Raw genomic sequence first — 60,948 nt, forward strand, 5'->3', positions numbered from 1 at the left:
TGCTACATCCACTGGGAGACCAATGCTCACTGGACGGAGAAAGGGGAAGCCTAGATGCATGCTATGTCCGCTGGGAGACCAATTCTCGCTGGACAGAGAAAGAGGAGACCTAGATGCATGATACGTCTGCTGGGAGACCAATGCTCGCTGGACGGAGAAAGAGAAAACAGATGCATGCTATGTCCGCTGGGAGATCAATGCTTGCTGGACAGGGAAAGAGGAACCCTAAATGCGTGCTACGTCTGCTGGGAGACCAATGGTCGCTGGACGAAGAAAGAGGAAACATAAATGCATGCTACATCCGCTGGGAGATCAATGCTTGCTGGACGGAGAAAGAAGACCTAGGTGGACAACCCGGAGGGTTTTAAATCAATGAGAGTTTGGTGGACTTTTTTAATGTGGAACCGGTTGGTCCTGATGTAGCTTTGGAAAGCATCTGAGGACCATCTTCCGAGACCTTGGATCTGCTGCTGGGAGAGGCCTTTTTGGGCTGCTGAGGTTGCTGCCCCGATGCGGAAAGAGTGACTGGAGAAATGTTTTGCTGGGATGCCTGACTGTTGGAGAACGGATTTGAGTTGTTTCTGGAACCAAAAGTGTGTCACAGGTTTTTTGGAATCATCTATGGATAGGGGATCAAGAGGGGATTTAGCCTGAGAGCTTCTCCATTGAAGAAATGCCCGAACGGATTGGTATGGTTGGATTGGCGATGAGAGGTTGAAGATGTAGATGAAATGGCCTTTTTTGGTTTGGTCTGTTTTGCTTTGCTTAATCAAATATGAGATGGTTTCACTATCCAGTACTGATAAGTCTGAGATGGTGGGGTGGACTCTTGGGTCGAATTTGGAAGTGATCGAGAGTTCCGAGCATCTAAGAAAACCAAAAAAGGCTAGAATAAACATGGCGTTGAGTGTGCGGGCTGTATTGAGGGGCTGGTAGTCTGTGCGGAGGGCATGGATACATTTTGTGAGAATGTCTAGCGTTATGGGTTGTCTGGTGCCCCCAAAGCATGATGAATACCATCCCAAGAACACCATCCCTACTGTGAAGCATGGGGGTGGTAGCATCATGCTTTGGGGGTGTTTTTCTGCACATGGGACAGGGCGACTGCACTGTATTAAGGAGAGAATGACCGGGGCCATGTATTGCGAGATTTTGGGGAACAACCTCCTTCCCTCAGTTAGAGCATTGAAGATGGGTCGAGGCTGGGTCTTCCAACATGACAATGACCCGAAGCACACAGCCAGGATAACCAAGGAGTGGCTCTGTAAGAAGCATATCAAGGTTCTGGCGTGGCCTAGCCAGTCTCCAGACCTAAACCCAATAGAGAATCTTTGGAGGGAGCTCAAACTCCGTGTTTCTCAGCGACAGCCCAGAAACCTGACTGATCTAGAGAAGATCTGTGTGGAGGAGTGGGCCAAAATCCCTCCTGCAGTGTGTGCAAACCTGGTGAAAAACTACAGGAAACGTTTGACCTCTGTAATTGCAAACAAAGGCTACTGTACCAAATATTAACATTGATTTTCTCAGGTGTTCAAATACTTATTTGCAGCTGTATCATACAAATAAATAGTTAAAAAATCATACATTGTGATTTCTGGATTTTTTTTTTAGATTATGTCTCTCACAGTGGACATGCACCTACGATGACAATTTCAGACCCCTCCGTGATTTCTAAGTGGGAGAACTTGCAAAATAGCAGGGTGTTCAAATACTTATTTTCCTCACTGTATGAGATGATTGAAAGGAGAGAAAAATCGGGGAACAGCAAGTTATATAAGAAGTGGAATGCTTTAAAACACCTCCAAGCTGTCACATAGGATTGGAAGGTTCTGGGAGAAACTGCTTGGAGGATGGTGTCCAGTGATGCATCGAGGAGAGGTTTTCACGGGTGGGTTACGGGAATATTAGTTCTGAATAGTGAGGTACTGGAGTTGGGAATTGGTCTGCCTCTGGAGCCAGCGTCCTTAATTTCTGAACCAGAAAGCGAGACAGAGAGTCAGCGATTTGATTTTCTGACCCGGGGACATGTTTAGCAATTATGATAAATTGGTCGCACGCTGAGATCCAAATTAGGCGTCTTAAGAGTGGCATCAGAGAGGGTGAATGGGAATGGCCTTTATTAATGCATTGAACGGTTGCTTCGTTGTCGCAATGCACTAAAACACTGCTGGTGGCCCATCCTTTCCCCCACAGGAAGGCTGCTACTACAAGAGGGTAAAGCTTGCTGAGGACTGAGTTGTGTCCTGGAGTTGGGGGGGGGGGGGGGGGGGGCATGGAGAAGCGAATTGAATGTGAAGTGAATGTGGTGGGACCCAGTTTTTGGGGATCCCAAGCTCAGAAAAAACTCTTTGAATGGTGAGGATATGAGCGGCTGGGATTGCGTCGGGAGGCAAAATGATTAGGAAATCATCTAGCAAGTGAATGAGGTGAGGAATTGCATAGTTGTTCGACAAAAGCCAGCAAACGGCTTCTGATAACGTGTCGAAAATGTTGGTGCTGCTTTTGCATTCGAAAGTTAAGCGTACGGAAAAATAGAATTTTCCGTGCCAGCGTACACCGAATAGGTGCCATGAATCTGGATGGATGGGAATCACTTTGAAGGCAGAAGTGATGTCGATTTTGGCAAGCCAAGGTCCCCGACCCGCAATTTTTATCATATCGACTGCCTGATCATCGTTGTGGTATTTGAGAGAGAATTCGTCAAGAGGGATCAAGCTGTTAATGCTTGGGAACGGGGAATTATGTGGGGCTGACAGATCGATTATAAGGTGTTTTTTTACCTTAAAATTTTCTTGTAGCCACTCCGGCTAATGCGAAAAACTTCAAAAGGAGGATCGTCAAAAGGGCCGATCATGAAGCCTGACTCGACTTCTTTTTTAATCAGGTTGTCTACTACGTCGGGCTCAGCAAGAGCAGATTGGAGATTATTACAGACGATGTTTCGAGAGAGTGGGCATTCCACGCCGGGTTCCTATGGGGGAAGGCTGAGCAGATTACTTCTGAGAAATGGCTGAAAGCAATAGTAAACTCAGAAAAAGAAAGTAAACGTGATGAATGTGGATTCGGATTTTTAAAGTGACAGAAAAATCCCCAACGTCTATTTGGTGGTTTGCTTCAGATATGGGTAACAGAGAGAGAAGAGATGAAAGATCTACGTCCGCACCTGACAGAATCTGAGCTCGGATGTTTTGAGACACTGGGGTCGGCTCCGCCGCGACTGCGCTTGATGGGACGGGCATCTGTGTTGCTGTAAAGAGAGAGTGCTGAGAATTTGCCTGGAGAAGAGAGCTGGAAGGGACCTGCAGCCTGCTGATGAGGTCTGACAGCGGAGGAAACTGGGGCGCGGCCCAAGCTTGCTGAAGGCCTGCTGCTGCGGCCTGATGCTGGAAGCAAGCTGGATTTGGTGCGGTGAGATGGTGTTGTCGAGCGAGGTGAATTCTGAGCTTTGCAGGCTTCACTTTGCCTATTGGCCACTTTGGGGGCCGGCGTGGACTTCGGAGAGAGGTTGGCTGATTGCAAGGATACATAGAGGGCATACAGTTCCGCTTTATTCATCCTTCGCGAAAACTGAATTGATCAGCACTTGCCTCAATCCTATGACAGTCCACTTCCCAATAGGTGGAATTGTTGGGACGGCCAAACGATAGGAAGATGCCGGGGAGGAATTTTGATGTCTCGCCGGTGGAGGCAAGGGCTGGCCTCGATGTGACTGTTTGAGCAGGCCAGCGACCGCGTGAAGAAGCCTGGGGCTCAGTTGCGATGTCGGGCGGAGAAGGAGTGGTCCTAGGGTCGGCAGATTGCGGCTGATGATCTGGAGAGAGGTTAGACTCGTCGTCAGACGGGAAGACCTGGAGTTGCGACATGATAGCAAAAAGGGCGAACCAATATGCTGTTAAACTGACAACGAATGGAGGTAAGTTTGCAGTATACACATTATATATATATATATATATATATATATATATATATATATATATATATATATATATATATATATATATATATATATATATACAGGGCCTGAAGTTAACTTTTTTGACCACCAGCCACTGTGGCAGGTGGATTTAAAAATCCACCCGCCACAGTGACTTTTTACCAGCCAGTTTTTTTGTTTTGTTTTTTTTTTGGCCTCATAAAAGGTGAAAAAAAAAGGAATTGCACAAACATTTGTTCTTTAACTTGTAAGAATACACATTTAAGTGATGTCAAGTTATTAACGAGATCCATACAAGTAATAATAACTCTTAGAATACAGATATAGACCTAGTGCAGCTCGTATGTAAACAAATCACACGCGGCTGTGTTGGCTGGGCAGCTGTTAGTTACAGCGTTCAGGAACCGTTAAGCAGAACTAAATTAATATTGTTATTACTGGTAAAGTTACCGGGTACGCATTTTCTCACCGGTTCCCAACTCCCAACATCTGTGCAACTGTCATTGTAATGTAGCTTATGTCAGCGTTGCATTATCTCATCTCAAGACCCGGCCCCTTTAGTTACTGTTGCTATGTCCGACAAGCTACACCGTGATCTCATGCAATGAAAAACACATCGCGCAGCAGAGACACTGACAACACGCTGACAGACAAGACAGTCCAGGTTACTTTTGATATTAAACAAAGTCTCAACGTTAAAATTTGGTCTTTTAAAAAAAAAAATTAAAAACATCAAATAAACATGAATGAACATAAGAAGGAATGTAGTTTTAACTGCGGAAAGATGTCAGTAGGCCTACTTAGTACACTCCGTTTTTTCAAGTTCAAATCATCCAACGTTGAACTCTCCTGACTGCTTTGTCGGACAAAAAAAAGGCGGATTCGGCGGATTATGATTGGCCAGATCGCCGTCAATCAAACTCCCTGTGAAGTGTGGAGGTAGATTGACAGTGTTACCCGCCAATTGCAGAATTCACCCGCATTTGGCGTGTGGTCGGGTGTTAATTTCAGGCCCTGTATATATATATATATATATATATATATATATATATATATATATATATATATATATATATATATATATATATATACAGTGAGGAAAATAAGTATTTGAACACCCTGCTATTTTGCAAGTTCTCCCACTTGGAAATCATGGAGGGGTCTGAAATTGTCATCGTAGGTGCATGTCCACTGTGAGAGACATAATCTAAAAAAAAAAATCCAGAAATCACAATATATGATTTTTTAACTATTTATTTGTATGATACAGCTGCAAATAAGTATTTGAACACCTGTCTATCAGCTAGAATTCTGACCCTCAAAGACCTGTTAGTCTGCCTTTAAAATGTCCACCTCCACTCCATTTATTATCCTAAATTAGATGCACCTGTTTGAGGTCGTTAGCTGCATAAAGACACCTGTCCACCCCATACAATCAGTAAGAATCCAACTACTAACATGGCCAAGACCAAAGAGCAGTCCAAAGACACTAGAGACACAATTGTACACCTCCACAAGGCTGGAAAGGGCTATGGGGAAATTGCCAAGCAGCTTGGTGAAAAAAGGTCCACTGTTGGAGCAATCATTAGAAAATGGAAGAAGCTAAACATGACTGTCAATCTCCCTCGGACTAGGGCTCCATGCAAGATCTCACCTCGTGGGGTCTCAATGATCCTAAGAAAGGTGAGAAATCAGCCCAGAACTACACGGGAGGAGCTGGTCAATGACCTGAAAAGAGCTGGGACCACCGTTTCCAAGGTTACTGTCGGTAATACACTAAGACGTCATGGTTTGAAATCATGCATGGCACGGAAGGTTCCCCTGCTTAAACCAGCACATGTCAAGGCCCGTCTTAAGTTTGCCAATGACCATTTGGATGATCCAGAGGAGTCATGGGAGAAAGTCATGTGGTCAGATGAGACCAAAATAGAACTTTTTGGTCATAATTCCACTAAACGTGTTTGGAGGAAGAAGAATGATGAGTACCATCCCAAGAACACCATCCCTACTGTGAAGCATGGGGGTGGTAGCATCATGCTTTGGGGGTGTTTTTCTGCACATGGAACAGGGTGACTGCACTGTATTAAGGAGAGGATGACCGGGGCCATGTATTGTGAGATTTTGGGGAACAACCTCCTTCCCTCAGTTAGAGCATTGAAGATGGGTCGAGGCTGGGTCTTCCAACATGACAATGACCCGAAGCACACAGCCAGGATAACCAAGGAGTGGCTCTGTAAGAAGCATATCAAGGTTCTGGCGTGGCCTAGCCAGTCTCCAGACCTAAACCCAATAGAGAATCTTTGGAGGCAGCTCAAACTCCGTGTTTCTCAGCGACAGCCCAGAAACCTGACTGATCTAGAGAAGATCTGTGTGGAGGAGTGGGCCAAAATCCCTCCTGCAGTGTGTGCAAACCTGGTGAAAAACTACAGGAAACGTTTGACCTCTGTAATTGCAAACAAAGGCTACTGTACCAAATATTAACATTGATTTTCTCAGGTGTTCAAATACTTATTTGCAGCTGTATCATACAAATAAATAGTTAAAAAATCATACATTGTGATTTCTGTTTTTTTTTTTTTAGATTATGTCTCTCACAGTGGACATGCACCTACGATGACAATTTCAGACCCCTCCATGATTTCTAAGTGGGAGAACTTGCAAAATAGCAGGGTGTTCAAATACTTATTTTCCTCACTGTATATATATACACCTCTTACCTCGTTGATTGGGTTGATTAACAGAATGTGGTCCACTCGCGTCTAATTAGGTTTGATTGACTGAATGTGCTCCACGTGTGTTTAATTAGGTTTAATTATCTGAACGTGCTCCTCCCGAACTTTGTTAATAAAACACAATTTATGGAATATTTAAACAATTTAAAGGTAAGATGAGTTCTCTAATTGTTAACATGATGAATAACTTTCTGTTTTTATAAAGGATGTACATGAACAAATTGCATTAAATTGAATTGATTTATTTTTCATCTAGGTGTTTCTGTCTATGCAAAGGAGTGTCCTATCTGCAGAAACCTGGTCCGGTTTCAGGAATATAGGAGTGGGTTTCACAACTACAATAACAGAATTTTCCTATCAATCCCCTTATGCTCTTTTCTGACAGCTGGTATTTCAGTAAGTATGCACAAACATTTAAATAATTAGAGGGCATGTTTCAAGATATTTAAACAGGTGATTATGAAAACTGTTGATTAAATTATTACAACGTTTATTATATTCACTTTCCACAGAATCACATCGCTGTGGGTCACCTGTTCAAAACAATTGAATCCCATTCCCGATCTGCCTTGCCAGTCAATACTCTAAGAAAGGCATTCTACCATTTCTGTGCGTTAAGACAGTACTTGTACAATTTTTTTTTGTTACCGATGTGGACACCACCCATCAGTCATAGCAGACACCAACTGGAAAGTTGCATTCGATTTACCAGGTGAGTGTAAAATCTGAACAAAAAACATAATCTGTAAATGTTTTTAACCAAAATTGATGCATTCACCTTAGCACACATTTACATACAGCTTGTCACTACCCCTTTTACCTTATAATTTCTAGTCAATCTCATGAGACGCCCAGACATAGAGAACATTGGCCCCCAGGACACTCAGGCTAATGTGGCAGCAAGATGGGAGGACCTAGAAAAGGAGATCATTGCCACTGGATTTTGTGATGGTAGCCTTGAAAATACCCTGTTTAATTCTACTAATGGATTTAATGATAATAATGTATCTTAACAATGTGTTACATTTGAAAAAAATGCAGGGTAAAACTATATTTATTGTAGTCTTGTAGCTGCAGTGGCAAAATTAACTGATGTTGATCTAAAAACTTATGTTCCTCAGATTCATCTAACAACCCTTTCACAAGTCCTCTGACATATTCAGCATTTGCACCTTGGATTGGGAAACACACCAGAGTTGATGACAAGGTTCCCAAAACTGAAATTAACAAAGGTCTCTCTCAAAGTGAAAGGGTGAACTCTGCATGCCGTGAAAGCCGGGAAGTTGACGAAGACCAGATTTTGCAAATACTGGACTCAAGATTGGTAAGATATTTCTAGTTTCACAGAATTCACATTAGCATGCCATGTATTACGAGTGCACTGGGCTCACCTGCTCATACTCACTGGAGTATTAGACACACTTGCAGCTAACTACCTTCTTTGAACTCAAACTGAAACCCCACATGCCAGCACATTTATTCTGGCTGGCCTTACTGAAGGTATTCTGGACTCTTCCTCTCAGCTGTCTTTGTAAATAACTTTTGTAACCTGTGACTAGCATACCTGAATTGCAGAGCCGGACAGTAATGGAGTACATTTACTTGAGTACAGTACTTAAGTTCAATTTTGAGGGATCTGTACTTTACACGAGTATCATTTTTGGGGAGTACTCATGACTTTACTCAAGTACATTTGAGAGGCAAATATTGTACTCTTTACTCCACTACATTTCTATCCATAACTGTGAGTACCCGTTACTTCTTCTTCTAAAAAAAAAAAGAAAAAAAAAAAAAGAAACATCTCGGAAACCCTCAATTTGTTGTTTCCCTCTCAAATGTGATTGGATTGTGCAGGCGCCACTGATTGGGACAGCCAATCAGCAATCACCTTCAGCTTTCTGCCAAAGTCAACTCCATCAACTCCATGGTCAGATTTAGATAAGAGACGAAACCATGGACGAAACAATGGATGCAGGTCCATCCCGGGAGTGATATTTTTTTTCCCAGGATGGTAGGGGAAGACTCATGAATATTCATTAGGGAAGTCATCCCTGATTGGTCTTAACCCCAGTGACGGGTAGGTTTAGGGGCGGGGTTAGGGAGGTCATAAGACCCCCAGTGACGGGTAGGTTTAGGGGTAGGTCATCAGACCAATCAGGGATGACTTCCCTAATGAATATTCATGAGTCTTCCCCTACCATCCTGGGAAAAAAATATTGCATCCCGGGAATGTGCCAACCCATGGCCCCACCTCGCCAGACTATTTAAATTTTATGAACAAGTTAATGATAGTTTTCGCTTCAAGTGTTTGCTGTGTTTACCAATGTAAGCACTGTGGCAGTAGTAATGCAATATTTAGAAAATGTACTCTTGTACTCTTGATACTCAAGTACTTTTAAAAACAAGTACTTTAGTACTTTTACTTAAGTAGACATCTGACTGTAGTACTTTTACTTGTACTTGAGTAAAATTTAGCAAGGGGTATCTGTACTTTTACTCAAGTAATGTAGCTGTGTACTCTGTCCGCCTCTGCTGAATTGTATTCATCATCTTTGAGCCAAGTGATCATCCTGTCAATTATACTTGCCTTATAACTGCTTCCTTAACCTCACAAAAGATCTTGCATGTTTTTCCACTCAAGAACCAGCAACATATAAATGAAAGTATTATCTGTTAAGATATCATCTTATCTTATCTGCTATTTGATTGATGATAACAACGAAGATGATGATGATGATGATGATGATGATGATGACAAGGATAATGACGTTGAAAGTTCATTGACCACACTATAGAAATCAGTGTCCATCAAAGCTCAGGTCCAAGAATACAAATCCCAAATCTTCCCAGTGCCAACCTTAGAGTTGATACAAAATCACATATGTGGTATAATTCAGCTTCAGGATCCACAGCAGTGAGGGTGTAATCCAGTTTCAGGATCCGCAGCAATAAGCCACATGGCCTCTAAACTCACTTCATAGAGTTTCAGACAAGGGTCCAAACAGGCATGTGCAACAGATAGACAAATCCCACAGAATGTGAAGTCCTTCTACAAAAAATAATCACATTAGGAAAATAACTATTCATGCATCTACCAGTCAACATAAGAAATTAAACAATGCTTACTTCCGATTGAGCATCAAACTCTCAGTTTCCCAATCAGGACTATTGATTGTTTGGATTCATAAGGCATGCTTACTCCTCCATTACAAATCTACTACTTCTTCTTCTTCTTTTTCGTTTTTATTGGCAGCTCGCTTCTCAGATAGAGCATTACCGCCATCTACTGTGGGCAATGAATCAGAGACTTGTATTTTCCCTCATCCCATACTATTCAGAACCTGGCCTTTCGATGTTGCTGCGTGTTCAGCTCCTCCATCTACAGCCCAGGATCTTCCAGACTAGGGACGAGGGATAATAATAATAATAATAATAATAATAATAATACTAAAAATTATTACCAATCCCAAAACTAATATTAAACTTCATATTCTATGAATTAACTTAGTCCTTTTTAGAAATATTACTAATAAATTATCACTTCCTACTGGATTTAAGAGTTATTTTAATGTTAACTGCTGTACACCATTTTTCTGAAGTTCTTCAATTATTTTCCTTCTATCCTCAGTATATTTATTGCACTGAATAAGAACATGTTCTACTGTTTCTCTGACTCCACACCAATCACACAACCCTGTTGGATGTTTTCCTATTATATTTAATGTTGCATTAAGTCCCGTATGCCCCAACCTTAGTCTTGAAAGAACACAATCTACCTTTCTACTCCCTCTTGAATTCCTTCTTTTGTTTACCGATGATTGTATAGAGTAAAGATGCCTACCTATTTGTTCATTATCCCAGCAATATTGCCATTTCTCTGTTATCTTCTTTCTAATTATTGACTTAAGTTCGGATTTACTATACAAAATCTGCATATCTATACCATCTTTTGCTGCTGCCTGTTTTGCTAATTGATCTGCTTTCTCATTACCCACCACTCCTGTATGCGCTGGAACCCACAAGAACTGAACTAAATTTTTTCCCTGATGTATCATGTATAATAACTGAAGGATCTCCAAGACTATGTCCTGTCTAGTTTCAGACTGCTGAGCATCCAAACATAGTAATGCTGAACTCGAATCTGTACATATTAGTGTTTTATTTAATCCCATTTCATATACTGTATTCATTGCTGTCATAATCGCTAATAACTCTCCAGTAAATACTGATACCTGATTTGAAATTCTCTTTTTTCCTGATACTTTTAATCTTGGGATGATGTATGCTATTCCCACCTGGCCATTTGGATCCTTAGATGCATCTGTATACACTTGTATGTACTGATCATAATTATTCCCAATATACTCTTTTGTCAACTCTGCCTCTAGTATCTCTTGATCTTTCATCTGTCTCTTTTCCAGTAAACTTAAGTCTATAACTGGTTGAGGTAAAATCCATAAAGGTGTTGCCGGTAATATTACTGTTGGGATGACTTCATACTCATTTAATTCCATCTCACGCACTACTTCCCCAATGATCCAACCAAAGCTATTCACTTGCTTTTTCCCATGTTCCCAACTTGCCTCAAGCAATCCTTTTATCGGATGATTTTCTTTTTGTCCTATTAAACCTGCCCAATACGTCAATAACAATTGCATCCTTCTTAGATGAACTGGCAACTCCCCCATCTCAACCTGCAATGCTGGAACTGGAGAGGAAGGAAAAGCCCCGCAACTAATTCTCAAAGCCTTTGAATGAATCTTTTCCAATCTTCCTAATTGTGTCTTAGTTGCTGAACCATAGGCAATACATCCATAGTCTAATATCGCTCTTATCATTGTTGAATAAATTGTTTTTAATGACAATCTATCCGCTCCCCACTCCCGACCTGAAATACAATCTACTACTTCTACTCTCTACACCCGTTTTATACCTGAGAGTATTACTCCTTGTTGCCCCCTCAAGGTGTGTAGTATAATTACAATACCCCCAAAAAAACATGTTAACAGGTTTGACTGTTACAACCTGATATGATTTCCTTCTTAATCCTCCACAGTCTTACTGTGTAATCTTCCTCTTCATCCCTGTTGAGAGAAATGTGTAGTTAAAGGTAGGGTAGGCAGCTTTTTTCTAAAAAACTTTTCCCCCAAATTAGATTAGATAAATTTAAACTGTCTTTATATACCAATACATAATTAAAATGTAAGTACTCTGAAAAAGAGAGTATACGATTATTTAATTGGGATGAGAATCTACTTCAAACTTAGTTTACCCCTTATAAACTCTAAACTCATTTAAACTTATAAACTCTAAACTCAAAAACTCGTACACTTATAAACTCATCAATTTATACACTTATAAACTATAAACTCATAAACTGTGCTAAAAAAAGCAACTCCGAGTGGAAAAAACGCCCGACGTCATCGCGTTTTTTTCCACTGTCCAATCGAATGAATGGAGAGGCAGCCCTTCTGTTGTAGTGATGAAAGCTACAGTTGCTTTAAACCATAGACAGTAAAATAAATGGACACAGTGACCCCATAGGATTCAACGGGGAACAGTAAAGTCAATTAGAAGCACTCACTTCCTGATGGCTGAGCGTACTGCGCATTCTCAAACTGAGCTTGACGACGTAGATGTGACGTGAGCAACCTGTCTGTCTTCTAGTAGCTGTGCCAAGAGAAATCTGAATCATTCCCTTCCGAAACTTGCAGAGACGGAGAGCGTGAGTAGGAGGTGTCCATGAGCTAGGAGCGGGAGCATTTTTTGCTAAGTATTCTGATTAATTATTTTGTCATTGTGCCTCCACGTCCTGATTGCCCGTGAGCTTCTCCTCCTGTCCATATGGTAATTTCTCTACTATGCGACAGAGAGTCGCGTGGTTATGACGCAATCGTTAGCCTATTTTTACAAAAACTGCTTCTACTGGGCCCCCTCGTAAGATATAAGGTAATGGAGCCTTTCATACATTTTTGTGTTTCTTTAGAAATAAATAATGGACAAATGGAGTCTTTAAACGCCTCAGATGTAAAGTTATTCGCTGTCAAAGTGACGCCAAAATGACTGGGAGTCAATGGAATGCTAACTGCAGATGATGGTCTGCTAATCAATGGCGGCGCCTGGGGAAGCTTCAGTTTCCGGCTGAATGATTACCCCCTTGCTTTAAATGCCCGGAGAGTGCGGTTATGGAGGCTAAACTTGTGGTGCTCTCGCGGGATACCAGGAGCTTAACGCCTTCATAAACCAACTACCACAATGTTAACAGAAAGTAAATAAATGGCTGATTTGACGTTTACTTGACTGACAGGACAGCTGTTTCGGTGGTTGCCTAGCAACATAAAAACCGCAGCGCACTGCTCGGTGTGCGAGGGTACGGATCCACTTTTGCGACACAACTGAAGCGTGGTGTCGCGACGCCTCCCCTCATTTGTATGTTGATGTGCATTCCTCAAGTTTACCGCTATGGACGTGGTTTTGAGCCAACGGATCATGATTCCCCCAGTCTCCATGTGCTCTACTTCTATTGGATAGTCGCATCGGTTTCAACGGATTCATTTGCATAAAGATGGGCATCAGCCAGGTTTTTGACGCACGGGATGCTTTGCGGGTGCGTTAACGTCACCCATTGGAATAAAGTGGAGTGTGGCGCGACAGAAGTGTCGCACGGACAAATGGACATTTCACCTTTAAAAATTAAAATGTATATTTTTCCTATTTTTATGACCGTTAAATTCTTTTAGATGCATTTTACTCTCATTACTGTAATACAAGTATGATACAATTTTAAGCTTAGACATAATACCTGATTACAAATTCTACAATGATGTATAAATACTTTACAATTTAAATGTTATCATTAGTTGGAAAATCCGCAAGAAAAATCTTAATAGTCATAAACACAGGCCTCCCTTTCTTTAGGCAAAATTTAATCCCCTAATTTATTTATTTTGCTTGTTTCTTGGGTGAAATATGACCCATTTTTTTTAGGGTGAAATATGTTTTTCAATGTAATTGTAAGTTTTGTGAGTTCATCTTTTTGCTTTGTATCGCATACTAAACTTCCAGCTGCTCTAATTTCTTTGCAGACTAACATTGATGGTCCAGATCCAGCATATGTAGTAACACCCAAGCCAAAGGGTGTCTCCCTTCAAAAACTGAGGGTCAGGGGACAGATGCGGCAGGGCGTTCCTGTGGTGCTCATGGAGATGGTGGAGTTTTTGGAAAAATATGGTAAGAGGTGTGAGTGTTTTTGAAAGTGCTCAGTTTATTGTTTCCTTCTTTAAATACATGATGTTAGCTAACTGCATGATTTGTATTATCTTAGAACTGTACATTTCTGAAATACATTACTTGGACACATTTACCTTCTGATAACAGATCACTCTTAATTGTAATGTAGAAACATGCATTTTCTGTAAAGCTGCTTTGAAACAATATGCATTGTGAAAAGCGCTATACAAATAAATGTGAAATGAAATATGATTTGTGTTTGAAGGTCTCCAAGGAATTGTTCCATGCCAGCGGATCAGAGGCACGGCACATTGCGTTGAGGGAAAGTCTGGATCATGGTGAAGTTCCGGCTTTTCGCCGCGATGATGTCCACGCCGTGGCCTCTCTGCTGATTTTCTTCCTGAGAGAACTGCCCCATGGACTCATCCCAGACAGGGACGCCAGACGGCTCTTGAGAGTCTATACAAGTGCGTTCACATTCAAGAATATTCTTATTTTCTCACCAAGGTTTCTGCAAATAGGACCAAATCTGTTTTGATTCTCTGTCGACCCTGCAGAAACCAAAGGGATGGCTTTGAACCTCAAGCGTGCAAATAAAGTCCTGTACAGTTACGCACCTGAAACCTTCAACATCCTATCCCTGCTCATCCACTTCCTGTCCCGGGTCGCTGCCCAGTGTCATGTCAACCACATTTCATCAAAGGACTTAAGGTGATGATACACAGGGCAACTTTTTGAGCAATGTTGCTGGGCAATCTTGCCGAGCGATTGTTGCTTGGGCACTTTCCTATTGAAAATGGGCAATACATTTCTATCTGGATAAATTAGATCGGATTAATGTTGTAATGTAATGTTTAGATTAATGTTGAGACTGACCTCTATCTGTGTGCCAAATTTCATAACTTTCCTGCAAGCGGTTCTATGGGCTGCCAAATGCCATAGACTCCCATGGTGGTGGAAGAAGAAGAAGAAGAAGAAGAAGAAGAATTACAAGAAGAAGAAGAAGAATTACAAGAAGAAGAAGAAGAATTACAAGAAGAAGAAGAAGAATTACAAGAAGAAGAATAGAATAAACTAGAATAAACTAAGAACATAAATAAAAATATGATTAGATTTTTTTAAAAAAAGCTGTTGCCTGGAGAGCTCAGTGGCTCAGAAAATCAATCCTCCATTGGGTCGCATTCAGATCTCAGGGTGTTTTATTTATTTATTTATTTATTTTTGCAATTTGCTGGATATATTTAGACATAAACGAATTGTAATGTACATACACAAAAAAAACATATATATTCCTGACATAAAACTGGAAATCTACCCAACGAATTCTGTATTATGATTTAGAAAATGCCATATCTAATCTAGTCATCATCGTCAACTATGATTGCTCCACCCTGCCTAGCGCTGAGAAGAGTAACAGATACCACGTGACTAAGGTGCTCTATGCGCGTTCATGTGCCGTTTCAGCCATAGACATAATAAATACTTTTTACACCGGTATTTATCATGTCTATGGTTTCAGCCACCGGTCTAGACGATCGTTTGTACCTGTCTAAACAATGACACTGAAGTTTAACAGCCATTTAACCGAAATACACAGTGAATTCGTCTCTGAAAACGTCAGGGCACCAACACGCTGCCCAGCTTGTAGCTGTTTCTCAGTCAGGACAGGAGGGGCGTGTGAAGGGAACGCTTTGTAAAGTGAACGCCACGCTGCGTTCAGACATGCGCAGAGAGGAATGACATTGCAGAACGGGCGTGGTTTCAATGTAATCTAAAAATCCCGTTCAATAACAACAGCCTAACACTAGAAAACCGTTCAAATATCATCAAAAAGCTCAAGTAATAGGTGGTCAATTACAATAAAGCTTTACGATAAACACTACGCGAGTGACAAGCGGCGGACCGAGCATGTCTGTTCACGGTACAAGTGCATCTCTTTACAACAATAATACACATTGAACGCTTTAAATGTGACTGACACAGAACAATACATACAACTGTGGTTTTGTTTATCGCTTCATCGTGTTTTGCTGGCTCTAAAAACAGAAGTAGCTTCATATTCGCTGTGCGTTTATTCAACACACCGTTCCTCGTTTAACTTACTGCGAAATGAACTGAGAACGGAAGTAACGAACATTAGCTGTTTTAACGTTCGGAACGCTCAGTAATTTCCGTTTTAACACAAAATACCACTTAGAAATGATATTAAAGTGTTAGATATTTCAACTAGCCTATGTCCACATGTTTAAAACCAAGTATTTTCTATTCTATTGTATTAACTGGCGTTTTGTGATGCTATCATCGAAGTACAGTAATATTATCAGATGGTGATAACAAGATATACTATGAAACCGAATGATTTCTATATTAATACCATGGTACACGGTAATTACCATGGTACTCCAGTATACTTCAAAAATAGCAAGGCACTAATATTATTGTGTTGATGTTCCATATACTAATACCTTAAAAAATAATAAGGTAAACCATGGTAACTTTTAGTTGGTATTGTTGTAACACCATTCAGGCACTTAATTCATAATATTAATTCATAACATAAAGTGTACAAAAGTTTAAGTCACTTTAAACCCCATGGATAACTTTTTCCCTACATAACACGGAAAGATTCTTGTCTCTTATGCTCACCAAGACTGCATTAGAAGAACAGTAATATTGTAAAATGTTATTACAATTTAAAATAACTGTTTTCTATTGTAATATAGTTTCAAATATAATTTATTCCCGTGAAGCAAAGCTGAATTTTCAGTCTTTAGTGTCACATGATTCATTCTAATGCTGATTTACTGCCGAAGAAACACGTATCATTATGACTCCAAACCTTTGAACGGCAGTGTATGCTCATCTGACACCCAAACAAAAGAAGTCTAACCTCTCAGTTGTTTGTAATTAGCACAACTATGCCACAACTGAAATTCTGTACAAGCATTTATAAGTAACTACAACTTTGGCACAGTGAAATAATCCACACACACCTATGTTTTCTGCCTCCAGTTAACAGGGGGAGAAGTGTGTTGTGCGGTTTGCAGGATGAGGCGGAAGAGGACGGTCTGGAGAGCATGGACAACGACGGGACGGCAGTGATGATGAGATCCAGAGGCCCCAGTCCCCTCAGTGACAGTATGGTAGAGTATCACACTGTACATTTTCATACTTATCAGAGAGGAATACAACAGGGCTGCTCAGGATGGTAAGTAAACCATCCATGGCAGTTCCACGTGTATTTATTTATTTTGTTCACAGAATGTTGCCTTGATTTGGATTGTTTCTTTTTTAAACTCTAATAACAGGCAAGAATATGTAATATGTGGATTCATGTCTATTGGTCATTTGATGGAGCAACTGCTGACATGAAACGGTCCTATCCTGTTATGTGTTCTGCTAGGTGTCCGAGGCGGATGATGAAGTTCTCATTAATGAAATCACACATGAAATACCATGTGATTCGCATGAGGTGATGGCTCTTTAAAAACATACTTCATTCCTATAATGAATAATGGCTTCAGTAAGTTGTTCTTGTTTTTGCCTAACTTTTCTTTCAAAGCCTTTTTTGTTGTTGTTGTTGTTGTGCATGAAGGCAGAGAGCGTCATTTCGACTGAGATATATGGAGCTGATTTGCAAAGAACTCTGGGAGAGATTCTTGCATACTGTCAGGTACTGATGAGGCAGTTGATTCATTGCTAAGCCCCGCCCTTAAAACATTTCTGACCAATCCTCTCTGTTGTGTGTTGTAAGGCCATTTCACAGTGCATCGACAGACACTTCTCCAGGTTTTGTCGGAGTGTGTTGGCGTCTGTTCGAGCTGAACGTGCTGATTCAGCGTCTGAGAAGTGACATGCTGTAATCTGGTGACTGTCGGTGCAGAGTGAATTGGCCTGTAGACATTTTAAGAACAGTTTTGTTCACTCACTAATGTTATTACTTTCAAATGAGGGTTTTTTTCCCCATTTTCTTGTCTCGATTTTTTTTTTCCTCCACATAAAATACTTTTGCAATATCAGAAATTCATGCTGGCCCACATCACATCCAATCAATAGTTTCTATGAGCACATTTTACTGAAATTGCTCATTAACAGGAATCTCGTATTCGCTCCTATGAGACGTTCTGTTGCGAGTAATAGTAGTCAAGGAGGGCAGAGCTCAGCGAAGGGTCAATTTTGCATCTTGTTTTTTTTTTTACTATGGATTTAACAAAGATTTTTCATTTTAAATGTTGAGTTGTCTTTTAAAAGTCAGAATGACATTCAGGTGTCTTTGTGCAGGTTACATATGGAGCCATTCTAAAACTCGATGAGAAGTTTGAGATGCTCAAGGCGAAAGTAGCAAGCATCCAGAATCCAGCTGTCCTCTCTCAGGTAGAAATAACACACTTTACTCATATATCACAAATATAAATATTGAGTGTATTACAGTAACAGCTACACACTGCCCCCCATATATATATATATATATTATGTTAAATAAATGTGGCAATACCTTTTTTTTTTATAATTGAGTGAATTAAATATTTTAATTTGATTATTTTCTATATGAATGCAAACCAACATTGCATGCAAACATGATTATTCATAACAAATATTATACAAGCAACACCTGATTTTTCCTCAAAACAGTGAAACTAATTTTGTAAAATCATCCATAACCATACCAGTTGAATATTTTGTTAATGTGGCAAGTTGTGATGTTGCTTGAAAACCATAAACTGCACAAACTTGCATAAAACTAACCCTTTGCCTAGCAAACACCACTTCATAAGTCCTAAAACAGGCTTTTAACTACAATTTTCACCATTTCTAATCACCTTTTAGTTTTTGTTAATTTCAGTTCATTTTAATAATCCTGCAGTGTGACATGAATTTTCAAAACAGCTCCCAATTAACACGAGGTGATTCATTTTTTATTTTATTTTTTAGTTTTAGAAGAATTATAGCATGTCATACACGTTTGCTTAAATATATATAATAGTATATAATAATAATAATGCAGACGATAATCAACAGCTCTGTATTTTCACATTCGTCTTTGTCAAAATAAATAAAATAAAAATTTAGTTTTAATAAAAAACACTGGAGACATAAAAGTGTCTGCAGTTGAAGAAAGACCCATATGCAGTCTTGACTGTAAATGAACTTTCTCCCTCTCATCTTAGCGGACACATTTGTCATCCAGCTACAGAGACCGCTGCCAGGCCAAGTCTGAAGCCATGATCAGCTCTGAAGCGCCGATGCCCCGTCTCGTTCATATCTCCTCTACGTCACCCCTTCCATCTGTGGAGAGCTGGAAACCTCCTGCCCTCTCCCCCGGCCCAGAGGTGCCCAGCCCTCCACGACTCATCATCCAGAACCAGGCCCGGGCCACAGCGCCAACCCAAACAACACAAGAACCTCTCAGCACCAATAAAATGAGTCTAATGCAGCAACATCTGGAGCGAGTGAAGAGTCCAGCTGAAATCAGCCCAGCGTCCACTACAGACCTTTATAAGACGAGTAAGAGAGTCCGTTTCCAGAAAAATATCTTAACGTTCTTAAAATTTACTTTGGAAGCACTGTGTTGTAATATGCTACAACTTGCTTTCAGAGAATATTTTTTATTATGCTTTTTCCAATATTACCTTTCTGTAGTGTGTAATATAGCTGTTTTTTAATGTAATAAGTCTGCATAGTTTCAAAGGACATGATAAATGGAGTGACTCCTAAAAAAAAAATAACTAAAAAAAACAGATTCCGCCTAAAACGAGTCGTCAGTAATTCCAGTCTCGCCTATCTAGGTTTGTAACTACTTCGCATAATGGCAGCCAATGGTTTTCAATAGGTGTTTTTGACCTTGGATTCATGTAAACTATTGTTGGAGACTCTAAAACAAAATTAGGAACCTTTAAAATAGCACAATAGGGGCACCTTAGGTGTAAATAAAGTGTGTTTTCTTACCCCATTGGCATTTTTTTTAAATTGGCATTTGAACCTCACTAAATTGAACGAGTTAGTGCCAATGATTTAATGCTGCCATTTGTGTCTGTTTCTACTCCTCTAGGTTGTCTGGGTAGCTCCGATAGGAAGGTGTTCCTGTCAAACTGTATCCTACAGAGGGCTGGTAAAATGGCACGTCCTGGTGCGGCGGTGCGGTACATCACACGAAACATTTTCACAGTGGAGGAACTTTCTCAAAGCAGCACAAATGGAAACCCAACCAGACGCCTAAAGAGACTCGACCCAAACAAGGTCAATGCCATCAGAGGTGAGCTGGATCTATGTTTCATGAATGGCCTTCTCTGTGCAGTGTTGACAACTATTTTCAATGGCAAGTTGCAAAAGCCGGCTCAAAAAGTTGCTAAATGTAGCTAGATGACGTTATGTGCTAATTGTAGGCCATTTACATGTTTTCTCTCCTAATCCGTGCTCACACACTGTATTTTAATATAAAATATAGTCAAATGTCCAATAAAGTCGTTCTCATTTACATATTTTCTGTCAGACAACAGATCAAATATTATATATAGTGACCAGAAGTCCCAAAAGTTGCTAGATTTGTTGCTAGGTGCTTTTTTGAAATAATTTTTTTTGGCAAAGGTGTCTGACAATTCGCTACATCACTGTCTCTGTGTGATGTCTTTTTTTAAATTACATTTAAATCATGGACTTAAATTTCAAACACATTAAAGGAACACTTCGACTTTTTGGGACTTTAGCTTATTCACTGTATCCCCCAGAGTTAGATAAGTCCATACATACCTTTTTCATCTCCGTGCGTGCTGTAACTCTGTCTGACGCACCCACCGCTAGCCTAGCTTAGCACAAAGACTGGAGGTAAACGGCTCCAGCTAGCATACTGCTCCCAATAAGTGACAAAATAACGCCAACATTTTCCTATTTACATGTGATTTGTATAGTCACAGTGTGTACGAATAACAAGGTCACATGAGACACAACCATCTTTTAACCGTATACATACTGGGAACTATATTCTCAGAAGATGAAGCACTGCTACTTCTGCGGAGTGATTTATTCCAATTCTGAGCGAACTCTGCTCCTCACCACGGGGCTTCTCAGGCGCTGCGAGCAAATCACTCCACCCAAGTAGCAGTGCTTTGCCTTCTGAGAATATGTGACCATGTTATTTGTACACGCTGTGACTATACAAATCACAACATGTAAATAGGAAAATGTTGGCGTTATTTTGTCACTTATTGGAAGCAGTCGGGTCAATTTTTTTTTTTTTTTTACAGATTGGGCTTTGGTCGGACTCCGGCTCATTTAGCTTTTCTCCTTTCATCGTGCCCATAATATACGTGCAGAGCGCAGGCTACTGTATGGAATATTGTTATATTGATAATATTATAAATATGCAATGCAATATGCGATCACGCGAGTAACGCGACGCACGTGCAATGCATTAGGTGACAGTTGACCATGCAGGGCATCAGGGAGAAGTTGGAGCGTAAGGAGTTACTAAAAGTTCCCAATACTTCAGGAAAAGCTGCATTTTGAAAGAGTTTTGATTTGATTACCGAGCCTGAAGCCTTCAACAGTGGATGCTATTCTTTTTCTTCACAACGATCACGAATAAACAGTGAATGAACCTACTCAGTTCAACATATTTTTTTTTCTTTATTATATTTTTATTATTATTTAACGTTAGCCAGTTGGCGAAGAGTTTTTTGAAACGTTGTTCTTCAGTAAAGTTACTTGACAAAAAAAAAAAGGTAGGCCATAAATCTTTATTTACTGCTGGATCACATTTGGCTATATAATATTCTCTACTGCATGCTTATGCTTCTCTGTAATGGACAGTCTGTATCAATATTTGTGGGCATAATTGTCGGTGGTGGTAGTTATGTTTGAGGCCTATAATAAAATTTTACCTAGTAGCGTGTGTCTGTATGTGTGTGCGTCTAGCAGAGACAGCACGCATCAGAGAGCGCGCATCAGAGAAAGCTCAAAGTGATATTGATGTTGGTCTCGGGTCGGGTTCGGGCTGAAAAATTGCAGACGTTTTCGGGCTGGGGCCGGATTAGGGCTTGAACACCACGGGCCAGGTCTCGGTTAGGGCTGGATGTTTTGCCCCGTGCAGGGCTCTAGGCAGTATGCTAGCTGTAGCCGTTTACCTCCAGTCTTTGTGCTAAGCTAGGCTAGCGGTGGGTGCGTCAGACAGAGTTACGGCGCGCACAGAGATGAAAAAGGCATGTATGGACTTATCTAACTCTGGGGGATATGGTGAATAAGCCAAAGTCCCAAAAAGTCGAAGTGTTCCTTTAAAGGCGCACTATGTAACTTTTCGCCACTAGAGGTCGTTTATTCAAAACAAAGGCGTAGCTTGATGACACCTTGTTTTCACTGAATCATGGGAGTTGTTGTCTTCGCCTCTACAGCCGGTGGAGAATACGACGGGACTGGGGCAGAAATCATATTCAAGGATGAGTGGTAAATGTATTAAAGATTTATTAATGTTACGAAAGCCGCTGGAGCGTAACGAGGCCGCTGGAGCGATTGCTAATGAGAGACGAGCGCGACACATGGTTCCAGATCAGTGGGGCTTTTATTATCCCACAGACGTTTCCGCTTCTTCCGGTCATGCGTATGAGAGGGAACGCAGCGCTGTTTTATCATATTAGATACATGAGTGTGTTGAAAGTTATGTTATAATGCTACTCTGTGCGTTTGCTCGCAGTGAGCTAGATCTATACTAGTTATGGAAAAACATGGTACTTGCCGTAAATCAAGAAAACGAGATTTAAACAAAAAGACTAACTGTTTTGTTAACAATTAGTTTTCTGTCGATTAATGTATCCAAACAGTTGCTCACCTGTCTGATAAAACACATAATATATTAAAAGCATTTTTGGTGTTTCCATGGTTTCTACAAATGGAGGGTAACGCGGGTATGATGTCATTGATAGGCGACGCACAGACACTGTCTGTGTCCTGATTAAAACTGCTTATTTCTCTGGATTTAAACATTATTAGAAACATTTGGGATAATGGAAGTACACAAATCAACAAAATATATAACATTGTTCTAGTGGTTTCGGGATATTTTAATCCAAAAATCTTATATATTGTGCCTTTAAGATTTTCTCAGAACTAACTTCTCTAACAACACTTTCCTGAGGCATTTCTCTGTCCCCCCCACAATGCACAATGTAGAGATTTTGATTAAGGCTCTACATGACTTGCTCAGCTTCATATATCAATATCTGTTGCAGTTTGAAAGTCACTCGTTTTAACAGCGGTGTGTATTTCCACAGAGTGGGCGGTAAAGAGATACCCAAAATTTGATCTTCGAGAGAAGGGCAAAGACTGGAAAGTTTGTCTGTCTGTGATAAACTCAATGGCCCGCTACTATCGGTTCATGGACAAGACACGGAAGGTGAGAATGACAGTAACTCTTCTCTAACATCAGCAAAAACTAACACTGTAACGTTAGTCTTTCCCTGTTTGAAACACTAATTGAGCGATTACATGAGACAGGGTCTTTTTCAGTAAGTTGTACTGTATCTTTCATCATTCCTTCTGATGTTCATTCATGTTTATCATTTTGCTGTAACTAGTTGAGGAAGAGGAAGAGTTGATCGGTTCACATGTGCTTGATGCACGCTGCTGAAGGAACTGAGGCGCTACAGCGATCTGTCATGCCAAAACCACATTGTTTGAATTTAATAATAAAATCGACAGAATTTTAAAGTTGAGACTTTGTTTCTTGTTAACAAAAACAAAGCTTTTTGCGATTATTGGATGGCAGGCACGCTACAAATGTTTAGTGTTTAAGTTTTGTTCACGCATCAACCGAAAACAGCACAGACTAAAAGATTTTAGATTTAAGAAACCATGTCTTTGCTGATTGGAATTAAAATCCAAAACTCAAAATAGCTGTTTCGGCCCATTTTGGTAAATTAAATTTCAGTGCATCCCCAATGACAACTTTTCACCAATATCAGAATCTCTCAGAATGTGGCAACCTTCATTTTCTTTTTCTTTTACTATTAAAACCATTTAAAAACAATATATCTGCAGTATTTCCATGACGTTATTACCACTGCTTTTCCCAAATGTCCTTGGACCCTTTTGATTTTCGTCTGCACTAATATTTATTTATTTGCCTGTTTTAAGTGTTTTATGATTAAGTCATGTTATGCTGATATTTGTGTAGGAGTACCTGACATGCTATAATTCATCTAAATTAAACCAAATATTTTTTATTTTTGTAAAATATGTTTTAAAAATGTTGGTTTTAAATTACCTCATTAGTTGAAAGTACTTTTACAATTAATTTGTCGCACTGCAGGATTATTTAAATGAACTGCACAAAAAGTGACAAAGAAATGGTGAAAGTAGTCAACTCCCATACATGACTAGGTTTTTCTTGGAGTGGTATGTTTGTTAGTAAGTTAATGTTTCGTTCACAGCTAAAGATTGAAGACAGCGTAAAACCTGAGAACAGTGGATCAGTGACATCAGAGTCGGCACCTAAGGCAGTTGCGTGTGAAGCGGCTGCAGAGATTGATGTTGAACTGTCTGACAGCGACACTGAGCAGAAACAGCAGGAAGTGCTGATGAGCCACATCACAGAAGAATACGACATGCCTGCTGATTGGGAATCTAACGGCGGTCAGTGCGGACTGAAACATCACATCTGTCAATCAAATATAGTTCCTATTAGGGCTGTGCTTTGGGGTCAAGAGATCACAAATTTGTTTCAAATTACGTTTGTTAATACGGTAGCTATGTTTCCATCAGTTTATTTTTATGGAAATGTTGGGATATCGCATTAAAAAAAAAAAACCCTGACTGGAAATGCCAAGATGCACATAAAATCTATAAACAGATTTTTTTATCCGATAAGATGATATGCGCTAGCCTGACGTCGTCATACTCAGATTCTAGTCAGTACATGAGTCTTATACTGCTCCATTGGGCTGTGATTAAGGGGTGTGTTTCAACCAAACCAGGAAATAAAATGCCTCTGCACTCAATTGGATAGACCTACAACCAATCAGAGCAACGGAGTAAGTGACGCATGTTCTTCATTCATCTTTCCGATCGACAAATGCCTTGATCGCGGTTCTCTGTTCCTCTTAAAATTAATGCGCTGTCGATATCTTCTATAACAGACGCAATGGCGGAATCTACACATCTCAATTCTCCAGCGGCAGCCATCTTTGTTGTAAACGAATTCAACCCAAGCGCTCTATGGTGACGTGGATGATTACGTTACTGTTGATCATCTGGCCATCATTGTATAAAGTCCGCCCTGACGAATTGATTGGTCCGAACAGCTCTGGTTCGAGCATAGTTGCTCCACAACGGATCAAGTCCAGACCGAACTTCCCGACCTTAAATGTTGTGGGCGGGGCTAAGTTCGGCTGGCATCCAGGTTAGATATGCGCATAAACTACAATGGAAACATATTTACCAAATAAATTCCTCAAAGCTCAAAAAAAAAAAAAAAAACCTCACATAACCTTGCCTCAGAATCAGATGTGATTGGATAACTGGACCAACCAGTGGACCAATCACATCGCACAGCATCTCAAATGTTGGTTTTTGTTCTGAAATGCCAAAAAATTCAAAAAATAAATTGTTTGCGCATAGCATACTAACTATTCTCCTACATTGCTTTTCTTTGTTCTAAAGAGCAGACTTATTATTTATCTATGTCGGGTCCAAATTTAGGAAACGACGAGCACATGAAGCTTTATACCTGCTCATATTTATCAAGCAGTAAAAACACCCTTTTTAACCCTAAAACAAGGCGTCTGTGTAGATGAGTCTGAAGCAAGGCCTGATGGGACGACATTGTCCTGCCCCACTTCACAGACGATGAGTGGAAGGAGAAGTTTAGAATGACACGACAGTCATTTATGACACTTCATTCAGCAACAACAGTTTGTTCTACGCATCATACATTATTGCGCAATTTGTACGTTATTGCACATGTGCAGAATTTGTACAGGTTCAGTTTTCAATCCGATCAAGTGTTTAGAAGTCCTCTCGGATTAGAGAGGTTTAAAGGTTTAAAAACCACCCCATAACACGTAAATGAAATTAATCGGATTCACAATGACATCGAAATAATGATACAGTGAATTTGAAAAGACTGTTTGTGAAGCCGTTTCATACCTAAACATGACACGGTCTCTGGATCAGCAGCAGCGCCAACACAGATCTGAATGTTAACTGTGATCGTACTTGTCAAAGGTTTAATTGACAGTTGAATCATTGTCATTTAGGAACAAGATCGCATGGGTGTTTGAATCCAGATTGCGATCTTATAACGTCTTATTAATGGAAATGCAGGCTCTTTTCAGGCTAGACATTACATTACATCCAGCTAAACGTGGATAATTTCAGATACGCAAACGTAGCTTTATCCATATTAAATCTGTTAAAGAAGCGGTTTCTGTTCAGATTTTCAGCCAAATCTCAGTTCATCCCACTTAATTTACCTCAAGTGGTTTGCTCTGATGATCCTCTGTGCACTGATAGAGAAGCATGTATATTGGCCATAATATCGGCAGGTTGCAGCCAATCACGAAAGTCGACATTGCGCCACCAATCATAGAATATGCCGCTTTTTTATATATATATACAGTGAGGAAAATAAGTATTTGAACACCCTGCTATTTTGCAAGTTCTCCCACTTAGAAATCATGGAGGGGTCTGAAATTGTCATCGTAGGTGCATGTCCACTGTGAGAGACATAATCTAAAAAAAAAAAAATCCAGAAATCACAATGTATGATTTTTTAACTATTTATTTGTATGATACAGCTGCAAATAAGTATTTGAACACCTGAGAAAATCATTGTTAATATTTGGTACAGTAGCTTTTGTTTGCAATTACACAGGTCAAACGTTTCCTGTAGTTTTTCACCAGGTTTGCACACACTGCAGGAGGGATTTTGGCCCACTCCTCCACACAGATCTTCTCTAGATCAGTCAGGTTTCTGGGCTGTCGCTGAGAAACACGGAGTTTGAGCTCCCTCCAAAGATTCTCTATTGGGTTTAGGACTGGAGACTGGCTAGGCCACGCCAGAACCTTGATATGCTTCTTACAGAGCCACTCCTTGGTTATCCTGGCTGTGTGCTTCAGGTCATTGTCATGTTGGAAGACCCAGCCTCAACCCATCTTCAATGCTCTAACTGAGGGAAGGAGGTTGTTCCCCAAAATCTCGCAATACATGGCCCCGGTCATCCTCTCCTTAATACAGTGCAGTCGCCCTGTCCCATGTGCAGAAAAACACCCCCAAAGCATGATGCTACCACCCCCATGCTTCACAGTAGGGATGGTGTTTTTGGGATGGTACTCATCATTCTTCTTCCTCCAAACACGTTTAGTGGAATTATGACCAAAAAGTTCTATTTTGGTCTCATCTGACCACATGACTTTCTCCCATGACTCCTCTGGATCATCCAAATGGTCATTGGCAAACTTAAGACGGGCCTTGACATGTGCTGGTTTAAGCAGGGGAACCTTCCGTGCCATGCATGATTTCAAACCATGACGTCTTAGTGTATTACCAACAGTAACCTTGGAAACGGTGGTCCCAGCTCTTTTCAGGTCATTGACCAGCTCCTCCCGTGTAGTTCTGGGCTGATTTCTCACCTTTCTTAGGATCATTGAGACCCCACGAGGTGAGATCTTGCATGGAGCCCCAGTCCGAGGGAGATTGACAGTCATGTTTAGCTTCTTCCATTTTCTAACGATTGCTCCAACAGTGGACCTTTTTTCACCAAGCTGCTTGGCAATTTCCCCGTAGCCCTTTCCAGCCTTGTGGAGGTGTACAATTTTGTCTCTAGTGTCTTTGGACTGCTCTTTGGTCTTGGCCATGTTAGTAGTTGGATTCTTACTGATTGTACGGGGTGGACAGGTGTCTTTATGCAGCTAACGACCTCAAACAGGTGCATCTAATTTAGGATAATAAATGGAGTGGAGGTGGACATTTTAAAGGCAGACTAACAGGTCTTTGAGGGTCAGAATTCTAGCTGATAGACAGGTGTTCAAATACTTATTTGCAGCTGTATCATACAAATAAATAGTTAAAAAATCATACATTGTGATTTCTGGATTTTTCTTTTTAGATTATGTCTCTCAGTGGACATGCACCTACGATGACAATTTCAGACCCCTCCATGATTTCTAAGTGGGAGAACTTGCAAAATAGCAGGGTGTTCAAATACTTATTTTCCTCACTGTATATATATATATATATATATATATTATTTTTTTTGCGCTATGTTTTGTTGCTGAATTTGGATCATGTTCGTAGGCTATTGAATGAATATAATCCCTTTTATTTCCCTAAAAAAATATAACCAATTTGAACTGGAACGCTGTCCCATCTCGAAATTCACTCCGTCCCTGCATGTAACCACGTCAGTCGGATTGAATTGGCCAGATCCGATTGAAATTTCATTCAGGTTGTAAGGGGTGGCTTAAACCTTTTCTAATCCCTTCAATAGGGTCATGTCAACACTTGATCGGATTGAAAACCAAACCTGTTAAGTTCTGCACATGTGCAATAACGTAGAAATGGCGCAATAATGTATGATGCATAGAACAAACTTGTTGTTGTTGAATGAAGTGTCATAAATGACTGTCTTGTCATTCTAAACTTCTCCTTCCACTCATCATCTGTGAAGTGGAGCAGGACAATGTCGTCCCATCAGGCCTTGCTTCAGGCTCATCCACAGACACCTTGTTTTAGGGTTAAAAAGGGCGTTTTTAATGCTTGATAAATATAAGCAGCACGGCACAAAGATTCATATGCTCGTCATCTACTAATCAGGACACAAAATAGATACATATTAAGTATGCTTTGATGGCAAGATGATGGTTAGTCTGCACCAACGGCATTCAAATCAGATTTGAAGAAAAAGTGACCGTGTAAACGTAGCCACTCAAGTCTGATTCCTCATGTTCGTGTGTTCTTCTGAGCAGTGTATCTGGGCCCGCCTCATCGGGATGTGAAGGTTCCTGGGTTTGCCTTGTCTGCAGCACATCTGCGCACACGTCCTGAGCTTATCGCGCGGTATCTCATTAAATTCATCTTCCCAGAGGATGTGCTGGTACGCAGTAATGTTTACGGTGGGGTGCGGCGCGGCATTCAGGCTCTCGACCACAACAAGATCTCTGCACTGCGAGGTGAGATGTCTGATAATCGGCAATGTAGTTAGCTACTTTTTCAAAACGGTGAAAGATTGGGTACCGGCTCCGGTACCAATGAGGACTAGCTTCTTCACAGCTTCTTTCACTCTTCTCTTCATCAGAGCACCTGTTGGAGCGTTTTCCCTGGATGAAGCTGGAGGAAGATGGAAGTGACTGGAAGGTTTGCGTTGGAGCTATAAACAGCACCATCCGCAAGTTTCGATACGAGCGCAAGATGGGCATAAAGAGAGGAATACGCTAGCGCAGTTAAAAACTGCTCAATAACATTGAAGTGAAATATTAATTTGCAGAGGTGTTTGTGAAGAGTGACTTGTGTCAAGACAAATCTAGCTAGTTGCTGTTACTGGTGGTTTTTATAGAATGTATGACTAGTATTTAATTTCAGTTGTGATTTATACTGGTTGTTACTTTAATAATATAATTTTCAACAGATCTGAAAAAAAAGAAAAAAAAAAACTTTATTTGGCAATATAAAAAAAATGATACAGGTGTATGAACAAAGAAATTGTTAATATATGGATTTATTAAGAACAAAACAAATGTTAATATATTATGTATTCAAAACTTCTTTCCTTAGAAACATAGCAGCTATATAAAAGAGAAATACTGCTGTTGCACTTCAGTTCTGAACTAAAGTTGTAGAGTTCAAGAGTTCAGATGATTAATTGAAATGAAGTATGTGTGTGTCTGGATTACAAAAACCCTTGGGAGTATGAAGGGTTATTTTTTGTGTCTCCTTCAACCTGAAATAAAGCACAGAAGCACTGTTTAAAACATGTGTTTTGCCCCTTAAACTACTGAATGAAAGTATATTATGTAGGTAGAATAAGTCCTAGCTGAGAACTAGCTGGCGTGATTGAGAAACACACCTCCTTTGGTAGATATGATGTTTTTTCAGCTGTTTTCTTGAGGTTTTTGGTGATGTTGTTGATCACTCCAAGACACTGTGCCCATGACACACCCCTCACGCCGACGTCAAACTGTGGGTACATCTCAGCCAGGAACTCTAAACACACAAAGTGTTTATATTTTTCATTTCCATTTAGAAATGCTAATGGTGCACAAATTTAAGTTTGGAAATAAACTCTCCTGGAAAAAACTTGATTCACAAATTATTCCTTAAACCTTTATGCAACGCATCAAACATCAATATATTTTTTAAATTACAAATAATTTTTTTTGCCATGCCAAATTAATATCTTTGGCTAAATACTTTTTGCGCACAACATGACTGCACATAAAAAATACAATCTATAGATTAATATATCATTTGAATCTGTGAAGTTGATAATTATTTCTGGTTAAGCATCTCATTTCTGAGCGTTTCATGGAGAAAAACAAAACAAGTAGGGACTGCATTTACCTCGAAGGGCTTCTATTTTGTTTGGGTCGAGTTGCTGGATGCCCTTTGCGGGGTTGCCTGTGACCGCACTGCAGGACAGGGTGCTGATGGGGAAGAGAGCGTGAAGCACAGGCTCCACGGCCTTCTGCGGCTCCACCTCCTTAAACACCAACTTGTACACAGACAATGGGATCCACACTTTCCGCAAGGCGCTCCCGATCATTACTGAGGAAAAAAAGACCATTCAATAATCAATTTCTTACAAGATTGGCACTTAAACTAAAGTTATTGAAGTAAAATTTTTAAATGTTTTCTCTTATTTTTTAAAATGTTATATTCAAGTAAAAAATGTGAGTATAAGCAACAGTTTGGCAAACATTTTAATTTAGTGTGTAGTGCGACTTACAAGAAAAGTTCTCAACATGGCAAGGTTACGTGCCCTTGAAGTCAAGTCGGAAATAGCGTTATTATGAATTCTGAGCATGCGAATGATCGAGCGAAGTGATATTTACAAGTGGGAAACCTCTAGACCAGCCACTGATAGCCAGGGGGTTCGCAAAATAATCTGCTGTAGGTCTACCATATTTTCCAGACTATATTTAGCATTTTTATATCATCTAAAACGTGCTGTGACTTACATTCCAAAATGACTTGTATAATGCATTTAATGTCTAAAAAGTAGACACTTAAGTTTTTATAGACATTTTTTCACATCTGTGCTATAAGTATTTTTGAACGTAATAATAAAATGCGTCTGATACACCGTTGCAATTTATATGTTTCTCAACAACTTGCGTTTGACCCGGTGTGACTACTCAGGTGCAACTTATTTTCTGGAAAATTATATATTATTGAAAAGTGCATATTTACTTTTACATTCATATTTACAGATTTTTGCCAGTAAAATGAGCATATTGTGTTCATTACTCTCACCCACATTAACGTTGGGTTTATTCACTGTTATACTGTTACCCTGTTATACTGGGTCCCTGGCCCCAAAAGGTTTGAGAACCCCTGTTCTAGACCAGTGGTTCCCAAACCTGTCCTGAAGGACCCCCAACACTGCACATTTTCTTTGTCTCCCTAATCAAACACACCTGATTCAACTCATCAGCTCATTAACCCATGTGATAATGAGCTGATGAGTTGAATCAGGTGTGTTTGATTAGGGAGACAAAGAAAACGTGCAGTGTTGGGGGTCCTTCAGGACAGGTTTGGGAACCACTGTTCTAGACGATACACAAGTGATGCAATTGGAAAGGGAGTTAAATTTGACACATTCATCTATAATATAGATCTCATATAACAGATCTAAATATAGAGATCAGTTAGCAGAAGTTTGGAGTGAATGGTGTTAATCAGCTTTCACAGTTTGCTTGATATTTAATGTGCTTTCACACAGGCAGTTTAGTTTGAAACGTTTAGTTCTACATTTTATTCTGATAATCCATTACACTTGGATATATGTCACAATACGGAAGAAGCGCTCTGTCAACTACTTGCGTTTAACTGCGAATTATCAGTGAAGGCCAGCTATATCATTAAAGCTAAATCAATACTTATGTTGAAAATTGATTTTTTTTTAGCATAAGCCAATATGACATTTCTAAGAACTTGGCCTTAAAATTAAAATTTTTAAAGAGTATTCCCTTGTATCATCTCAAACTGTGTTATTTGTCATTGACCTCAATACCCTATCATGACACACTGCCCACCAAGTAATCACATCATACTGTCAACTCCATATCCTACCTTTGTGGTCCTCCTGAACTTGAAGTGTGCCTTTGTTGTTGGGCATCTTCTCCAATTTAACTTTCTCCTCCTCCACCGGAGCCAAGCCTTTCTCTCTTTGCTGCTGATGCATTGGGCCCATGTTGCACAAAGAGCTTTTCTTCACTATCTGGGATGGCTGTGGATCATCCATTGTCTCATCTCCGAATGGCTTTAACATGAGCAAAGCAGGATCAGGAGTTTCAGATAGGCGCTGGGATTCATTATTGCGCCCCCGACGCCCACGTCCACGCCCGCGTCCCCTGCCCCTGCCTCTGCCTCGTCCCACACCAGGAGGTTTGCCCGACTGAAGGCTGTTGTTGACAGCTTGCTGGAGACCTGTCCTGTCCGGCCCTCGCTTCCACGGAGGGATCCACCACTGGTTTGTCTGGACTGGTGGACCAAGACGCTGGGCCAAAGGACCGGACAGCTGCCCATCTTCAACAGGTAGAGACGCCGGTCTCTGAGAGATGTGGAACACATTATCAGCTAAAATTAATGACAAAAACAGTCCTTTTGAATAACCAATCAGGTTATCCAGACATGGTCTGAATTTTGCCAATGTGAGGGAGGATGGAGACCGGATATATGCTCTAAGGTCCTGCTATAAAATACAGGAATTTTGGTTGATGATTATATTAAAAGGTATCAGGATTGTGCTCTTTTTTTTTTTTTAAAGTATTTATGTACTAGGATATCCATATTTTTTACGCTCTAATGTTGAGACGAGCGAACGGATCCAAATAAAGACTAGAATACACTACATGACTTTTGCACAGATTTTTGTCTCAAATTGCAGTCAGTCGCCAAAAATCAGAGCCAGTCAGTAGTTTATGACACACGAGTCAAGGCTCATGCATCTTTCCCTGTGATTTCTTGTACTGCACATACAGAAGAGAGAAACATCTCTGATGCGCATTTAAACAAATCAATTCACATTAACTACTAGTTGTTCAGTTCAGTTTCGTACACGCGTAGAAGTTTTGTATAGCGGTTGTCAATACCTGCAGTTTTGGAAGTTGATTCAGTAGTAGAATGTGGTTGTCACTCCCGTAAATTACTTAACTTGTGTGTTAAGAACAGGATTAAGCACTAAAACACGAAACCTGATGAAATTGGTGGTTTTACTTTTTTTTTTTATTATACTAATTTATTAGATCTGTTCCAGCAATCGATGCATTTGTGACCGACACATTTGTTACCTCTGTAAAATGTTTTGTTTTGCCTATTGAAGGAAAGTAAAAAGTCTGACACAAAAAGAGCATATTATTGTAATACTACTCCAAAGTAATACAAAACGAAAGCATTAAAAGAAGAGAAAAGAAAAACGCAACTGATCGCAAATGATATTTTATGACTTGTCCCTGCACTGAGATCACATGAACTAGAAGGAAGTCTATTGTCTATTGTGTCTCCTAGTTTTAGTCAGCAACTTAAATCACCAGGCAGTTCTTATCCTATCACAACCACTATATTTGTTCTCTTTTAAACACTAAATTATGGTATAGTCCTCAATCTCTTGATCACGGCGTCTAATTATTCCACTGTCCTGCAGAGTTTAGCTTTAATACTTATTAAACACCCATGAACCAGCTAATCTAGGTCTTCAGGACCACAATAAACGATCAGGAAATTGTGCAGGACTAGGGGTGTGCGATATCATGATTTTTGATCGTGGATGATTAAAATGTCTCCACGATCTGCTTTTGAAGAAATACCGTAGTATCGTGTTAAAGTGCATTCAATCAGTTCACTTCTGGCGCCTCCATCTCAACTTACTGTACAACGCGACATACATACACATCACACGTTAATTCAGAGGTACGGGACACTGCAATTCACAAAAGTTCATTATTTGCATGTGCTTTAAAGCCTTGCCGGTTAAACATTTCATTTGCGTGCTGATGCTGTTCTAAGGTGGGCTTTTCTGAGCGCTTACATCCGTCATGTAAGTGCATCCGTCATCTGTGCATGTCAAACAGCACCTGGTTACTGGACGAAGTTATCTTTTTCGAGTCTTATTGCGCTAATACTGTCAAATACTCACAAGGTTTACATAAACACAGTTGGTTTTGTCTAAAGTGAAAGCAAACATTGAGAAAATCTGGTGCGTATGTAGATGTATTTTAGATGCGTGCCATTATAAAGTGACAGTAGCCTATAGTAAACATGCTGCCGCTTGTCCTTAAAGGCGTAGTTCCCCCAAAAATGAAAATTGTCGTCATTTACTCTCTCAAGATGTTTTAAACCCGAATAAGTTTTTCTTCTGTAGAAAATAAGTTATTTTGAAGAATGTGGCTAACCAAACAGTGGCTGGTCCCCATTTTTTCCAGTATATTTTTTCCTACTATAAAAGTCAATAGGGACCAGCAGCTGTTTGGTTACCCACACTCTTCAAAATATATTATTTTGTATTCAGCACAAGAAAGAAATTAATACAGGTTTAGAACAACATTAGAGCAAGTAAATAATGACAATTTTCATTTTTGGGGGAACTACGCCTTTAATGTTAATAAAACAACAAAACTCAAAAGAGAAAATCACTCACTGCTCTTGACTGAGAACATTAATAGTAGCTTTAATAAGAATCATTGTATAATTCATAAGTCTATGTAGTTTTATTTTCATATTTGTTAATTTAATTACTTTCTTCAATGCTACTGTTAAATACACCTACTGTAGCTGAAAAAAAATAAAGCACTGTCAATTTCATTTATATTAAGTTATGTTTGTGTAATGTGTATCTTTGTTCTTATTTTTTAATAACAAAGAAAATAATGACAAAGATTTTTATCTTCGCCACTTTGGCCTAAATGTCTGCATTCTTTTTTTTTTTAATATTGTTATTGTTTTTTTTTATTTTTGCCACATCGCCCACCCTATGCAGGACTCAGATTTGTTTCTGCACAATTTATTTAGGTGAGACCAAATGAAATCCCTCAACAGTTCTGTGCATAAGAGTGACGCATCAACAACAATACATAGTGGTATATGGTTTACAGACAAACCTTTGAAGCATTCTTCAGCCTTGCTGAGCTCCTTACATAAGACGGCTTTAAGAAAAGAGAAAAGATTATTTTCAAAAATCACACATAAAAGGTCTGTACAGGCATACTGTCATTGAGTGCATCGGTAAAATATCATGGTCAGTTAGTCTCAGGGCTCGACAATCAGATTTGTCTTTCTGCTGGCCTAGTCGCTGCAGAAGTTCAGATTTTAATTTTCTCTGGTGACGCTTTCACAGGGCCTGGGGCAAAAATGTAACATTTATAGCATCATCTTTTTAAAACTAAAACGTGATTTATTTTGCTAAATATAAAAATTATATCACAATACACATCTTATATTTTAGTTTTAAGTAATCAAAAGCTTTTTAAGGGCTCATATTGTGCGATAGCAGCTGTAAAACCCTCTAACACAAAGGTCTTCAACCCTGCTCCTGGGGATCCACTGTCCTGCAAAGTTTATTCCCAACCTGCTTCAGCACACCTCTCTGCGATGTTCAAGCCATCCTGAAGAGCTGGTTCAGGAGTGTTTGAGGCTTTTTACACCTGGCCACTTCATGCGTTTTCTCTGATCGGATATCAATCCGATCGTGACTCCGAAACGCTTCCGAGACGGATTTAAATCCGATCACTCAAACTCAAATCACTTCAGGAACCAGACAAGTGTAAAGGTATCTGGTTGTTGAAACCACATATGTCCATTTTACTCCTCCCAATATGATAAAAAAATAAACTTGTGAGAGCATGTTATTGGCTATGCCAGATATGACAGCACTACTGCACTAGCAATCCGGTCAGTAAAAACGCATGAAGTGACCAGGTGTAAACTGGCCTTCGATTGGGGTCTCTTCAGGACAGTGGATGAGCAGGAGCAGGGTTGAAGACCTCTGGTCTAACATGCACGCACTAACATAATTGACAGCATAAACAGGGCAAGTGGCAGTTCTTGGTCATCCTTATTGTCAAACCCTGGATCACTGAGGTTAAAAGGTCTACAGCACCTCATTTGACATCTGTATGTCAATCTTCTGTTCAAGCCTCAGCACTGCTGCATGCAGGAACTGAAAGACACCAAACAGCGAACAAACAGATCAGATGTATTAAAAAGACCTTGATTCTGTAGCCTATATATTCTTATAAAGTTGAAAACAGAAGCTCTTACCCTACAATAGTTCAGGACCTCAAGCAGTATATTCTGCTGGTCCTCCCCGACAGCAGATTTGCTCTGGTTTAGAAAACAATTCGGACGTTAATGAAAAAGGAAACTGACCTTGATCGGAGTAACCATTTATTGGTGAATTGGATAATTAATGCATAGAATGGGTACTTGTATGAACTTAAGTAAGTAGTGTCAACATCAACAGTTATGAGACTCAACAAACCTGTTCTGGTGCATTTGGAAATACTGGAGGCTCCATGGCAGCTAAAGGGCTGATTGCCATGTTCAGTCCAGACATCTCTACAGGACCTCTGGCCGAATCACACGGAGGCACAGCTTGGTAAAATGTGTGCTCCTCAGAAGGGAGTCCTACGTTCATGTCCTGGAAAAGAATGATCATTACTGGCATGAGCAAAAAAAAAAAAAAATGTATCCGATACTCCAAGTTAAAGGATTGTTTACTCATTCTCAGGTTGTTCCAAACCCATTCAAATTTCTTCCATTAAATTAAATTACTGAAAACTATGACAAAAAAAAAAAAAAAAGTGCGTTGATGACCTTTTTTTCCATAACTAAGACGAGATGATGATGAGACGACACCAATGTCATTGAATAATAACTGACTATATCAACATGGAATATCACTGATTAAAAAAGATGACACTAAAATGTAGTTTTGTAAAAAATAACAAACTTTACCAAATTCTCTGTTTTTGTTGAATAAAAATCTGACAACCTGACAATTTTAACTAAAATTAAATTTAAGATTAAATGATCCAGCTGCTGCTAGTTGACATGGAAATACTATCATCAAGTAATATCAACAATTCCAAATTTCATTAATGTTTTTATTTTCACCATGTGATTCCATAGAATCTGAATTACCCAAAAATTATGAAAACAATTTCATTACTATCCCTAAGAATGTAATGATATGAGCATCTGGCTTAGTTATTTTTCATTTATTAACTGCTAAACTTTTCACGAAAGAGAGGAGGGCTGTGGCACAATACCCCGTGTGCGGCACTACAGTCAGGACTCTGTTTTGGGCTCTGCTCATCCAGAAAGGTTTGTCGGCTCTCATGGTGTCCATTTAAACTACTCCTGCAAGACTGTTTTTCAGGGGGTGCAGAATCCTCCTGGTTTTCTGAGACAGAAAGTAAGGAAAATATATAACTGACCCAAATTTGTCCATATACAGACATTTAAATGTTACTCTGCATTAGATACGAAATAAACCAAATTACATTTAGGCTATATATAAAAAAAGCAAAGTTTGAAGCAAAACATTTAAAAGAAATGTGCTGGGTTCTAAGTGATAAAACAATATAGTGTTGTATAGTAAGTGTGTCACTTTGTGGTTGTTAAAAATTAGTGTTTGACATAATGTGATGAACTAGCTAAACATCATACATCTAACGTTATGTTACTAAACAAATCAACAGAACACTACTGCAAAATGGCTCAGAAAAGTTAAGATATATAAGTATAAAGCAATTGTTTTCTTTAAAACCTTGTATTATAATGTCTTTAAATTTGATAGGTAGGCAGACAGAGAGATAAAATATTTTAAAGATTCAGATGTAACTTAGGTCAAATTAGCCAAACCTCGCTCTCGGATGTTTCTTCTGCTCCAGGTAGAAGCTCTGGATGAACACGAGAGTTCTTCATCATCATCTGAGTTATCGGACTCGACAGGAGCGAATATACTCAGATCCATCTCAGTTTCTGGATCTTCATTTTCCAGCTTGACAACGATACATTGATTTGTTCCGTCCTCATCGCTGTTTGAGCAACTTTGAGGGCGCGAGTCAGCGCCAGAATGAAGCCTAGCCATAATTTTCAGTCACCACGCGAACAACTAACTGTTATCGAGGATTTTCCAGAGTAAAGTCTTGTTTGATCTTCACCAAAGAATTAGCAGATTGATTTTAAGTTTAAGACAGGCTCACATTCATTCGGACTGCAGTTGACTCGTTTGAATAGCTGATTTTGTGTGTGTGTGTGTGTGTGTATTAGAGTTTTTCAACTGGGATTGGCGGATGGATCTTCAAATAATAATACATACTGACGTAAATACTCGAGGGTATTTCCAAATCCCCCTTATTTAATGGTAACGATACTAGATGTTTATTTCAAAGTGGTGATTGTAATAATTGTTTAGCATAAAATGAGTGCATATCACAAGTGGTAAAATGAAAATAATGAACTATGTCGGCGAGTAGTTGTGTGCAGGATAGGAACTATTTCCCCTTCCGCTGAGCACACATTCACGAGCCAGAATGTGCCAGAATTCAGTTTGCCAGAGATGAAGCCATTTCTCTTTTCTTCACAAAATAATTACCCAGTTAATTTAGTCGTTTACTACAATAGGTTTTCTATGGAAGCCTGTTAAAAAAAAAGGTAATTGCGTCTGTATACTTTCATATTTCTGATTTCTTTCTCGCTGAAGTTAATCTTTAATTTGTCTCGCAATTCTGAGAAGAAAGTGAGACTTATGAGATATAAACTCGCAATTGTTTAAATAATAATCATAATTTTGAGATAAAAAGCCACAAATAATAAAAAAAAAAAAAATCTTTTTATACCGTGGTGGAAGCTTAAATTTTTTTGTGTGTGATTTTTAACAAATAATTTTATTTAAAATCATTCAATAATTGATCATGTGTGTAATTGTTGTTATTAATAATATGGAATATTATGAGAATTTGAACTCTTATGACTTGGCGCAGACCAACACTGAAACAAGCATCAACCAAATTATCATGAGGTGGAAGGAGAAAGAGAAGACAAAGACGAGGTGGAGAGAAAAGGGCAACAGAAACGTGACACAGATAGAAGGTCAGGTCCACTCCTCAGGATGTTTTTTGCTACCTTTTTTTCACTATTATTATCTTATACCTTGGGCCATCACAAGTTGATAACGACCACCCCCAACTCGGCCCCGTTTGGTCTCAGGGGCCAAAAAACAACCTTTTTGGGAAAAGCTTTTGGCGGAATGATGTAATTGTGAATATTAAGGTACTGCAGCTACATAAATGGCCATATAACCCTACAATTTTGCATGGTGTATCCTGACACATAGGCTATAGTCCGTGAGGCGGGCAGAAAATTGGTATCAAAAAGGGCACCAATTCTAATGTTTATTTTTCAAAACAGGCATGCCCCCTGACCACAAAAATGTATGATAGCAGTGCCATGTAGGTAGCTTAAGGTATGAAAATTACAAATTTTACATTTAAACGTGCTGAAAAAATCTAATTATGCAAAATAAATCTCAACATTGATAAACTGTTATATTGACATATCTATTGCTTTAGATCTTCTCTTTTATGATGAAATAGCATTGTGAAATGAAATAAAGTAAAATAAAATCATATATAGGCTCTTTAGAACAGAAAATATAACACAATTTTGAAATTCTATTAACACAAAATAATATTTTGTGCAAATATGGTTCAATGTATCTCCCAACATTTCCACACAGGTGGTTTCCTCTTTGAATAGCTTCCAGCAGGTTTCACCACAGGTAATAAACATAGTCCTATGTTCAAGCTTGGTTCTGTGTACTGGATCTTTCCAGTAGCTGCGGATGAACTCTACCAGACTGTTCTTGTTACTTGGTGATGCAAGGAACTTTCTCCATTGGGTAATGCTATGTCCTGCTGCAATGTTGCGAAACTGGGTACCACTTTGTGAGCCCCGGTTTTGTCTCTCAATGTCCTTAATAGAGTCGTCTGCATAGACATCAAACACATCAATTCTGTGACTGTTGGGACAATGAAGCAGAACCACTGTTAGCAAATATTCTGCAAGTTCCCCAAAGGTTTTGATGTCACATTTCAGTTTGTTGACGATAGCCATGCCATCAACAATTGATGCTGAAAACTGTGGAATTGTTTCAGCTGGAGCGACATTCTTCAGTAGTACAGACGCTAATGCAGCTTTGTTGGTTTTTCTTAGGAGACCATCAGAAGAAGCAAGATACCATGGAATTGGTCCATGGCCAATTCTAAGCATATGCTAAGCATAAGGAATCAAATTATGCTTGGGCATTCTTATTCTTCCTTGAGTCACTGCATAAGTTATACCTTGTCCAAATTAAGACATGACAAGTCTTTGTACCGTTTCAGAAGCCTTTTCAAATGAGTCGCCACTCAGCAATACAACCAAAACCTCTTTGATTTCACCAGCCAGCTTTACTGATTTCTGATCAAGTTCTGAAGGATTAGGTGGCCATGATACTGACGGCCGCTCTTTCTTGATGGCCCTGCGTAGAATCAAAGCGGTTTCCTCTATGCGGTCTGTATTGTTTCTTGACTAAGCTTGTCACGTATTTCACTGTTCTCCACAACAAGATGCTCCATAGACAAAGTGTCAGGATACATCAGTATCCTGCCATTGTTAGACTTGCAAAAATGTAGGGAATCACCAAACTCTGCCTCTAGTCTTCTTCTGAGGTTCTTGATCGTTGATGCCACGTTTGTGCATATACTCTCTGATTCTACATGTGAGAATTGTAATCTTCATAACACAAGGATGTTCCATCAGTTCTTCCCGTATGTATTCAAACAACTCGTCAAATGCAGCTGCTTCTGTGGCTTTATACCCGTTTTCTTCATCAGACACTTCTGACCTCTCTGAAGGGGCATCACGAGATGTAAGGACTCTAGTATAGTTCCTGTAACAACTCTTGTGGTAGTGAGCTTCTGCTGCTATCAGCTCTCTGCTAGTAACTGCAATCATTCTTTTATCCTGGTTGGCTAGAGCTGCATTTCTAACTGCAGCATCAGACTGCCAAGACACAGACTGCATTAACATCAGACTGCTCTCTACTTTTTGTTCCTGGTCTGAACTTTGAAGACTTCTCACAAAAGATGCAGATTTTTTCATACACCAATGAACTAGAGCTCTGAGTTTGTATGGACCTTCTAGCCATTGTTTCTGTTCTAGTGTCTAATGGCTTGCTTTTGAGTGTTTCCAAATCCCTTTTCATTGTAAAGAGACTCCGGCACCTCCTGTGATACCATATTTGTGGAACCTCTCCTTCAGAACAACTCTCAGCCAAATCTAACATGTCTCTATGATTTCTTATTTCTGCTGCCTTAACCAGTGTTGTCCACGAATTCCAGTCCTTTGTTGTTGTTAAATTCTTCTCTGGGTCTTCTTCAGTGCAATGTATTAAACACTTGTTTTCAATTTTCGGCCGTTTCTTTTGAGGAGATCTCTCTTCCTGAGCCTTATACATATTTCTGCAAGCAGTAAATTAATTTGATGTTTATTGTCTGCCATCAGGAGTGTAATATAGTAAATGTCTGCTTCTGTGTGTTTCTGCATATAGTGTGCATCTATTATAAAGATATCTCAAGCACCAGTACACGGACAGTCAATAAATGTACAATTTGGGCAATTAGCATTCACTTCACTTGTTGTTTAGTTATCCATGGTAATTAGCATACAATGAATTGACTTGATAGATTAATCAATAATTGTATAATATATAACTTTGCAAAATCCATTCTTGCCTGTTACATGAAAGCATATACAGACTGGTCTTCAGTTTAAAACAATGAGTGAACGCTGTACACCACTATGTTTTATGCAGAAAAATAATCATAATAACTATATTATTGAAACAAGTTAAAGTTTTGACAATATTCCAACCTAGATATCACCAAGTATAAATGTTTTGGTACCAAAAATAATGAATTAAAGAAATAACTGACCTTGCGTGGAATTCGCCAAATTTTGGGAGGGTCATACATATAATTGGTGATTTTTGTACCTTAAGCTACCCACTAAGAATTGCTATCATGCATTTTTGTGGTCCAGGGACATCCCTCTGTTGAATAAAAAAGAGCAACATTGGTGCCCTCTTATGATACTAATTTCTGAAATTTGGGGGTCTGCCTCATGCAGGCACGTGCAGAGGGGGGGGCGTTGGGTGCTTGAGCACCTGCCCCTTTGCCCCTTGGTGTCCAAAGTGCCCTTTTGTCAAGGCAAAATGTCCTCTCCTTTTTTTTGTAATTAAAGGCCCTTTTGTGGATGCCTGCCCAATCTAACTATTAGTAAAATTAATTAATAATAATTTAGCCGTAAATAAAATGACCCACATGATGACCTTTCACCTGACTAACTCATTCCTCACGCTGCACGCACATTTTTTTTTAATTTCGCGCGGCTATGCGCACTACCAGAGGATATCTTCAAATCTGCGGCTGCTGGTAAGTGGCGTTTCATTCTCAGCGAAGTGATTTTGATGTTCGTTTACTTATTATTATTATTATTTTACAAGGACGACGTGAAGAGAGCATGCAGAGATGTTGTTTATATTGCTGTATGTAACGTTAGGCTATAGAAGTAACTGTTTTCCTGAATGCCATCAAGATTGAAACCGAGACTGATTTCATAGCAGGTCAATAAACAAATAGTTAAAATTAAGTCACTTACATTTTAGACGCAATGACTATTTTTGTTCTGTCTACTGGCGGTTTAGTTTCATAAAGTATCATTCTTTTCAACATTCCTTATTTGTATATTCAGAAATATTTAAAATAATCCAAATTAATACAGTTATAATTTTTCAATGTTAATTATTTAATTTGATTGGTAACAGCCTAGTGTCTTACTATTTTAATTGAATATATTGATCAAATTTGAGAATTTGAAATGAAAGATGGAGCATACATTTAATAAAATTAGTGGAAAATGCCCTTTATAAAAGGTACAAAAAATTAGTGTTTTCAAACAGTGATGTAATGAAACATTGACAATTTAAGTTTGAAGGGAGTAAAGCCTCTGTTTAGGCTATTAAGGAAATGTAATTTTGCCAAAAGAAGAACTTTTATTTTAAATAAATGTTCGTTTTAAATCAGCCTACTTCAGTCTGATATGTTACCATATTATCATGCTTAACACTGAGAATTTGAATAATTGTAATGTGATGATCAGATGCAGATATCTAAATCAAAGAATATGGGCGGTTTTGCGGGTGGATTATTTATTTTTAACAGTGGATTCGGGTGACTCAAAGTGCACCAGATTAATGAATTTATCTTTAAAATGTACAAAATTTTCTTCCGGGGGGGCATGCCCCCGGACCCCCCTAGAGATACCAAGCTCCACCCACAAAAATAATGTGGGAAACACATTAGGCTATATGATGATCTACAAAAAAATACAAATTTAATTATCTTATTATTAAAATACATTATTAGGATTTTTACCACCTCCGCCTCATTTTGAGGCTGGAAAAACCCTGTTACTGTATTTTGATCACAGCCCTATTTAAAGCCTTGTTCCATGTGCCCCCTTTTATACTTTGAGCACCTGCCCCTCCAGAGGTCTCTGCACGGCCCTGGCCTCATGGACTAATAGGGGAAACTAGCAGAAAAAGATTCTGGGGATTGCTGCCTTTTTGCTGTCAAATATCACCCTCAACATACCCCAAAAGACAAAAAATGTCTGTCCGCCTGACAAATTGTCATCAAAAATGATCATTTTCAAGCATTTTATTATATTACTGCCTCAAATGATCATGAAAAAATTCCTAAGTTTATAAGCTTCAATTTAAGTCCAAGATGACCTTTCTATCTAGAGCAGGGGTGCCCAACCCTGCTCCTGCCGATCGACTGTCCTGCACAGTTCATCTCCAACCCTAATCAAACACACCTGCCTTTAATTTTCAAGTGATCCTGAAGACCTTAATTGGTTGCTTCAGGTGTGTTTGATTAGGGTTGGAGATAAACTCTGCAGGACAGTCGATCGGCAGGAGCAGGGTTGGGCACCCCTGATCTAGAGCAGTGGTTCCCAAACCTGTCCTGCCGGCACCCCAACACTGCACATTTTCTTTGTCTCCCTAATCAAACACACCTGATTCAACTCATCAGCTCATTATCACATGGGTTAATGAGCTGATGAGTTGAGTCAGGTGTGTTTGATTAGGGAGACAAAGAAAATGTGCAGTGTTGGGGTGCCGGCAGGACAGGTTTGGGAACCACTGATCTAGAGCAGTGGTTCCCAAACCTGTCCTGAAGGACCCCCAACACTGCACGTTTTCTTTGTCTCCCTAATCAAACACACCTGATTCAACTCATCAGCTCATTATCACATGGGTTAATGAGCTGATGAGTTGAATCAGGTGTGTTTGATGAGGGAGACAAAGAAAACGTGCAGTGTTGGGGGTCCTTCAGGACAGGTTTGGGAACCACTGATCTAGAGGATTATAGCTGGTATAACCAAAGTTCGCCACTGTATCTCAAATCGGAGAAAACAGAACTGTCAAGCATTACCATTCCACATGGGTTCCATGAGTCCTCAAAGTCCTCGCAACACAAGGAATAAAGATGACTCTAGTGTGCAGTCTGTTATCAAAAAGCCAACCTTCAATAGAGTAAACGTTAGTAACCTTGTAGGTAAACATTCTTTACAGCCAAATGGCAAAACTAAAATACAGCTCAAACATAAAATAGAAAACATTTCTTTGGTTCTTAGATCTTTTTGCTGCTTATCCATGCTGTACTTCGACTACTGGTCATGTTAGTGTATTGTATTATAAACTCTCAATCATCATGTTCCTCCTCTTCCTCATCTTCATCTATATTCGTATGGATTTCATCAGTCAAATCATCTTCATCTGTTTCATGCTCTCCATGATGGTGACCTCAAACGAAAACATTTTCAATAAGACATCAACATCTAAACCTCTGTTAATTCTCAATAAAATCTTCTGTAGACGTGTGACAGAAAATAAAGTCAGTCTGGTTAGTAATAATGTATTGTATTAGTGTAGAATATAAATATTACTATATTATAGTAATATTTATATTCTACACTAATACAATACACTAACATGACCAGTCGTTGAAGTACAGCATGGATAAGCAGCAAAAAGATCTAAGAACCAAATAAATGTTTTCTATTTTACATTTGAGCTGTATTTTAGTTCCCTTACCGGTCGGTCACTCTCTACGTATGACGTGACCGACTGATAGGAATCTCACTAGAGAGGCCAATCTACTTCAAGTAAAAATAAAACGAGCCAATACACATTGGTATGCAATCATTTTCATCAGCTGTTCAGCCCTGCAGGGCGGGTATATAATGAGCAGAAGGTGCGATTGCATTTCAGTTTTTTGCTTCGGAGCCAAGCACTTCGATGTGTTCTACATATCTTCAAGGAGATTGTGAAACTGAGCGAGCTTCTTCTTCTTCGGACCTCTCCACACAGGTGCGGTTGACACAGCACAGCAGCGCGAGCGGTCTTTTTTCTCTCTCTTTCTTTTATTTTTGTTTTTGTTTTGACTTGAGCAAACAAAAGCTGTTCTCACAGCTGGTAAGGTGCGCTTGAGAGCACTCAAAGGCCGTTTTCACGGCTGGTAAGACCAGCGAGGAGAGACAGCACACAGACAGTTGCACATTCCTGTCTGTGTTCAGAGTGACCGCTCCCCTGCGTGCTTCAGCACTAACGAGAGCAGTCCCCCAAAAGAGCTTACACAGATAGAACTCGTCTTTATAAAGATGACATTCTATCTGTGTGTTTCTGTGAATGCGGTCGTTACCTGGGATCGCGGGATGGCACCTTTTACTGTCAGAAACCATTCCGGTGGCTCCTCCTTCTTCACCACTCTTGATGGCGGGGCGGCTAAGGGATACACGCGTATCCCGCCAGTGGAGCGGGCCGTTGCTATGCAGCTGTGCCCTAACTTCACTTGGCGCTGAGAGCCGTGTCTCCCTTCCCGGGGCTGTAAGTACTCGTCGGACCTAACCGGCAAGGCTTACGTGTGGGGAAGCCGCCTCTGCCGTGCACGCCATGGCATTGCTGCAGGTCCATCAGGCCAAGGCACTGAAGGAACTGCACGAGGGTGGTCACGACCCACAAGTTCTTCAGAAACTTTGTGCAACGAAGGTTACCGCGCGGTCAGTGGGTCGTGCGATGTCCACACTTGTGGTCGAGGAACACCATCTCTGGCTGTGTCTGGCCGACATTAAGGAGACCGACAAGCTCCGGTTCCTTAACTCCCCCGTGTCCCAGACCGGCCTCTTTGGCGACGCGGTCGAGAACTTCACCCAGCAGAAACTGACTGAAAAGCAGACTGAGGCCATCAAGCACATTCTGCCGCGGCGGTCAGCTGCTGCCTCCACCCCATTGCCCGCGGCCCCTCAGTCTGCTCGTCGCCTGGGGCGGCCTTCTGTGTCTGCCCTTGCTCCCGCGCCACAGCCTCCACCTAAGCGGCGCCGAGGAGCCAAGCAGGGTGGTAAAGCCAAGAGCAAGCGGCCCTAGGACGGGCGACCCGGAGATGGATTGAGCCATCCACTCCACTACAGTGAGAGCAGCCGATGCCCATGTCTTGCGAGCGGAGATCGCAGTTCTACTGGCGAAGGATGTGATAGAGCTCGTCCCTCCAGCCAATATGAGGTCAGGGCACTACAGTCTCTACTTCATTGTCCCCAAGAAATGTGGTAGGTTCAAAATGCTCACACAGAAACGCATTTTCGAATGCATCCGTCCCCAAGATTGGTTTGCAGCGATCGACCTGAAGCACGCGTACTTTCATGTCTTGATTCTTCCTTGACACAGGCCATTTCTGCGCTTTGCGTTTGAGGGTCGAGCATATCAGTACAAGGTCCTGCCCTTCGGGCTGTCCCTGTCTCCCTGTGTCTTCACGAAAGTCACGGAGGGGGCCCTTGTTCCCATGAGAGAAAAGGGCGTGCGCATCCTCAACTATTTCGACGACTGATTCATATTAGCACACTCTCAAGATCAGTTATGCGAACACAGGGACCTCGTGCTCAGGCACCTCAGCCAGTTGGGTCTTCCGGTCAACTGGGAGAAGAGCAAACTCGCCCCCATGCAGAGGATCTCTTTTGAGGTATGGAGTTGGATTTGGTCGCACAGACAGCGCGCCTCACAAAACAACACGCTCAGTCGGTGCAGAACTGCTTGAACACCTTCAAAGGCAGGACGGCGGTGCCACTGAAATTCTTTCAGAGGCTCCTGGGGCATATGGCAGCGGCAGCAGCAGTAACTCCGCTCGGGTTGCTCCATATGAGCCCGCTTCAGCACTGGCTTCATGGCCGAGTCCCGAGATGGGTGTGGCATCAAGGCACTCACCGGGTGACAATCACACCGGCGTGCCGCCAGACCTTCAGCCCGTGGTCAGACCCCTCGTTCCTGCGGGCAGGAGTCCCCTTGGAACAGGTGTCCAGGCATGCTGTGGTGTTCACAGACGCCTCTGCCACCGGCTGGGCCCTCAACTGCCTCGAGTTGCTAGCAGTACGTCTCGCTCTTAGCTGCTTAAAGAGGCCGCTACAGGGCAGAGACGAGCTGATCCGTACGGACAACACTACAACCGTTGCGTACATCAACCAAGCGTACTCGCCCGCCATCTCCTCCTCTGGAGTCAGAAGCATCTGAGGTCACTTCGAGCCATGTATGTCCCCGGTGTGCTCAACCATGTGGCCGACGAGCTGTGCTCCCGGGAGAATGGCGACTCAACCCCCAGGCAGTTCAGCTGATCTGGAGAGAGCTCAGGTAGACCTGTTTGCCTCCTCAGAGACCTCCCACTGCCAGCTGTTTTACTCCCTGACTCAGGGAACACTCGGCACGGATGCACTGGCACACAGCTGGCCCCGGGGCCTCCGCAAATATGCGTTCCCCCCAGTGAACCTACTTGCACAGACCCTGTGCAAAGTCAGGGAGGATGAGGAGCAGGTCCTTCTGGTGGCCCCCTATTAGCCCACCCGGACCTGGTTCCCAGAACTCATGCTCCTCGTTACAGTCCCTCCCTGGCCCATTCCTCTGAGGAAGGACTTTCTGACTCAGAGACGGGGCACCCTATGGCACCCGCGTCCGGACCTCTGAAAACTCCATCTCCCCGAAGATGTTCGATAGGGTCCGTGCTTTCCTTCGTTCAGCAAGGGTTGGAGCGAAGGCTGTCTCCCTCCACCCTCAAAGTACATGCTGCCGCTATTTCAGCTTATCAAGACCACATAGATGGCAAATCAGTTGGAAAGCACAACCTTGTCGTCAGGTTCCTTAGGGGGGCGAGACGGTTAAACTCTCCTCGTCCCCCCTCCATACCCTCTTGGGACCTTTCCCTGGTGCTTCAAGCTCTTCAGGATGCTCCCTTTGAGCCTTTGCAGTCAGCAGACTTAAAGTTCTCTCTTTGAAGACTTTGCTGCTGATTGCACTGGCCTCTATCAAGAGGGTAGGGGGCCTGCAAGCATTTTCGGTCAACGAATCGTGCCTAGAGTTCGGGCCGGGTGATAACCATGTTGTACTGAGACCCCGGCCTGGCTATGTGCCCAAGGTTCCTACCACTCCCTTCAGAGATCAGATGTTAGGCTGGGTTCCATAAGTGTGACCCTACGGGGATTCCATATGTGTATACTTCCACGGCTGCTCCTAATCGAAGCCCCGTGTCTTTCTCTTGGGCTAAGTTACCCAATATTCATATGCAGTAAATCCTTTGGGCTAGTCCATATGTATTTTTCCACATAACTCCCTCGAAGAAAGTGGCTTCCGCAGCGTTCCCCTTCCATAGAAAGGGCACGCTTTCCCAGTGTTATCCAATAATCTCACTTTATGGGTTATCACGGAACAACAGTGACAGATACGCTCTGTGTAAGCCCTTTCCTATCATCCGTCCAGGCAAGAAGGGGTACAGGCTTACACCAGGCGCTGGATGGGGTGCAGCAGCTGTGGCGCTTTGGTAGGGATTCCTATCAGTCGGTCACGACATACGCTGAGAGTGACCGACCGATAAGGGAACGTCTCGGTTACATATGGTAACCCTCGTTCCCTGAGGGAGGGAACGGAGACGTACATCCCATCGTCACATCTACTGCTGCCCACCGGGGCGGCCAGCTTACTAGGCTTGGCTCCTCCGCAAAAAAGGAGCTCACCTCACACCTGCTGCTCATTATATACCTGTACTGCGAGGCTTAACAGCTGATGCAAATGACTGCATGCCAATGTGTATTGGCTCGTTTTAGTTTTACTCGAAGCAGATTGGCCTCTCTAGCGAGATTCCTATCAGTCGATAACGACGTACGTCTCCGTTCCCTCCCTCAGGGAACGAGGGTCACCAAAATGTAACCGAAACGTTTCACCATTTGGCTGTAAAGAATGTTTATCTGTACAGAAGGTTACTAATGTTTACTCTATTGAAGGTTGGCTTTTTGATAACAAACTGCACACTAGGGTCATCTTTATTCCTTGTGTTGCGAGGACTTTGTGGACTTTAATAAATCTCACATTTGGTTAATTGATTTTGTGTGAATGTACCCTATGTTGCACCCTGACCCCAGTCCACCTAGGGCAGGGCTATTCAATTCAATCATCTCCATCTGGCCCAAAGGCACCCCATCCTCCCTCCGTCTCTTTTCCTGGCGGTGTGGCTACATTTGGTTAGATATGCGAGTGGCCGTAGTGGCGCGTGCAGCTGTATGTCTATACACACTGTGTACCATGAGCGCTCCGACTAACCTGAGAAACGTTTTCAGTCCGAATATTTCAGCAGTTATTATGTGTGTCCCGTATTTCTGTCGACTGAACCAGCGATACCAATCATTTGTGAATGGTGCGAATCTTTTGTTCGATCTTTGGTTCAATTATTTCCTTTCCATGAATTGGCCAAATGCGCTTGCATAATGGTCTGAAACGATTCAGATTCGTTCGGACCGCTCTGTCACTGAATCATCTGAAGCTGTTTTTCGGTCAGTAACAACAAATATAGAACAAATAGCACTGTTTTCAGTTTAGTTTCAGTTCAACTCGCAGTTTAGTTTACTTTGAACTGCGCAGCACCGCTCAGTGGATAACGGAACGCAAGCTTAAAGGAGTTACGTTTACTCCCGGTTCTGGACACTATTATTAAACAGCATTGCGACATCCAGTGAGAAGTTGTTCAATTCGACACACCTCTGTTACAGACCACAAATCACTTGATTATTTAACTAGTTTTAAATAAGATGAAGCAGCCTCAACATTCCCAACATGACTGATGAGTTAAACAGCAGAAACATTGTGTCATGAACGAAGTTAGAAGACTTTAAATCCCCTAATCACCACCTTTACTAACATTTACCATGAATGTACTGTAGTAATTTACTATGGTTTGGGCAGAAATGTGGAATATTTATACTGAATACTATCTTATAGTCATTTATATTGCAGTAGATTAATTAGGTGGGTAGAGGAATATACAATTTATTTTGTGTATAGTTTTTACCTGTGTTTGGGCATTTTGTTAGTGGTAGTGAGTGAGTAGCCATGCATGGTTTTACCTGTGGTTATCAAGTCTCACTGTCGGAATATTTTCATGTAAGCCTATAATAATTATAAATAAAATAATTCTTACCAATAGCTATGATCTTGTATAATTCATATTTTTGTACATAGCTGTAAATAAGTTATTTATTAAAGACTCATAAATCTGCATACTGTTGGGTACCACATTTCCAAGTAAATACAATACTTTTTTTTTAGGTTTACTTTAGCTTATTTATTGATACTCTTATGTTTCAATAAGTAATAAATAATGTTTCAATAAATAAGCTAAACCCACCGGCCCTCCTCAACATTCCGATTTAATAATCCGGCCCTCGAATTAAGCTAATTAGCCCTGACCTAGGGGCATAACATTACTCACTTTTCATGCAATTCACTTCATATAGTATAGCAGTACTACATAAGTCAAGTCTCAACTCTTGTTTAAGACATTGTTCATATGCAAAAAATATGCTTAATCCAATATGGAATGGTAATGCTTGAAAGTTCTGTTTTCTCCGATTTGAGGTACAGTGGAGAACTTTGGTTATACCAGCTATAATCCTCTAGATAGAAAGGTCATCTTGGACTTAAATTGAAGCTTATAAACTTAGGAATTTTTTCATGTACATTTGAGGCAGTGATATATATAATAAAATGCTTGAAAATGATCACTTTTGATGACAATTTGTCAGGCGGACAGACATTTTTTGTCTTTTGGGGTATGTTGAGGGTGATATTTGACAGCAAAAAGGCAGCAATCCCCAGAATCTTTTTCTGCTAGCTTCCCCTATGTGTCAGGATACACCATACAACATTTTAGGGTTATATGGCCAATTGGCAAAAAACATCCTGAGGAGTGGACCTGGCTCCTGGCCTAGAATACAAGGCCAAGGCGACCAGGGACAGGAGGAGGTGGGAGAACACCACAGCTGTGAAGATATGGAGGGAGAGCTTCACCAAGATGAGGAGGGAGAAAGCGAGAGACAAGATAACGTGCAGGGCTCAGACAGTGAAAGGGAAAGGAGAGTGCCTGGGCCATCACCAATGATCTCTAGTCGAGCTCGTCCACATGGTATGGTAATTGTTGCTGCATAGTATACTAAGTTACTATGAATAAGAACAACAAATGACAAAGACGGACATTTTGCTATAATATTTAAGAGACATTGCTTAGACTTCAAATAAATATAAAAATTCATGTTTGCTTAAATATGAATAATTAGGGAATGTTGTCAGTTTGAAAGTGTGATGAGATGGGGAGATGAGTTTTTATATTTTGTGTAGAATGTATTTTAGATCTATTGCTCAGATTAAATAAAAAAAAATTAAACAAATGAACCTAAAAATACTCTCCCAGGCTAAAATGTTAGTGTGTGTTATCACAGTCTGATGGTTACAACTAATCAATGACAGTTCCTAATTGATTAGGTTTTTACTAGTAATATTGTATAATTAGTTTAGATGTAATTCAGTATGAATCTTTCCTCCCCTCCATCTTCTAGGCGTATCCAAGTCCAGGTGTGAGGTGCCAGTGCAGCCAATGCGCGGGAGTTTCCCTAAGACCCTCCAGGGAGGAGCCAGGAGAAGCTTCCGCAGCGACTGGTACAAATATCATTCAGGCATTTTTCCCTCCCCGATGCTCCAAGGACTGTTTTCACCTCATTCGAGGGTTATCGTAACTGGAAAAAGGCTACAATGAAAGACAGTGGTTTCTGATCTCATGCCAGATCTGAAGGCCATGCAAATGCAATGTTCGCATGGACAGAGAACAAGAAAATTATGGATAAAAATACCTCAATGTTTGGACTAATGGATGAGCAAAAAAAGAAGCAGGTGGCTGAAAATCAATACTGCATTAAAACATTAGCTGAAGTTTTAGTTCTAACAGCCACAGAAAACATAGCACAGCGGGGTCACAGGGAGTCTCTCGACTCTGTCTATGTTAGACCTGCTGGGTAACCATAACCCCATCATTAAAAAAAGACTTGAACAACAAGCTAAAAATGCTAAATACACAAGTAAACCAATACAGAATGAAATACTTGAGTGCTTGGCTGCAATCAGTGCTGTCGCAGGTGGTGTGCGAGGCCCTGTGCGAACTTGAAATGCTGCTCTTTGATGTGGATGCTCAATTGCGCATGAATAACGGTCATACGGACGTAGCTGTTCTAGTTATATTGGCCTGATACTACCTGGCGCATGCGTTAGCTGCGACGGCACTGTCGGTGCGTTTGTCTGTATGTTTTCTGTTTGAGTTTATTTTTTGTTAATTTCTGAGAGTGTACTACAGCAAAACCATCATGGGAAATTGGACAAGTTGGTTTTGGACTATCCTTATAATTACATGGATTGTAACTGACTCCGTGGTATGGACTATTCAACTAGATGATGCCGGAGCAGGGCAAGGACTCACCTATTCCCGGGTTGAACTTCTATCTCTGCGCAACTCTATCCACTGCCAAATGATTCCATCTATGATCATTCCCCCTGAGCTAATTTCAACATCAAGCTTAAAGAGGAAAAGAGGAAGGCGAGGAGGGGTGCGATGCAGACTTAGAAGACGTCCTTTTAAACCTCCGCTACCTTCATTAATTCTCTCAAATGTTCGTTCATTGAGAAATAAAATGGACTTGTTGCATGCTAAATGTCTCACAGATGCATCATTCAGGGAGGCATGTGTTCTTGCTTTGACTGAGTCTTGGCTAGATGAGTCTGTCCCGGACTCCGAGGTTAGCCTGGATGGCTTTAAAATCTTTCGGGCAGACAGAACCAGTAACTCTGGGAAAGAGCGTGGAGGTGGGGTGTGTATGTACATCAACTCACGCTGGTGCACTAACATCAAAGTACATGAGAAGATCTGTAATCCTAACCTGGAGCTGCTCACCCTGTCCGCCCGTGCTTTCTATCTCCCGCGGGAATTCCCAACTGTTGTGCTTAGCTGTGTATATGTCCCACCAAGCGCTAATGTCAAAGCAGCGGCTGAACAAATAGTGCAAAATACACAGGCTATGCTCAGCAAATATCCGGATGCTCCAGTGCTACTTCTTGGTGATTTTAACAGCTGTCGGCTTGACTACTCATTGCCAGCCTTCAATCAATATGTGGATGTACCAACGAGATTCAATAAAACTATAGATTTGTGTTACAGTAATATTTCGGAAGCCTTTAAAGCTAGAGCTCTTCCGCCGCTAGGGTTAGCGGATCACAATGTTATCCATTTACTTCCTGTTTACAAACAACGGCTGAAACAACGCAAACCGGTAATACGCAGCATCCCCCAATGGTCGGAGGATGCTATTGCATGCCTTCAAGGCTGTTTTGCATGTACAGACTGGGAAGTCTTTGAGGGAGACCTGGATGAACAGGTTTCAGTTATTACAGATTACATCAAATTCTGTATGGATCTCTTGATACCGGTAAAGTCTATCAGAGCATATTCCAACTCAAAACCATGGATCAATTCACAAATAAAATATCTCTTCCAGAAGAAGAAACTTGCCTTCAGGCAAAAGGACTCTGTTGGTCTCAAAAAAATAAATCAGGATATCAAAAATGAAATCTTTAAAGCGAAAAATAATTATAAGAACAAACTGGAGCAGGATTTTGCAAATATGGACACCAAACAGGCATTCCAGCGTGTGAGGACCCTTACTGGACAAGCCTCTAAACAGACTACTTATGTTTCAGATCCTACCACCTTTGCAAGTAATCTTAATAATTTTTATGCCCGTTTTGACACCTCTGACTTCTCAGCAGAGTGTGATAGCCTTTTGGATTCTTTGCCCTTTCAAGAGTTGAACTATGAGTCCCTTCTAACCAGGCAGGATGTATATTTCCAGCTCAACAAGTGCAAATCGAATAAAGCTCCTGGGCCAGATGGTGTTCCGGGTCGGGTCTTGAAAAGCTGTTCCCTGGAACTAACCCCTATTCTTCATTCTCTCTTCCTTCGCTCACTCTGTACTTCAACAATACCTGTCAAATGGAAATCATCGATTGTTATTCCTGTTCCAAAAAAAACGCATCCATCCGAGTTAAATCATTACAGGCCTGTATCATTAACCTCTATTATAATGAAATGTTTTGAGAAAATCGTCAAAAACATTATGCTCCCATACGTTACACCATCTCTAGATTGTTTACAATTTGCATATAAGCAGAAGAGAGGTACTGATGATGCAGTGGCCTGTCTCTTACATTGTCTACTTCAACACCTGGACATCTCTGGGAATTATGCCAGACTTCTCTTTATTGACTTTAGTTCCGCTTTTAACTCGATTCAGCGTCATCAGATGATAAAGAAACTACAGAGTATGCAAGTCCCATCATCTTTAATATATTGGATTCACAATTTTCTTTCTAATAGGCCCCAAGTGGTTAAAGTGGGCAGTGCATTATCAACAACCATTGTCCTTAACACCGGCGCCCCTCAGGGGTGCGTACTTAGCCCATTCCTTTTTATTCTTTACACAAATGACTGTCAGAGTCAATTTACAACTACTCATTATTTTAAATATGCAGATGATACAGCCATTCTTGCTCTGCTTAATGAGGACAATGACTCTTTTTTGGACTATCAACGTTCTACAGCACATTTTAGCACATGGTGTGAGGATAATTTTCTGCACCTTAATATTCTTAAGACAAAGGAACTGGTCTTTAGCACATTAAAAACACAGATCCATGCTTCTAGCATCATCATTAATGGAGAGATAGTAGAGAGAGTAGAGCATTTTAAATATCTTGGCATTATTTTGGATCAAAATCTCGATTTCAATCAGCACACTCTAGGGGTTTACAAACGCTGTCAACAAAGACTGACAGCTATTCGTAAACTTAGGCACTTGTCTGTTCAGCCACGTCTTCTTTTGCTTTTGTATCGCAGTATTATCGAGCCAGTTCTTACTTATGGTGCCATTTGTTTTTTCCATATGCTTACAGTTATCAATAGGAATAAATTCTTAAAGATAACTCATTTAGCAAGTAAAATTATTGGCATCACTACCCCTTCTCTATCGGATATTGTCTCAACACTCATATTGCGAAAGGCACAAAAAATCTTAAATGATTCAGAACACCCACTTTATAAATATTTTATCCTTTTGCCTTCTGGCCGTAGGTATAGGTTACCGATGTGTAGAAAGGCCAAGTTTAGTAAGAGTTTTGTTCCTGTATCTACACGAGCTCTAAATACGGTACATAGGTAATGGGCCATTGATGTGTCAGGTATGCTCACTCTCACTTTTTTTTTTTTTTTTTTTGATTATGTTGTTAATATGTTATGTGTGTTTGTATTTGTATTATGTACGCACCTATGGTGGAAACCAATTTCCTCTTGAGGACAAATAAAAGGAATAATAATAAAATAATATTGCACGCATTATCTCGCTGCAATACGTTTTTATCAAGTAGAATAATACAGCATAATCATGCACATAGTCTCAGCTATGACTTTTTGCTATTTATTTAAGAGGGAAAAAAAATCAACTGTGCAAAGAGTGGCTTTACATCAAGTCAGCTCGAGAATTTCCGTGTGAATACAAATGGTGTAAATCCTGCTGAACATGAAGCAGTGTTGTTGTTGTTGTTTTATGTTTCTTCTTTTGTATATACAGTAAACAATATACTACTGAGTATATTACTGAGTAAACAATAAAAGCGATGTCCAGTACCTTGTTTGAGTACCTATTTATTTCCACAGTGTATTTATGCTCACTTTAGTACAGCTCAGTCCATAGATCTTCATGGGTAAGTTTTTCTTTGTATAGTTTCTTATTGTACAAATGCTGCCTGCAACGCCTTATCACCTTTCCTGTGATAATGCCCCTAACTTCTATCATACTTCTATCTCCTATTAAGTGAGATCACATTGTATGGTCACTTATTACTAATATGAACTGTTTCACATGAAACTTCAAATGCAAGACATTGATTGCATGAGATTAAGTTTGTCTGTATGAGTTTGTAAATTGTAGCCTGTGCCCTTTTGTAGTGTGTACATATTTCTCATCAAACTGTGATAACTGTTATTAAATTCAGTATATATGTCTGCCATATATTGCCAGTGCCACCCCTCAAAAATTCCTGCCCCCCTCTCGCCACCCCATAAATATTTTTCTAGATCCGCCACCTGGCCTGAGGCATCACAGTTTGTGTAAATCACAGTTTGTCTTCATTGTTGCATCTCTCTCTCTCTCTCTCTCTCTCTCTCTCTCTCTCTCTCTCTCTCTCTCTCTCTCTCTCTCTCTCTCTCTCTCTCTCTCTCTCTCTCTCTCTCTCTCTCTCTCTCTCTCTCTCTCTCTCTCTCTCTCTCTCTCTCTCTCTCTCTCTCTCTCTCTCTCTCTCTCTCTCTCTCTCTCTCGTCTGTGTGCTGAATTTCTTAAATAAGGAATTATACACACCCTCTCCTCTGTCTTAGAGACTGTCAAATGTTGCTGTGAGAGGCACTTCTTCAACTCTCTGAAAATGTTAGATGATTTAATTTATTTTTGTTTATCTAAAACTAAAATAATTGGATCAGTAAATTTAGAAAAGGTGTTTATTTTTATATTGAGCGATATAATCATTTCATTTATATTCTTTTAAAAGAATAGAATGGTTTTCAACTTTAGTTAATGTGAACTCTTGTGAAATATACGTGTGTGTGTGTGTGTGTGTGTGTGTGTGACTCATATTCATAATTATGTTCTGTTAAATTTTTCCTTCAATTCACTATTAGAAAACCTATTTTTCTCACTTCTACACAGAGCTGCGGAGGAGCACCATAAAATACCCCTGTGCTGGAATGCGGAGGGAGCTGCATGTCATAGGTCAAAAATAATTCTAACGCGCATACCTATAGACTGAACTCGTAATACACATGTGCACGCCATCAGCATTCTCACAGGTTTGCGTTTTTGAAGTTTGCACAGAAAGAACTTAAAAGTTTTGTGTTAAAACGGTGTTGTGTTAGCGGCCCCTAAGTTAATAACTAATGATCGTTGCGAAGGAAGTGAATCAATCAAAACTAACTTTAGCTGGACAATAACTTTATTCTAGAGCTGCTATAAAGCCAAAACAATCTCTGTTACTTTAATTTCCTATTATCAATGTAAAGCCACTTTGGAACAATCTACATTGTTAAAAGCGCTATATATAAAGGAAGATGACTTGACTATAATATGTCAAAGTTCAAAAATTAATCAATGGATATATTATACTTGTAAAGGATCCACTGGAGGCAAGTGTAAATGAGAACCCAAGTGCAGTTTATTATAAACAAAACCAAACATGAAACAAAAACATGGCGTGGCATGAAAACTCAAAAATAAAGACATGAACATGAACAAACCCAAACAGTGGTCTACAGGAAACAATACTTGACAAAGACACATGGCAAACATGAGGGCTTAAATACACAGACTAATGACAAGACAAGGGACACCTGTGAACAATGAAACAATGAACCAATGACAACATGACACAGACAAGGGAACACATGGCAGGATCACATGACTAACAGGGAATCACATGACAGACATGGAAACATGACATGAACAAACCCAAAACGTGACAATACTCAAGAGGTCATAGACATTCCAATTATTCCAATTATACACAAGGTCAAAGGTGACACTGGCATGGAGGGGTCAAGGTCATCACCAGGGCACGACTTGGGTGGTCCGTGGCAAAAAGAGGTCACCAGAGGTCAAGAGGTCACCATCAATCATAGGGTCATCAGTCATTTTGACACATGCCGGATCATAATAACTACTAATATTCATTACCTAATTTTCCATGAAAGTCTATGTATACATGTAAAATAAGAATACAATCCATGTTCAAATTTATCATACCACATATCAACTAAAATTTGTGATATTTAATATTAAAGATACTTAATATGATTAATATTAATGCTATTTGTTTGCTGGAACATATCGTCACATGACTGAATGCCCGAATTAACTTGTTTAACCTAGTCTAAGCCCCACCAGTGGAGAAATGAAGTTGACCAAAAATCAACATTGATTCAACACTGAAAAGCATTGAACTATCAACATTGATCCAATATTATTTAAGCACTGAATTTTCAACCTCAACAAAAATGATGGTTCTGATGGAATTTCAACATTGAATCAATGACACCTTGCTATCTAACTATTATATAGGGAATAATTATTCGCTCTGTAGTCAATGTCAGTAAGTAGTCAGATATATGTTTCCAGTTAAAAATTATTACCCACATAAGGTAGTCATATTATCTTATGGGATGTTGAGGAAGACGGATGAAGATGAACTGGAAGTGTATGTGTATGGTAAAAAGAATATGGAGGCCTTATGATAATTGTTAATTTATTCATAGAGAAAGTTCAATTGAAAATGTAGACAAACATTAATGATAAAATCGTCAATATGCAATTTATGAACAAATCAAAAAATTTTATGATTCCGTTCACGAAACGGAACAGTTAGAAATTCAGAAAAGTGGGGAAATCTAAGCTTTATTTCTCTGTTGGGATGTCAATGTTTCTAACAAACAACGTAGAACAACACAATACCTTGCACCATTTCTTACTCTGAATATTATTACCTTGCACCATTTCTTACTCTGAATATTATGAAAGCTAGTAGGTGGCAGGCAGTCTCCTGATAGGCTCTTTATTATGGAGGGATTATTGGGTCAGATTTAAAACTAAAAGTCTAAAACTAAAAGTCTTAAATGAAAACTAAAAGTCTAAATTTGAAACTAAAAGTCTAAGTCGAAAACTAAAAGTCTAAGTAGAAAATGAATTTGGTATTTAGGATTGGGCATTTGGTATTTAGGATTGGGCATTTGGTATTTAGGATAGGGCATTTTGTATTTAGGATTGGGCATTTGGTCATTTAGGATTTAGGATTGGGCATTTAGGGATTTAGGATTGGGAATTTGGTATTTAGGATTGGGCATTTAATCATTTAGCCATTTAGGATTTAGGATTGGGAATTTGGGGATTTAGGATTGGGCATTTGAGGATTGATGATTGAGGAGTGTATGCAAATAAGGAGGCGTGGCCCAAATACTGGAGGCTGGGTTTGAAATGGCTGGTGCGCAGAGGCACCTTATGGACAGCAGAGGGAGCTCCCAGTGCTAAGGAGCACTGTAATGAAACCAAACAGAGCGAGTGAGCAGGGCTGGAGTGAGGACTGTACTTTATGTAAGGGATAATGTATAGCGAGGCGGTTGTTATAGCGAATAACAACCCCGACAGGCTGAACTTGAATCAGCCTGTCGTCGGGGTTGTTATTCACTATAACAACCGCCTCGCTATACATTATTCCACTTATTACATGGCTACCGACATAAAATACATAAATAATTTGACACAAAATATTGATTTAAAAAGGAGTTTATTGATTTAAAAACGATTGTATTGCTTCCGCTAAAGAAAATAGTCCGCAGTGTTGCCAACTTAGCGCCTTTGTCGCTATTTTTAGCGACTTTTCAGACCCCTTTAGCGACATTTTTTCAAAAAAGCGACTAGCGACAAATCTAGCTACTTTTTGGACAAACCTCAGTAACCTCCAAATGTTAGTTTTCGTTTAAGACTTTTAGTTTTAGACTTTTAGTTTTAAATCTGACCCAATAATCCCTCCATACTTTGTTAGCTCTTACAGCCACAGATGAGACATTGTTACTTTTCTTATTTGACATTCTGGGAGGTTTTCAAGGTTTTTCTTTGCACAGTCCAAATGATTCAAGCCTGTGAGCATACACCACCCTTCTGCAGCAATAGCACATGTGTGCTTTTATAGTTGAACAGACACAACATTTACTCAAGTATACTTTACCATTTACTATGATTATAAGCATAATAACAGTATTCCTTTTTGTGCAATAATGTCTTAATTGCTTTAACCAGTCTATAGTTTGCTGGTCTCCCAACCTGGGGTGCGTTTCCCGAAAGCATCGTTGGCCAACTATGGTCGCAAGTTCATCGCAATGTCCATTGAACTCTATTGGTAACGACGGAACTTGCGACCATAGTTGGCCAACGATGCTTTCGGGAAACGCACCCCTGGTCACAGCTGTCAATAGTCAGAAATTGTTGTACATTGTTGTTTATAATGAGAGAATTTGCAGAGTTCAGTGCTCTGAACAAAATCAGGCTTTTTCAGTGGATTTTTTTTTTTATCATTGGTGACTAATCTAAATGCCTCTGTTTGGCCATTGCATTCATGCACTCAACAGAAATGTGTATGAATGGTCATAATTCTTAACTTCGCAAATAGAAATCTTTGATGCAATTTAAGCAGACAAAAAAAAGAAAAAAAGAATACTACAATCAATACTTTTAATTCTTTT

General features: G+C 40.2%; 2 protein-coding genes across 3 annotated transcripts; one reads left to right on the forward strand and one right to left on the reverse strand.

Moving 5' to 3' along the window:
- The first annotated feature begins 15,618 nt into the window (after window positions 1-15,618).
- Window positions 15,619-29,850, forward strand: LOC311073021 (BEN domain-containing protein 2). The gene is made up of 11 exons (XM_084098409.1): window positions 15,619-15,817; window positions 16,909-17,039; window positions 17,300-17,368; window positions 17,492-17,569; window positions 18,178-18,270; window positions 19,065-19,401; window positions 19,946-20,149; window positions 23,157-23,278; window positions 24,315-24,516; window positions 28,849-29,052; window positions 29,178-29,850. The coding sequence occupies exons 1-11, from the start codon at window positions 15,805-15,807 to the stop codon at window positions 29,315-29,317; spliced, it is 1,593 nt and encodes a 530-aa protein (XP_083954535.1). The 5' UTR covers window positions 15,619-15,804; the 3' UTR covers window positions 29,318-29,850.
- On the reverse strand, window positions 29,512-38,352 carry LOC311073022 (uncharacterized protein; the record flags this gene model as incomplete). 2 transcript variants are annotated; one of them, XM_084098411.1, is made up of 10 exons in its annotated part: window positions 37,961-38,352; window positions 37,366-37,499; window positions 36,576-36,734; window positions 36,356-36,418; window positions 36,195-36,254; window positions 35,197-35,241; window positions 32,171-32,651; window positions 30,440-30,643; window positions 29,946-30,082; window positions 29,512-29,819 (listed from the first exon to the last, which is right to left on the reverse strand). In XM_084098411.1, the coding sequence occupies exons 1-10, from the start codon at window positions 38,187-38,189 to the stop codon at window positions 29,769-29,771; spliced, it is 1,563 nt and encodes a 520-aa protein (XP_083954537.1). In that variant the 5' UTR covers window positions 38,190-38,352. The 2 variants fall into 2 exon arrangements, with proteins under 2 accessions (XP_083954537.1, XP_083954536.1); XM_084098410.1 differs by lacking the exon at window positions 29,512-29,819 and having other exon boundaries at window positions 29,889-30,082.
- Between the last annotated feature and the right edge of the window lie 22,596 nt (window positions 38,353-60,948).

The sequence above is a fragment of the Abramis brama genome, assembly GCF_963993115.1.
Source record: "Abramis brama genome assembly, chromosome: 22".
Lineage (NCBI taxonomy): Eukaryota > Metazoa > Chordata > Actinopteri > Cypriniformes > Leuciscidae > Abramis > Abramis brama.

Excerpts from the sequence above, each read along its gene's own strand:
- LOC311073021 (XM_084098409.1), top strand. Across the intron at positions 19,402-19,945 it reads TACAGACCTTTATAAGACGA|GTTGTCTGGGTAGCTCCGAT; the intron begins GTAAGAGAGTCC and ends CTACTCCTCTAG. Across the intron at positions 20,150-23,156 it reads CAAGGTCAATGCCATCAGAG|AGTGGGCGGTAAAGAGATAC; the intron begins GTGAGCTGGATC and ends GTATTTCCACAG.